The 72,089-nt window shown below is 42.0% G+C and overlaps 1 long non-coding RNA gene across 1 annotated transcript; it reads left to right on the top strand.

The window, feature by feature from the left end:
* The first annotated feature begins 35,226 nt into the window (after positions 1 to 35,226).
* On the top strand, positions 35,227 to 61,069 carry LOC138752612 (uncharacterized). The gene is made up of 3 exons (XR_011350765.1): positions 35,227 to 35,280; positions 35,447 to 35,534; positions 60,182 to 61,069. It is a non-coding gene; the product is annotated as an uncharacterized lncRNA (long non-coding RNA).
* Positions 61,070 to 72,089: the final 11,020 nt, after the last annotated feature.

The raw sequence follows: 72,089 nt of genomic DNA, 5'->3' as shown, positions 1-72,089 counted from the left end.
AGGTAATTAGTGCAGGTACTCCTATGGATGCTCCCCTCAATAATAACTATATCACTTTTGATATATGGGTGGGGGGGGAAATGGCCTACTGGGCAAAGCTGCAGTGACTAGGACTCTAGCAGACTGGCTCTGTGGCTCAGGAAGGAAGGAGGGAGAAAATGGGAGTGGTAATCATTGGTGATTCAATAGTTAGAGAAGGAAAGGAGAGAGAGATGTGGATGGTTTGTTGCCTCCAAGGTGCCAGGGACATCTCAGATCAGGTCCACTGTATCGTGAAAAGGGAAGGTGAGCAGTAAGAAGCCACAGCTGTCGGGTATCCTTTGGCATTTCCATTCTCTTCTGGAATCTTCAGTTCACCCTACAGATGACTTTTTGTAGGTTGTATTTGCTCCTTGTGTAGTGTTCTGGATGTCTGGGCTGAAATTCATGTGATCTTGCTGTCAACAGGTTCAGGATTTCATTGTTCATCCAGGGCTTCTTTTTGGGGAAAACCATGAATGATTTGATGGTGACACACTTGTCCTCAGCTGTTCTGATGAATCTATAATAGCCATGGCATAATTATTCAGAATACCTCCCAATCCACTGACTCAAGGCAGTGACTCAGCTTTAAGGAGATAATGGTGCTGACTGCTGAACTGTAAATGATAAAAAGCATCCTAATGTATGATTCTTTCCTGTCCAGGAGTTCAAAAGCTTTGTGTAGAGCCAGTGAGATGGCATCTGTAGTAGACATGTTGTGTGTTAGGCATAGTCCAACAGATCCATGTTGGTGCTCAGTCAGGAGCTTAAATGCTTCAACACCAGCCTCTCAAAATACTTCATCACTGTGAATATTGTTGTGTTCGGTTCAGACACACTCCTTATAAAAATGACCTTGAACCTGGAGTCGCGTTCATAGTTTGTTTTATTTTACCATACACTTAGTGAATATCTACATGCGCAGACTTTTCCCTGCTAGTCCTCAGCCTTTCTCTCCAAGATGCAGAAGTCCTGCTCCATGATGTCATCGGACTGCTCCATGTCCCACTAATAGTGTTACACCACATCCCCCTTACTTTGCGTTCGAAGCTCCCTTCTCTGTGGCTTCGCCAGCTACAATTTACATATTCCAATACAACCACAAATACAACATTTACAATACACAAGTCTTTCTCGACTCTGGGTGTTTTAAAGTCTCTACAGATTCAGTCACTGAGGTCTCTTTACTACTCATCCTGACCTCATTCTTATTATGCCAGGTGAACTCTCTGTTTCAGTCTGCAGAGTTTCTGGACCTGCCTTTGCAGGAGTGTCCATTTCTGGCCTGTGCTCTTGTTGCTTTTCACCTGGAGACTCTGGTATGGGAAAAAGATGTTGGCGATTCTGTCTCAGTAACTCTGTGGTCCGCTAACCATGTACGAACATGGGCTTTGAGCACAGAAGTTACTGTACTTTGCTGTCTTGCATTGGAGATCCACACCTCATCTCCTGGTGCCAGATTTTCCAGGTTGTTCGTTCTATGTCTCTCGTTATACCACTTCGCATTCTTATACCTCTTCTCCCTCTCCTCATTCTGGAGTTGGAGCAGTTCTGGGAGTTCCAGCTGCAACCTCTCTAGAAGGGTTGGTAGAGTTGTGAGAAGGCAACGTCCCATTAGCAATTGGGCTGGACTGTAGCCATTGCTCATTGGTGTTGCTCTGTACACCAATATTGCATGGTAAGGATTTTTTGCCTTCTTGAGCAGGTTCTTCACTGTTTGTACTGCTCTCTCTGCCTTGCCATTACTTTGTGGATACTTAGAGCTACAGGTCACACACTCGAACCCGATATCCGCTGTGAAGGCTTTCATGTTTTGTCCAGAGAATAGTGGGCCATTATCGCTTACTAACGTCTCTGGAATGCCATGCCATGTCAGGCTGAGTTGTGCTATTTCTAGACAAATAGTCCACCACTTATGTGTTCTCTCCAAGAGTAAATAAATCTGCGCCAAGTTTTTGCCATGGCCTGTCAGGGAATTTACTAGGCATCAGTAGTTCTCTTACATTTGTCCTTACCTGGATGCACTCTCTGCACCTCAAGACAATCTCACTTATTTGATTTCTCAGATCTGGCCACCACACCATCTGATTGGCACATTCGCAGCACTTTACAACCCCCAGGTGGCCCTCGTGTATTTTCTCAAGTACCTTGTTCCGCATGTTAGCCGGAATAACTCATCTCGTTTCATGTGGGAGTAGTCCATTGTGCACACTCTAAACGGCCCTCTCTTGCCAGTATTGTTTGACTGGTCCTTGTAACTGGTTTTTGTCTTGCCAGCCTCCAATGCAGTATTTCATGACCTGCACACACACACTGTCAGCGCATAGTTGCTCTCAGAGCTCTGTCAGGTATCTGTCGCTTGCTGGGAGGTTTTTCATCATCATCTCGATGCAAATATTGGTGTCCCCCATGAGATCTTTGTCAGCACTCATGGTTCCATCTTGTAGTGGGGAGCGAGAGAGTATAATCCGCAGTTGTGAGGTTTTTCCCAGTTATGTGTGAGATCGTGTATGAGTATCTCATCAGTCTCATTCTAAACCTCTGTATCCTTAGTGGCAGCAGGGAATCCAGAGCTTGCCCACCGAGCAGACTCACAAGTGGTTTGTGGTCCATCTCCAACTCACACTGTAGACCCAAAATAAAATGGTTGAATCTCTCGCAAGCCCAAGTCAGAGCTAATGCCTCTATTTCCAGCTGCTTGTACCGTTGCTCTGTTTCTGTTAGCGATCTGGAAACATAAGCTACTGGTGACCAATTGTCTCCATCCTTCTGTAGTAATACTGCTCCCAGTCCATATGATGAAGAGTCAGCTGATATTTTCAGTTGCCTATTTGGATCATACAACAGATGTACTGGTGTGGATGATAGCTCTCATTTGAAGTTACTGAATGTCCTCTGTTTCTCATGTGCCCAGCTCCACTGGTTTCTCTTGGACAACAGGTCTCTAAGTGGTTTGTCCTCAGCCTCACTCTCCAAGATGTGGAAGTCCCACCCCGTGACATCATCAGCCAGCTCGATGTCCCACCAATAGTGTTACCCCACAGATATGAGTGACGCTGGTCGTTAGTCATTTAGGCAGGTTATCACACTCTTTTTGGGCACTGGTATGATTGAGGCATTTTTGAAACAGGTGGCTAAAGCGCTCTGCTGAAGTGAGATGTTTAAGATATCCATGAAAATATTCACGTTGGTCAGCATAAGTTTTCAGTCCTTGGCTGGATATACCGTCCAGACTAGATGCTTTCCTTTGATTCACTCTGCTGAAGGCAGTTCACGATTCATTCTCGGATACTGACTGTTGAGGATTATCAGGAGACACTGGCTATTAGCAGGAAGCAGAGTTGGAATACAGGGATCATATTCTGGTTGGCTGCCAGTTGCTCGTGGTGTTCCATAGGGCTCAGTGCTGAGGCTGCTTCTTTTTATGTTGTATATTAATGTTTTATATTATGGAATGAATGGTGTTGTGGCCAATTTTTTCAGATGATATGAAGGTAGATGGAGGAGTAGGTAGTGTTGAGGAAACAAGGAGGCTGCAGAAGGACAGATTAAGAGAATAGGCAGAGAAGTAGCAAATACAATCTCAGAAAATATATGGTCGTGCAGTTTCGTTAAAAAAATAAACAGGCAGACTATTTTTTTCCAATGAAGAGACCATTGAAACTATCCAGATGCAAAGGGACCTGGGAATCCTCACACAGGAGAGCCTAAAGATAAACTTTCAGGTTGAGTCGGTGGAGAAGAAGCCAAATGCAACCCTGGCATTCATTTTAAGAATATAAGAGTAAGGATGTGTTGTGGAGGCTTATAAGACACTGGTGAGACCACTCTTGGGGTATTGTTAGCAGTTTGGGGTACCTCATTCAAAAAAGTCTGCACTAACATTGGAGAGGGTTCAGAGGAGGTTCACAAGGATGATTCCAAGAATGAAAGAATTATCATATGAGGAGCTTTGACAGCTCTTGGCCTGTACTTGTAGAAATTTAGGAGAATGAAGGGAGTGGTGGGGGATCTCACTGAAATATTTCAGAATCAGAATCAAAATTTACTGTCATGAACAAGTCATGAAATTCAATGTTTTTGTGACAGCGTCATAGTGTAAACACTCATATTTTAACCATCTTAAAACATTACTACAAAAAAAAATAGTGTCCGAAAAGTAAGACAGTGTCTTTAGTTCAGGTATCTGATGGCAGCAGGGAAGAAACTGTCCTTGTGCCCCTGAGTGCTCGTCTTTAGGTTCCTGTACCTTTCCCCTGAATGTAGCAGAGAGAAGAGGGCATGGCCTGAGTGGTGGGGGCTTTTGATGGTAGAGGCTGCTTTTTTTTTTAAAGATACCACCTCATGTAGATGTCCTCAATGGAGATGTTAAAAGGCATGAACAGAGTAAATATAGAAAGTTTCTTTCCCAAAGTCGAGGACAATAGGTCACAACTTCAGGATTGAAGAGCATCCACTTAGAACAGAGATGCACAGAAATTTCTTCAGCCAGAGGGTGGTTAATCTGTGGAATATATTGCCACAGACAGTTGTGGAGGGAGACCAGGTCATTGGGTGTATTTAAGAGAGATATTGATTAGCTCTTGATTAGCCAGGGTATCAAAGGTTATGGGAAAAGGCCAGGTACTAGGGTCGAGTGGGAAATTGGATCAGCTCATGATGAAGTGGTGGGGCAGACTCAATGGACTGAATAGCCCATTTGTTCTCCTATGTTGTGATGTGAAGAACAAGTTCAACAGTCTGAAAAGCAATAAGTATGGACACAAATTAATTATAACAAAAGACCTTTATTTGCCCACAAGGAAAAGTTGCCATGGGGATCTCATACACACACACATACATACACACACATGGCACGAGTTATCCATCCTCACCGGACGCAACTAAACAATTAATAGTCGCTACAACTGACAGATCGCTATCACTCACAGATGCCATAGGTAAACACATCCCAGACCCAGTACAGAAACAGCACTATGAATACATGGAAGATGAGAAATACGTTATAATAATGTATTTTTCATTGTGCACCAAAATAAGCCTCCCAACCGATTACTGGCACATGTCTTGTAATTGACTCTCCCCCATCATCTGGCTTGTAACCGGAGTTGAACTTGGGTTAATCCTCAGGGAAAAAGAGCAAGCTGCTCCACATGTTGGACTTTATACAGTAGCTTGCTGGAGGAGCCAATTCAGATATGCCCAAAATAGGGAAGGTGATAAGGGAGCCAGTGGTGTGGTGTGTGTGCATTCAAAAGATCCATTAGCAAGGTGTGAGCCTATCTCTGGGCAGGTTATCCTTGATTGTTTTGGGGAAGTGACTTTCGACCTGCCTGGTGAGGTGGCCCTCTAGGAGCAAACACATGAATTATCTTTTGTTTGGAGCAATTTCCTGTCTGACCTATTAAATAATCCTCTGGATAACATATGTCTTATTGTCTTAAATGCCTGTGATCCTGCTCTCACCAGGTTCCATATTACTTTGTTCATCCAGGGCTTATTTTTGGGGTAAACCTTGAATAACTTGTCCATAGCTGTTTTGATAAAGTCTGTAACAGCCTTCGTGTAATCATTCAGATCCTCAACTGAAATTGGAATGATTACTCTGTTGGGAGTCATCTCTCTGCCCCCACAGGAGATTGAGAAGCAGATAGGTAGCAAGATTTTGGCATCGTTTATTGTTATTGTGGACCTCAACTTCCCTACTGGCACCTTCTCACTGCAAGAAGGTAGATGGGGCAGAATTTGTCAGGTGTGAGCAAGAAGAATTCCTGACACAGCATCAAAAGGTGATGCTTTTCTGAACCACATACTGGGTAATGAACTTGATCAGGAGACAGAGCCTCTCAGAGGGAGTGCACTTTGGTAAATCAGGGATAGTCAGCATGGCTTTATGAGTGGCAAATCATGCCTCATGAGCTTAACTGAGATTTTAGAGGAAATTACATAAGAAATTGATGAAGGTAGAGTGGTAGATATGATGTTTATGGATTGTAGTCAAGCATTTGACAAGGTCCCCCATTATAAGCTAACTCAGAAAGTCATGAGACATGCTATAAGAGTAAGATTCTCATGAAGATGTCACAAAATTTGTTGTTTTAGACAGCATTACAAGTGCAAATAATGCTATAAATTGCTTTAAAAAATACATTATTTTAAAGATTAAGTGAGGTAGTGTTCGATGTTCAGAAATCTGTTTTTGTCCTTTGGGTGTTCATAGTGGTAGCAGTATGAATAGGGCTTCTTAATGCTTCATACATGGAAGCCTAGTGGTGTGTATTTAGAATTGGCTTGCCTACAGAAGCCAGAGGACAGTGGTAGATGTAATGTGCTCTGCCTGGAGATCATTGCATCATTGCATTGACTAGTGGAGATCCATTGGGATCTCATCTTGGAACCTTGCTCTTTATGATTACTTTTTTATATGTATATATAGGACTTGGCCAAGTAGTGGAAGGAATGGTCAGTAAGTTTGCAGAAGACATGAAGATTAAAGGTCTTGGGGAGTGTAGAAAGTTGTCATAGGTTACATCAGGAGAAAGTCAGTGCAGAGAAGTAGCAGATGGAGTTTGATGGGGATAATTGTGAAGAGATAAACTTTGGAAGGTTGAACCTGATTAAGGCAGGATTCTTAACAGTGCGGAAGAACAGAGGAACATTGGGGTCCAAATCAATAGATCTCTCAAAGTTGCCAGGCAAGTCAGTATGATAGCTAAGAAAGTTTATAGTATACTGGTTTTCATTTGTCAGGAGATTGAGTTCAAGAGCCATGATGTTGCAGCTCTATAAAATCTGGTTTTATCACACTTGGAATATGGTATTTGGTTCTGGTCACCTCATTACAGGAAAAATATGAAAGATTAGAAGTAGGTGCACAACTGATTTACTTGAATGTATGTAGCTTGAATTGGAGAACATGTTTTATGAGGCAAGGTTAACAGAGCTAGAGCTTTTTTCTTTGGAGTGAAGAAGGGCTATAAGATTTTGAGACACATAGGTCAGTTGAAAAGCCAACATATTTTTTTTTCTGGGGCAACAGTAGGACATCTGTTTAAAGTGAGTGGAGGAAGGTTTAAGGGAGACATCAGGAATATATACATATATATTTTTTTTTACACACAGAGAGTGGTAGGTGCCTAGCTTGGAATGCATTGCCAGGGGAGGTGGTGGAGGGTGGTACAGGGACATTTAAAAGACTCTTAGATGGCACATGGATGCAAGAAATATAGAGGGTTATGGATATGATGCAGGGAAGGCTTAAATTGTTGATTTAAAAAGTAAAAACACAATGCTGGAGAAATTCAGCAGGTCAAGCAGTGTCCTTCACATAGCAACGTTTCAGGCTTGAACCCTACATCTAGGTATGAACAAAATGTAGTCAGGCACCTGAAATTGTTGAGTAAGTTTATTGTGGGCTGAAGGGTCTGTACTGTGCTGCATTTTTCTATTTTCTATCTCCATAGCCTGATGATATTTATCACAGGCTGTTCTGGGAGACAAGGGAGGAGACTGCCAAGAGCCTGCTTCAGATATTTAACTATTCGCTGCCCACAGGTGAGATGCAGAATCTTTTTTTGAGAAAAGTAAACCAAATTATTATTAGCCAGCTGGCTCCATGTGAGTGACAGGGAACCTAGAGGAAGTTCTAAGGGATGAGCTTAATCTTCACTTGGGGATAATAATGATGAACTTATGTGGGAGATTCTATCTGATTAATTTAATTGAGACATTGATGTCGATGAGGGCAGTGCTGATGTGGTTTGTATGTTCTTCAGAAAGGCCTTTGACAACATTTCACATTAAAGATTGTTTGAAAAAGCCAATGGGATCCAAGACAAATTAGAAACCTGGATGCAAAAATGGTTTGGTGGTGGGAGACAAAGGGTTATGGAAGATTTTGATTTGTGATTGCAATGCTGGGGCCATTGCTGTTTGTTATACATATTACAAACATAGACGTGAATGCAAAAGGTATGATTAGTAAGTCTGCAGATGATACAAGACTGGTTTATTGGTTATGAAGAAGGTAGTCAGACTATGGAATTATATTGATCAACCATATCCATAATGACGACAATGCATTTATTGTCATTCACATAAGTTCAATGTACATATGCACCAAAATTCTTACTGCAGGCAAACATGTAATTTTGTAACCAAAAAAAAGTCCAAAAGTATGCATTATATTACCCAGTATGGGTAATATCAATAAATAAAAATAGATAGATAGCTGATAAAAAAAAAATCACAGTTGTAATTTGTGCAAGAACAAAAAAGTGGTGTTTCAATCATGCCAAATGGACTTTCTGTGGAGTAGGAGTTGTTTATGCTTAGGGTAGTAAGGGAAGGTTCAAAAGCCTTTAAGGCATTGGTGAAAAAAAAACCTGGAAGTTCTGGACTTCAGGTTCCAGTACCTTTTTCCTGAGGTAGCAAAAAGAAGTAGTGACCAGGGTGATGGGGGTTCTTTTTGATGTTGGCTCACATTGCCTCACATAAATGTATTCACGAGAAGGAAGGTCAGATCCCGTGAGAAACTTGGCTATATTCAAAACTTTTTGTTTTCTGCATCTCCATGGGCAATCGAATTACCAAACAAAGCCATGATGTAACCAGTCAGTATATTTCTACAGTACACCTGCAGAAATTTGATAGAGTATTTAATGACTTGCAAATCTACAAGCTCGGTACAACAATAAGAACATCTACAAATTTGTTGACATTACCACGGTAGTGGGTTGTATAAAGGAAGGGGATGAATCAGCATGCAGGATGGAGATTGAAAACTTGGCTGAATGGTGCACCAACAACAACCTTGCACTCAATGTCACCAAAACTAAGGAGCTGATTGTTGACTTCAGGAAAGGAAAGCCATATGAATACAATCCAGTGATCATTGGGGGATTAGAGATGGAGAGGGTGAGCAAATTTAAGTTCTTGGGAGTCACTATCTAGGAGTATCTTTCCCAAAACACCAATGGCATTGTGAAGAAAGCACATCAGTGCCTCTACTTCCTTAGGAGTTTGCAGAGGTTTGGTATGACACCAGAAAACCAGGAAAATTTCTCCAGAGGTGTTGTGGAAAGTGTGCTGACAAGTTGCTTCACAGTCTGGTATGGAAAACCCAATAGCCCTGAGCGTAAAGCGCTCCAAAAAGCAATGGACGCAGCATAGGACATCACAGGCAAAACCCTCCCAACGATTGAGCACACCGACAGGGAGTTCTGCCATCAGAGAGCCGCAGCAATCATCAAAGATCCTCACCACCCAGCACACACTCTGTTCTCACTGCTGTCATCAGGAAAGAGGTAATAGGTACCACAAGACTTGCATCATCAGATTCAGGAATAGCTGCTACCCCTCTACCATTAGAATCCTCAACAACAAAGTCAATCAAGGACTAATTTAAGGACACTTACTTGAGCACTTTATTGATTTTCTTTTTGTTCTTTCTGTATTGCACAGTTTATTTATAGTTCTTCATTTGTTTACATGTTTTACACTGTGTACAATTTATTTTTTACACTACCAATTAGTGGTAATTTTGCCTCAACAGCAGGAAAAAGGAATCTCATGGTTGGATGTGATGTCATATATGTGCTCTGACAATAAATCTAAATCTAAAAAATACTTTTTAAAAACCTGGTGCATTGGTGTGTTTTCTTCCCAGTTACCTCAATGTGACTGTCTCTAATCAATGTATTGGATGGTGTTCAAGAAGTCAGCTGAGGATCTGAATAATTACACCAAGGCTATTACAGAGTTATCAAAACAGCTGTGGGGAAGTGGGTCCCCACCAAATTATTCACAATTTTTTGCCATCCCAAAGCCCTGGATGAACAAAGAAATCTAGAACCTGCTGAGAACCAGATCACAGGCATTTGTCCAGAGATCCAGAACACTACACAAGGTATGAACTACGAAAAGCCTTCTCCTTGGCAAAGTGAAGATTCCAGAAGAGAATCGATACAATAAACAATATCCAACAGCTGTGGCAGGCCTAAATGAAATAACCTGCATCAAAACCAAATCCGATGGAGTAGGAGCCAGCAAAGCTTCAGGCGTAGGTGAACTCAATGCCTTCTAATTCAATTTGACTGTCAAAACAAGGAGTAACCACTCCTCACTCCCATGTCCCATGATGCTCTCTACCATAAGTATCTGGGGATGATAAGCGGGCTAACTTCAGGACAGTGAATCCAAGGAAATTATCCAGTCAGGAAGGCATACTCGACCAAGCACTTAAAACCTGTATCAACCAAATTGTCAATATATTCACAGTTATGTCCAACATCTTACTCCAACAGGGTGTAATGCCCATCTGTTTCAAACAGGCCTCAGTCATAGTGGTACCTAAGAATAGTGTGAACACCTGCTTAAATGATTACTGAGCAGTAACACTCAATGTTTGGTGACCGGTGTCATTGACCCCGCCTCTCCTGTTTGCTCCAGCATTCAATCCACACCTCCTGCCCTCAGCTTGAGGAAGGTGCCCCTCTGTTCACGTGATTAATTGTTTTCAGAGGCTGATGTTGAAAGATATCAGCTCATGTCTGAGTGGCAATGTGGATCCATTCCAATTTGCCTACCTCTAAGGCAGATGCTGTCATACTGGCTTGACATGAAGCCTTTGAACACCTGGACACCAAAGATGTACACATCAAAATGATTTTTATTGAGCACATTTTGGTATTCAACATAATTGTCCCTCAAAACTGATCAGCATATTCCAAGACCTGTGTCTTAATATTCCACTGTGTAATTGGATTCTGGATTTCCTCACCTCCAGATCACAATCAGTGAGAATTGGTAAACACATCTTCTCCACAATCTCCATCAGTATCAGAGCACCACATGGCTGTGTTCTTAGCCCCTGCTCTACTCACTTTACACCTTTGACTGTGTAGCTCGCTACAACACACCATCTACAAATTTGCTGACAATACCACAGTAGTGTGTTGTATAAAAAGAGTCGATGTGTCAGCTGCAAGGAAGGAGCTTGAAAATGTGGCTGCATGGTGTATTAACAACCTCGTACTTAATGTCACCATAACAAAGGAACTGATTTTGGACTTAAAGAAGGGACAACCAATGATGCAGTATTAATTGGAGGATCAGAAGTGGAGAGAGTGAGCAAATTTAGATTCCTGGTATTCACCACTTAGGAGAACATTTCCTGGATCCCACACATGAATGTCATCATGAAGAAAGCTTGTCATCGCCCTTAATTTTTCAGGGGTTTGCGAAAGTTTGATATGACATTGAATTCAATGCCATCTACAAGTTTGCCGATGACACCACAGTTGTTGGCAGAATCACAAATGGCAATAAGGAAGTGTACAGGAGGGAGATAGATCAGCTTGTGGAACGGTTTAATGACATCAACCTTACGCTCAACGTCAGCAAAACCAAGGAGATGATTGTGGACTTCAGGTGGGAGTCAGGAGAACATGACCCAGTCCTCATCGAGGACTCAATAGTGGAGAGGGTCAAGAACCTCAAATTTCTGGGTATCAACATCATCAAGGATCTCTCCTGGAGCCTCCATGTTGAAACAATCATGAAGAAAACTCGCCAGCAGCTATACTTTGTATGGTATCAGAGGAGATTCAACAAGTCACCAAAGACTCTCCTAAATTTCTACAGGTGGAGAGCATTCTGGCTGGTTTCATCACACAGAGGCGCCAACTCTCAGGACAAGAATAAACTGGAGAGGATTATTAACTCTGCCTGCAACATCAAGGGTACCAGACTTCACTCCATCAAGCGCATCTTTGAAAAGCAGCCTCTATCCTTATACAGTACAATTCAATTATCTCAAAGTTATCTGGCCCCGGCCCATTTCGGATGAACGGATTTTTTCGGAGAACCGGTCATTTTTTAAAAACAGCCCTTTAGCAACAGCAAATCATTTGTAACAGTGGTTCTACAACAACAAGGTAGGAGATTTAAAGCATTAAAATAAAGTTTCATTCTCACCAAAAAGATGCTGGCCACCGCCGATCACAGATACTTCACCACCGGGACCCCGCTCCTGTCCTGGAGCCCGAGGTCCGCTGCTGCCACCGCCAGGAACCCGAGGTCCGCTGCACTGCTGCCGTCGCTGCCGGGGGCCCGAGGTCTGGTCTGCTGCGCTGCTGCCGCGGCCGTCAGGAGCCCGAGGTTCTCGGTCAGTTCGGCTCCGATAAAAATTCAGATGGGTGAGGATTTCGGCGAATCTGATTCGGATAATCGGAGTTGAACTGTGTTTCTTTCTTTGTTTACATCCCTCTTTTGTATAAAGTAGCTTTTCTTGAGGACAGTTTTTTTTTACAATTAGAAATTCTGCCAGGCCCACATTAGGGTTTTCTCAGAAATGCACGGTTGGGATATCATATATGCACTCTGACCACAACTCTAAACTTGAACTTTGAATGTGCAGGCTCTAGCCCAGGTCCACTGATATGTGGGCTCCCAGCAACATAAAGGTTCTGACTCCCTCCATCTCCATCCCATCAATGCAAAGAGGTGATCTCCCCTTCCTAAAATCCACAGTAAGTTCCTTGCTCTTCTTTACATTGAGAGCCAGCTTACTGAGCCATTAAATTAGGCAGGGCAATAGCAAATGAAAATGAACTTTGATAAGTCTTGAGGGGAAATAATATGGAACTATATATGTATATCATGAATTGTCGACCCGCATGAAATATTGAGAAAAAAATATTTTGAACATTCTGCACACTACTCTTTAGGAAGGACAAAATTACATTGAAGAGAGTGCAGAGGAGACTTATCAGATTGTTGCCTGGGATGGAATATTTCAGTTTTGAGAAGAAGTTGGATTGGCTAAAGATTTTTTTTTTGGAGCAGAGAAGGCTGATGGGGAGACCTGATAGACGTATATAAAATTATGAGAGGCATTAATAGGGTGGAGATAGGAAAGTTTTTCGTACAGCAGAGGTGTCTTAAGATCAGAAAGTATAAATTTAAGGTGGTGTGTAAAAAGTTTGGAAGGGCTAAGTTAAAGAAAGTTTCCATCAAATGGGTGGTTACAATTTGCATGAGAAGATGGTGATGGCAGATAGAGTCAGAACATTTTATAAGAATCTCGATGAGCGATTGAATTGCCGAAGTATGGTGGGCAATGGACGAGGAGCTAGTAAATAGAGTTTGTATCTTCAGTTACTTCACAGACAAAAGCAAGAGGCCTTTTTCTGTGTTCATGAAAGAAAGATGTTTCAACTTCTGACTAAAACCAGTGGAGTTAAAATCATACATTCAATACTAAATCCAGTAGAGAATGCAGAAGAACTTCTTTTCCATAATGGAACTTTCTACCACCAGGACTAATTGATGTAACTAGAATAGAAGCATTTAAAGGGAATATAAGTCAATGGAAGAAAATGAAAAGGAATTGAACCAACTGCGAGTCCTTTGATGGAAATGATATGGGAACAAGCTCAACATTAAAAATCAGCAGGAACCAGCAGGGCTCAATTTTAATGGGGGGTAGATTGGATATGATTCCATCTGATTCTGCCAAAATTATAGAAAATGCACTGAAATAAATTCAGAAGTAATTTTTTTTTTTAACATCCAAAATTGGGAGGATGTTTCCCTATCAGGGAAAAATGCACAGACTGGGGTTATTTTCTCTGGGAAAAAAAAGTGAATGAGGAGGATATAAACAACCAAACACACACACACACACACACACACACACACACACACACACACACACACACACACACACACACACACACACACACACACACACACACACACACACACACACACAGAAAAATGTCTGATTGAGAACAGAACAGGTGGAGACTAGCCATCATTACATTCTGTTCCAGATGGTGTTCCAACACATCTTGTTTCCCATGGAACTGTCTCAGCTTTTCTTTTGGCTTACAGAGTAATGTTATTAGTTTGAAAACGATTTTCTTTAGAGAAAAAATTTCAGCCTTGAAAAATGCTGTTGATGCACTATTTAGGGTTCACAATGTATCGCAAGAAGCTTGAATGAGACTAAACAATCGGTTGAGAAACCCCAATAATGCTGATTTTGTGGCATGTGATGAGGAGGTTGACCAGTGAGGCAGCAGATGTTATAACAAAGCTGAACAGCTGTTAACTGCATGAGAAAAGCATTTTAAAAACTTGTGATCATTTGAAGAAGCCAGAAGACCAGAACTTTATTCTGTAATGACGTAGGCGAGGGGAGACGCAGAATTCAAAAGAGTTATTTTAATGGAAACGCACTTGAAATTTGCATCAAAGAAAGCATTCTATAGAAGTATTCTATTGAAGTATTCTATTGAAGTATTCTATTGAAGTATAGTATTCTATAGAAGTATTCTGTAGAAGTATTCTATAGAAATATTCTATAGAAGTATAGAAATTTTCTATAGAAGCAAAAGGTGCTTCTTTTTCAAATGCCTCTGGATTGTTTGAAAATTCAAGTTAAAGATCAAAGTGCTCTCCTTTACTAAAGTATGGAAAAATATCATGGCCAATGTCCTTTGCCTGTTTTCATGCCATGGAACAATTTTGTCCACCACACTTGATGAATAATGACATTTGTCTTGAGTACAGATTCGTCTGCCAATAAAACATCCTCTGTATTCAGTACTCTGTAAGGTCTCACGGGTGCCTTGCACAGCTGGATCATGAGATCCAAGCCGTTGTACTCAATATCCAAACACTTTCTTCACTACTCTGTGCACCTGAGTCACCAATCTCTAGAGATGCACTTCTCGGTCTGCCACTTCCACAACTGTCTCTTGCGCTCTACTATTTACTGCTGTCCTATCCTGGTCGACTTAACAAAGTGCAAGTCTTCACACTTGACTGAGTTAAATTTGATTTGCCACTCTGGCCCACATACCCAGTTTATCTAAATCAATTGTAAACTTTTAAATTGTAATCAGATTAGACATGTCATTGACACTCAGAGTGGAGAAAAAAAAGAAAAACAAAGATCTAAAAGAAGGCAGCCGATATTACAGATAATGATAGATGGACCCTAACAAATCAAGCTCCCTGTAGTTCTAGAATTCAATGTTGAATCCACAAGACTGCAAGGTGCCCAGATGAAAGATGAGTTGGTGTTGCTCAGGCTTGTTTAGATCTTACTATAACAGTTCAGGAGACCATGCCCTGAGAGAGCCTGTGTGAGAGTGGGAGAGTTAAAATGGCAGGCAACAGGAAGTTTAGGGTTGCCCCTGCGGACTGAATGTAGGTGCTCCGCAAAACAATATCCCAGTCTACATTTGGTTTCACCACTTTGAGGCCACTTTGTGAACACCAAAAGCATCACATTAATTTGCAAATGAATTGCTCCTTCACCTAGGAAGAATATGGATAGTGAGGAGAAAAAAAGGTGAAACAATAAGTCTGGTGCTTTTTGAGAATAACTCCACATAACTAATTATGGATAAGACCATCAGTACATCTCGAAAGTTAGAAGGAGAATGCTCTCATACACTCAAGATTAGTGTCATAAAGTTCTTGCAATATTTTACCTCTCAAAAAAGTAATCAGGAAGCCAGTGCACATAGAGTCTCAATACTCTTTCCATGTGTCACATGGTAAATGAAGAATGTTATAAACTGCTTCTTTTGGTAGAGTATATTTTTGTCCCTCAATGAGTCAAAATGTCAAACTTAGAGAATAAAGTTGTACATTTAAACCCAATTGCTGAGGCTTGAGGATACACTCGAGGGCAATGCTTTGGTGTAAAGGAAGTCAAAGGTAGAATTTCTCAGTTGAGATTTGGACTCATTCAGTAGCATTAATTCCTCAGAGTGAGGCTGTGTCTTACCCCTGCCACTCATTTCTACCACCATCCATCTTCTGCCAAAGTCCTGGCAGCCGCACAGCACTGACACCATAAAACATCCCAAGAAACTTGAGTAATGCCTCTGAATCCAACTTGATGTCACCAGATCATGATATCCAATTTCCCTGCTAGGAAGTTGGTTGTTCCAGCTAGAGAATTCAAGATAGAGGTGGATTCATCCTACAGGAGCAGGAGCATTTCATTAAGCAGTCATCATTGCTCAGGATGTACAATGACCTTAAACTCACCACTCAAATGCATGCCAACATGGATAGCATGAAGTACATATCCCAGGTGGGAATAGGACAAAACCCTCATTGGCGTAACTCTTTTCTGTTTACTTATATTTTCACTAAATTAACCAATGTTTTCATGTATCTTTGATAAGTTCACAATTGCCGTATATTTAATTTTAATTATAATAATACAGCACAGAAGAAGGTCCTTCCAGCCCAAGAAACCTCTGCTGCCCAATTGCACCCAAGTAAAAGGTTTTTCATCTATGGTTTTATTCCAGGAAGATAAGTTGATATATGACTTTTAATGAGCTGGATAATGCAGAACAAGATATCTATAAGGTATCTTGTTTCTGTTCAATTGAATGAAATCATTTTCCAACATATTTTACTTATAATAAGTTGATTGTGCAAATTATTTACATGTAAACCATATAACATATAACAATTACAGCATGGAAATAGGCCATCTCGACCCTTCTAGTCCATACTGAACCAACTACTCTCCTCTAGTCCCACCTACCTGCACCCTGCCCAAAACCCTCCATTCCCCACCCATCCATATACCTATCCAATTTTTCCGTAAATGACAAAATGGACCATTGCCACTAGTTCTTCCGGAAGCTCATTCCATACAGCCACCACTCTCTGTGAAGAAGATCCCCCCCTCATGTTACTTCTAAACATTTTCCCCTTAACTCTTAATTCATGACCTCTTGTTTCAATCTCTCCAACTATCAAGGGAAAAAGCCTATCCACAACAACTCTCTCTATCCCATTCATAATCTTAAATACCTCGATCAAATCCCCCCCCCCTCAACCTTCTACACTCCGAGAATAAAGACCTAATCTGCTCAAGGGTCAGAAAATGTAATTAGTACTTGTATTGTTGCTTGATGTATGATATAATATATTATTACACACATTCTTGGATCATTAGTGATTTTTGCACCATTGGATCTGGAAGTTGAGGATTTAACTTTATGTTTCAAGGCATAAGCATATAAATTAGATTGACATTGTGTTCTTGGCAAATATGCTGTCTTCTGAGATGTCACACACAGATCCTTATTGAACTTTCAAACAATGTTAAATGTTTAGAAACTGCCACAAATGCAGAAATATATTGCATGGAAGTTCATTGAGGTGAAAGTGAAAGGGCTCCTTACTTGACCAATGAAGGAGATAAATAAGACATCTGCTAAAAGCTCAGTCAAAGCGCAATAGTAAGGTGAAGGAGTGAAATGGTTTGGGAGAGCAGTTCAGAATGTGAATGCCAGTTGACTGAGTGGCATGCACATTAATATTCTATGATATATGGCTTATGATAGACTAGAATTAGGGAAGAATTGAAACACTGGAGGAGGTTAGGGCAAGGGGAGGTGACGCTGAAATAATAAATGCCCCAAATCTAAACATTGGTGCATTATAGTGCATGCTATTGCAGGTCACTAAGAGCAGTTTTGGAGGGCAACATTAAAATGTAGCTGGGAGTAGGAGATTAAATAGAATACACAGCTGTGAATAGTGGGATAACAGACAAAAAAGGTGAGCACATAAAGTGTTTTAGGAGCCAAGAAAAGTTTTCACAGCCTTCTTAATACTAAGCTGAAGAACATTAATATGCATACAAGACTAGAAACCAAGCGTGTATTCAGATTGCAGAGTTAATGATGTGTTTGTAGTGGAGAAGTAGAATATAATGTTACAAGCAGATGGGAAACAAATTCTGTGTCCACCAATATGTCACCAGGACCAAATTTTAGGTAAGAAAAGGACCATTTAAAGTTAACCTTGCAGAGGTAGTTAGAAAAAGAAATGAATTCTTAAGATGTTTTCAATATAAAAGTGATTACAAATAAATCCAAGGTCACCCAATGAACTGGCAAAAAATCTACACCACACAAAGAATGATCAGTCAAATTTTGTAGATTGAACCATGAGAGATGATACTCCCTTGACACAGAAACTGCAATTAAAAAAAAGTTTGGTTAACATAATGTTGTTACTGTGGGGTGGATTGAAATAGATTGGCTAGAGTCAGACAGGAAGTTGTAGCTGTATTGAGCATAATCTAGGTGGGAACCACAAATTAAAGAGGAAATGGGGTTTGATAATACAACTGGAACAAATCCATCGTGGAATGGGTGCTTGAGACATTTTGCTATATCCCATTGAATCAAAATGTTTTGGCAATCTGTGCAGTTGTTCTGTTCCTTTCTTACATACAGAAATTTAAAATATGTTTGTGCTGTGATGTCCTATATAAATAGATAAAGATATGGTAAAGACAACAGGACATCTGAGATAATGGAGAACCTGCTGTAGGCTCCCAATCCCTTGATGTTTAAACAAAGAGAGAAAATCAGAGAAATTGAAATAGGATGAAATCTTACAGTCATACACCATAGAACAGACCCTTCAGCCCAACTTGTTCATGCCAACAAGGATGGCATTCTGGGCTAATTGAATTTGCCTATATTTGGTCCTTATCCTTCTAAACTCTATCCATAACAATGAGTCTATTGTCACATATTGGATAATTTCCATATGCATCAAATTTGCTGCAGCCAAACAAGTTTGTGTAAAGAAAAATTATCTTAAATAACTACTTGAAAAAGAGGCAATAAATACATCAAATAGATCATAAATATTCTCTGTAATCCTAGTGCATAAAAAGGGAAATGATCGTGCAGGCAGTCCTTTTGTGATGTTGGAGCAGTCTATGATCAATGTACCAAGGAGAAGTCTTGAACCAAGAGTACTGGTTTCAGGCCACAGTACCTTCTGTACTTTGAGAAAAAAGGGAGATGGGGAACCTTTTTGATGTTGTTCATCCATCATTGTGTTTTTACTTCAACCATAGAATCTACAGACTTTTATGTTTTACTTTTTGATGTTGAATTGTGTTGTTACTGCTTTTGTTGTGCTTTTTCTACAGATTCCTCTGGCAGCTCATTCCAGATACAAACCACCCCTGAAGGAAGAATTTGCCTCACAGGTTTCTCTTTAATCTCTTCCTTCTCACTTTAAACTTTTGCGCTCTAGTTCTAGAATCATTGACCCTGGGAAAAAGACTGTAAGCGTTCACCTTATGACTTTGGAAACTGCCTTGCGTCCTTTGCTCTAGGTATAAAGACTTCTACTTCTAACTTAACCCTCCATTCCCAGAAGCTCTTTCATGAATCATCTCTGCATCCCTTTTGATGGCGTTCCTACAGCAAAGCAACCAGAACTGTGGGCTCAGCATGCCTTGTACAGTTGAATCATTTGTCTGTAATCAATACACCAGGGAACTATACATCTATGCCCCTAGAATTTTCTGTTCTACTGCATTCTCCATGGCCCTAATATTCATTGTGTAAGTCCTGTCCTGCTTTGACTTACCGAAGTGTAACACGTCATATTTGTCAGAATTAAATTTCATTTCCCACTCATTGCCTACCTACCCAATTGATCAAGATCCTATTATAAACTTGGATATGCTTCCTCATTGTCCATGGTACCACCAATTTTGCTATATCTTCCTCAGGGAAACACAAAAGTACAAAAGTGAGACAAAAAAAGAGTAAAAAGTAAACAATTAAGATTTTTTAAAAATGTATACAACAGTTGAATTTAAACAGGAATGAAATCAACAGTTTACATTTTTGTTTACTTTTCCTGATTTAAATTTCCTAATTTTAAGAATCACGCTGGTTCAAGCCCTGGATTTCTCCTGCAAGTTTAATAAATAATTAAGGTGCAACATCAGGATGTCCTTAGAAATAGTGGGTATGCAAATAAGGGTATCACTCTATCAGCAAATTCTGATGACTGGCAACTCATGATGTTTCACTTTATTTGACCAACCTGTATTAATAATGAGAAGCTCAATTTACATGCAGTTGTGTCTCACAAAAACATTGGCTTCATTAAAAACACTTAATAGTTCTATCCCTTTCTTTGGCTTACTTCGCGGACGAAGATTTATGGAGGGGGTAAAAAGTCTACGTCAGCTGCAGGCTCGTTTGTGGCTGACAAGTCCGAAGTGGGACAGGCAGACACGGTTGCAGCGGTTGCAGGGGAAAATTGGTTGGTTGGGGTTGGGTGTTGGGTTTTTCCTCCTTTGCCTTTTGTCAGTGAGGTGGGCTTTGCGGTCTTCTTCAAAGGAGGTTGCTGCCCGCCAAACTGTGAGGCGCCAAGATGCACGGTTTGAGGCGTTATCAGCCCACTGGCGGTGGTCAATGTGGCAGGCACCAAGAGATTTCTTTAGGCAGTCCTTGTACCTTTTCTTTGGTCCACCTCTGTCATGGTGGCCAGTGGAGAGCTCGCCATATAACACGATCTTGGGAAGGCGATGGTCCTCCATTCTGGAGACGTGACCCATCCAGCGCAGCTGGATCTTCAGCAGCGTGGACTCGATGCTGTCGACCTCTGCCATCTCGAGTACTTCGACGTTAGGGATGAAAGCGCTCCAATGGATGTTGAGGATGGAGCGGAGACAACGCTGGTGGAAGCGTTCTAGGAGCCGTAGGTGGTGCCGGTAGAGGACCCATGATTCGGAGCCGAACAGGAGTGTGGGTATGACAACGGCTCTGTATACGCTTATCTTTGTGAGGTTTTTCTATCCCACACTTGCAACAAATACCATCTAAAAAGGTTAACTTTTAATTTCAGTTTAGGATATTTCTGGGACAGAATGACAGAATCTACAGGAAGCGGTGCTTAAAGAGGGCTCAGAGGATAATTGAGGGCCTTACCATCCAGCCCACAGTATCTTTGAGACACTACCTTCAAGGAAGAGGAGCATAAAAACCAGGACTGCCAGGCTGGGGAACAGCTTCTTCCCACAGGCGATGAGACTGTTGAGCAAAACTAGATTATTTCCATAAATTATTTATATATATATTTATTCTGGATCACTATGTATACAGGTTGTTTGTGTGTAGAGTATTCTGTGTGTCTGTGTATGTGCAATATGGTCTGAAAATACACTGCTTTGTTGGGTTGTATATGTATCTGTAGAGTCACTAAGATGACAATAAACTTGAACAGATGTTTTCTTATAAAACAGCCATCAGTTTTCAGGAGAAAATTACATAAAGTGCCTTGAAATATTTTGGCATTTTAGATTAATAAATACTAATTTTTCATTTAATATCTCAGTGGATGTTTTTCCAAAATGGACTTTTATCATTGTATCATCCTGCTTAAACCCTTGCATTATTTTAATTAATGGCTCAACTCACTCTAGCTAATGAGACATCAGCTGCCATGGAAATGGGGAACCACCTTGGTACATCTTCTTGATGAATATATTTTAAATTATAATGGAATAAGTGTTTTAGAGAAAAAAAGGAGCTAAATAATCCTGGGGTTAAGATGAGTTCATAAAGCATTCAGGACTTTCTCAGATAATGCAGTATTACTTACTGAGGTTTATGTAAGATTAGAGATTTATGCTTTTTATCCTTTCCTCTGGCAACTCTTAACCAATTGAAATGAAATTATTGTTCCTGCTGTAGTATAACGCATCCAAAATATTTTTAATTTCTTAATATATCTTCATGTTAAATTTTATATATTGTGGTGAAACCACTATCGTTCATATTTGTCACATGTAAATAACATGACTTTTCCACGTGACTCCTGCCCCATCAAGGCTCTCATGCCACAAGCCTGCCCCCAGTTCGAATCTGGGTCAGTGTGAGCCAGCAACACAAGGGATGTTGTCCATCTCTTGCAAATAAGCCTTCAGTTTTGGCAACCTCAGTCGTTGTATAATTGATTACACACACACACACACACACACATATATATATTTACAATAAGCAAGATTGTACTGATGATTAGCCAATGGTTCCATTGAGAACTCCCTGCTCTCTCCTGCCTTGCTGTGTCCACAGGCAGTTGTTCATGGGATTGACTGGAGAGGAAGAATGCATTTTGTATTTGGCCTCTCTGCTTCACACTAACTTTGCTTAACACCTCTACCATGGTTTGATTGATCTGTAATTGGTTGCTGATCAAGATGCAAAAGGTAAAGTGTAGGTCCATGTGTTTATTTTTGCATTATTAGAAATTATAGTTATTGCAATTAGTTTGCTTGTTAAGTGCATGTTAGAATTAGTTAGGTTTTGTATTAATACATTTTATATAATTTATATTTTAAATATGTTCTCTATATTTTAAAAATTACGTGAGCTTCTGTGATCATAAGAGACATTCAAAAATGGTGTAAAGGCCTTTGACAGCATGAGATGCTAGAAGGGTGCGTCATGGATAAGGTTTCACATTCTGCCACATGCAGCCTAGTTGCCATTGTTCCACCCCCCCTCCCCCCTCCCCACCCTTCCATTTTACCTTTGTGATTGTCTTCTGTGACAAGGCTAGAAGTAAATTGAGAGCCTTGGAACCACCCAACATTACTGTCACTGCAGGCAAACACAAGACATAAGCAAATACAAACATAGCCCCACTCAGTATAAGTATTTAAGTACAAAAACATATAAAGTATAGCACTGACATATTTTAATGTTTTCAGAATTAGGCTTAAAATAAAAAGTCTCATTTAAGTCTCACTCTACTTTACCCCACCTTTTGGTGTGTGAAATGGTCCAGTAAGTTAATATTGTTCAGTTAAGTGATATGAAAAAACTCTTTTCTTAGAATTGGCAAATCATTGCAGTGACTAGTCCCTTTAAATCTGTCTCACACTGAGCAACAGTACAGGAAATCTTTGAGCAACATAATTTAGTGCTCCATGGGGCGTTTTTCCTTTTATTATTCCTTCCACCTATTCCTAATGTTAAGCAAGTTTCCATATGGAAATGCCATTTTGCGAGTCAAGTATAATTTTAAGACAAAAACAATCAGAGCATCCTATTGGCATGTCTATCTTAAGCCAGACGGATTTTGATTAGCTCAAATTTCGAACTAAGATCCATTTTCAGACTTCAGTGTTGACCTAATCTTCAACCATGTAAATCTAAAACAGCTAAACTATTTCTTCTCACAGTCCAGCCAAAGTTCTTTATGCCATTTTGTTACAAAATAACACAGACACCAGTCCAAACAGTAAACGACAATGCCTTGAGATTCTGGTGTGCTCTAATGGGTGTGATTGACATGCCAGCTGTTTCAGTCCTGAATATGTTGTTACAAACTTCTCAGCACTGCTGAATGGGTGATGCATTTCTTCATGAATAAAAAATGCCAATTAGCATCAAGGGGTGCATAAGACAAAGAAAGGCACAGACCTAAATGTGATACTGATTCAGGTCAATGTCAATGTCAATGTGACTTCATTGTTATACACATAAGTGCAGTGCACAGACACACCAAAAGACTTACTCATTACAGCCAAACAGTTACAAAAGGTACACTAACTTTAATAGTAAAAATTTCCCATTGGGAAAGAGATACAGGAGTATCAGAGCCAGCACCATCAGGCTAAGAAACCGCTTCTTGCCACGGACTTGTGCGAATGCCGAACGAGTAAAGGAACTGCTCACACTAACCATCCATCACTCTTAGTCAGGAAACAATATTTTTTCATTTATTTACAAATGCATGTCCTGCCTACGTTTTGCTTGCTTGTATATGCATCATGTCTGGTTGTGTGTCTGCATGTTTTGCACCAAGGACTGGGGAACGCTGTTTCATCAGGTTGTGCTTGTACAATCGGATGACGATAAACTTGACTTGACTAAATTACCATCACCTATAAAGACGGAAAAGAGATAATATACCATGCATATCAAAGGAATGACAAATAAACATTTATAGTTACAATTAGTGCAAAAAAAGTGACATTTCATTAGTGCAGACAGATCTTTTTGTGGAGAACAGATCTTTGGTTGGTCCTGGAGTAGTTTATGGTTAGGATTAGGGTAATACAGAGAAATACAAAAGCCTGATAGCTGTTGGATAAAAGCAAGAAGTGATAGGAGGTGGTGACCAGGGTACTGGGGATCATTATTTAATGTTGGTCACCTTGATGCATCACCTCACATCAATGTTTTCAATAGATGGGCCAGACCCCATGATGAACTTGGCTAGATTTGCCATTTTCTGCAGCCTTTTGCATTCCTGGACACTCAAGTTACCAAGCCAGTCAGTATACTTTCTGCAGTACCTCTGTAGAAGATCAAAACTGTATTTGACGTCATACCAACTCTCTTCAGACCTCTCAGAAAGTAAAGGTGCTTCTGTGCCTTTTTCAAGGCTGTGACAATGTACTGGCTTCAGGAGGGGGTCGTCAGATATGTGGACTCTCAGAAAACTGAAGATATTAACCTTCACCACTTCTGTCCCTTCAATGAAGACAAGTGCATGATCCCATGGCCTTCCCTTCCTAAAGTCAGCAATCAGATCACTGGCCAAAGAAGATAAAGTTCCTTGGCCAGATGGTGATGGTAAGAATTAGAGATGCCTTGGTGGGTGGATCAAATTCTGGATTGGCATACAGCATTGGTATTGTTGTTTTTCAGGATTGGTAGGAATGAACTGTCAGGTTAGAGACGAGGAAGGGAAAATTATATAAAGGTTTCAAGGGAGAGTTATTTGCAGATTACAATGTCATGGACTCAGATATCAATAAATGAGGAGACAGTTACATGGAGAGAGATCTGGGTAGGTGGGAGGTGGGGCTATTGGATGGACTTGACCAATAATATGCCTTGAACTAAGCACAACTTAAACTTAAGCACCAGCAATCGGGACCGAAGTTGAAATCCCGCGCTGTCTGTAAGGAGTTTACGTGGGTTTTTCCCGGTGGCTCCTTTCCTCCAACCATTCAAAATATACTGGGGTTGTAGGTTAATTGGATGTAAATTGGGCCACATGGACCTGTGGACTAAAATATCCTGTTACTGTGCTGAATGTCTAAATTTAAAATTTGATGAAGTCAGTAAGTGGGGGTGTTGAAACCTGACACATTCCAGAGGTAAGTGGAAAAATGATGGTTGCTGGGATATTGAAATTATGAGAAAGGGGTGGCCAAAAGGTGACAATCATAGGGCTTTCCACAGTGAGATCCTTCTCATGCACTGTGTTCTGAAGACCTTATTTTCCCACAAATACCCAATAGTGGGATGAACAATGTAGACTTGGGGCTAGCCTTTGGAAGGAGGTATGGATGAATGTTGGGCAGTCATGTGTACAATTATCCATAGCCACACATTGGCTGCTTATGCAGAGCAGATTGGCACAAATTTGAACAAATCAGAGCAGTTATTCATTTGTTATGCAAGGAGGCAATCTGAAGCGCGCTGCTTTGAACATTTCTATGCCTGTCTTCAAGGATTCACACACATTGCCCTCTAATCTGAATTCCAATGCAGCACCCTTAGGGTCCAACTTCTCACATAATAACAAAGGAAAGTCATCACTTGATGCACATCTAACTTTGAATCGAATTAGACATGTAAGCCCAGATCGAACAGAAAAGTGTCTTGTTGAAATTATTTTAAATTGGCATCATGTTCATTGCAGACATGATGTTCATTGCAGACATCATGGGCCAAAGGGCCTGTTCATGTGCTGTGCTGTTCTCTGTTTTAGGGTTTCTGGAATTATGTAAAATGACTAGGAATAGTCAATATCACCTGTCATCTCCATGGTAAATACATTTCCAGCCACGTAACATTGACAGGTCAACATTCTCTTGTATCTAGGTCCCATTCTCTTTGGAAGTATGAACTTTCCATCTACTATCACTTTAATGGCAAAATGGCAATTCTGTGTAAACTTAGATACTCACCAGTTATGGCAGAGATTGCAGGCCATTACACCCTACAAGGTGAAGCCAAACTCATAATGGCTGTGATGGTTCACTCCTCGATGAGCTGAATATCTTTCATGCTCACTTTGAAAAGGAGAATTCAATGTTACCAATAAAAATCCAGGCAGCAGCTGGCAACCCTGTGACATCTGTCTCTAAGGCCAAAGTCAGAACAATTTTCAAGAAGGTGAACCCTTTCAAGGCATCAGGCCCTGACGGTGTACCTAGCATGGTACTAAAAATTCTGCCAAACAACCACCTAAAGGGTTCATGAACATTTTCAATTTCTCATTGCTGCATTCGGAGGTTCCCACCTGCTTCAAAAGTGCATCAATTATACCAGGAAGAGCACAGTGAGCTGCCTCAATGATCATCACCCGGTAGCACTCAAACATACAGTGATGAAATACTTTGAAAATTGGTCATGGCCAAAATTAACTTGCACCTAAGAAAAGACCTGGAGCCAGTGCAATTTGCCTATCATCCCAATTGTTCACAGTAGATGCAGTTTCACTGGCTCTCCACTCAGTCTTGGATCACATGGACAACACGTACATCAGGCTGCTTTTCATTGATTATGGCTCAGCTTTCAACACAATTATCCTCTAAGTACTGGATCAGCAAGCTTCAAAATCTGGGCCTTTGCACTTCCGTCTGTAACTGAATCCTCATTGGAAGACCACAGTCAGCAAGGATCAGTAACAACATCTCTTTCTCACTGACCACACACACACGTGCAGTTCAAGAATGCATTCCTAGCCCACTGCTCTATTCTCTCTACACCCAGGACTGTAGCTAGGCATAATTCAAATGCCATCTACAAATTTGCCAAAGACACCACAGATGTCCGCAGAATAACACAACGAGGAGACATACAGGAGTGAGATAGATCAACTAGTTGAGCGGTGTAATAACAACAACCTTGCACTCAATGATATAAAAACTAAGAAATTGATTATAAACTTCAGGAAGAGGAAATCAGGAGAGCATGAACTAGTACTCATTAAGGGTCAGCAGAGGACAGGGCACAGAATTTCGAATTCCTGGCTGTCAACATCGCTAAAGATTTGTCTTGGGCCATCATATCGATGCAATCATGAAGAAGGCTCACAAGCAGCTAAATTTTGTTAGGAGTTTGAGGAGATTTGGTACGTCACCGAAGACTTGCAAATATCTATTGATGTACCATGGAGAGAATTCTGACTGTTTGATGTCGAGGTACCAATGCACAGGACAGTAAAAGAGGGTTGTGAACTCAGCCAGTGCCATCATGATCATTAGTCTTCACTACATTAAGGACATCTTTAAGAGGTGATGTCTCAAGAAAGCAGTTTCTATCATCAAGGACCCTCACCACCCAGTGGATACACTTTTCCCACTTCTACCATCAGGAAGGAGGTACAGGAGTGTAAAGACGCATACCCAACATTATATAAACAGCTTCTTCCCCTCCGCCATCTGATTTCTACTGACACTACCTCACTTTTTCTCTTTTTGCATTAATTATTTATTTTGAAATATTCTATTTACAGAACCACAATTTATTGCAATTTTGCACCCGCAATGCACAATACTACTACCACAAAACACCAAATTTTGTGATGCATGTTCATGCCAGTAAACTTGATTCTGATTCTGAAGTAGTCACAACTTTGCTAACTACTAAAATACATCTCCTGACGTTTGGGTTACTCTGTCAAAGCCACATTGTTTTGTATATTTGAGGATAACAGGACAATCATAATTTATAGAATTAGTAGAGAGATAAAAAGATGAAATTACATATGTAAAGAGGAATGAAGCTGGGGGAGGGGCCAAGAGGTGATAGAGTATAGAACAGAAAGTATGGAAGAGATAGGGGGCACAGGAAGGAAGGGCAGTGGTTGGAAACATAGGACACAATAGAATCAAATGGGATTGGGAATTGCCTAAAATTGAAAAGATCAGTTTTAATCTCTTTCATTTCAAGGCTTTCCAGGAGGAACATGATGTGTTGTTCCTCAAGTTTATATTTGGCCTAACCCTGACAATGGATGTGGCCAAGGACAAACATGTCACATGTTGTGGGATTTGAAACAGTGGCATCAGGAAGTTTGCTTTTGGACTCACAAACAGAGTGCAGATGTTTGGTGAAGTGATCACCCAATCTGCATTTGGTCTCACTAATATAGAGGAACCAACATTGAGTGCATCAAATGCCTCTATCTGGTTCCATTGTTTCTGTTTCTTCTTTACTTATTCCTGTACTTTATTTTGTCTTCTCTGAAATACTTCTTCTACACCCCCACCCCCCAACCCCCACAACACCCTAATAGTCTATCCTTGCATGTCTTTCCACCTCTCATATCTTCTGCACTCAGTTACCTCTGAGCCCCTTCCCCAGCTTCATTCCCATTTTATATTTGTAATTTTATCAATTCTATATTAGTCTCACTACAGAGTTCAGACCCGAAACCTTGACTGACCATTTCTACCCATGGTGCTCTCTAACCTGCTGATTTCCTCCAGCAAGTTTTTGTTTCCTCAAGGTTCTAGCATTTCCAGCTTTTGTGGTTCTTCAAGATCCTTTATTTCTATGTATGCAAAATACCCAGAATTATTTATTTTTGCCTTTTTAAGGCAGACTAAGAAGTGCCCTATTCCAGCACCCCTATCAAGATGGGAAAGAGAAAACAAAAGAGAGTTCCTTCAATGTTCATGGATACTGCCACCACTTTCCACGCACCCATGAACTCCGTAGCCATGCAGCCTCCTGTTCGGTGCAGTGGTGAACCAAAGCTTGAGGCATCCAAGTCACCCTCCTTGGACCCTGGTTCCAAATCCCAAATCAATCAGGGTGTTATCCATGTCTGAAGCCCTTCTGGAGTTCTGCTTGGCATTGGCATCCCCATGGATCCTGTGCCCAATAGATGGTTCCCAGAACCCAAATGACAGCAGCCCGCAGCCTGGTGCGAGTCCTTGGTCTACCATTCTTCACGTTGGTCCACAACAGTGGTCTCCGACCCTGCAGGAATCCTGTCCCAGGCTTCACGGTCCCTGCAGGGAGAGGGGCTGTTCTTTTCCTTTGGTGCCCCGCCCCTGTCCGCTGCTTCTTGGAGCCCACAATCATTGAGGTCTGAGCTGCTGGTAGTGAGCACCACTATCTTCTATCCGATGAATCTTCAATGTTAAAAAAATATTACCGCCAGCCTCATTCTACCAGCAATTTAGGCCTACTCTACTCCGCTCCTCCTGGGTCCTCACCAAGAGCAGCGCTGCCATTACTGCAGCTGCAGAAGCCACGCCATCTTGATACCTGCCCAGGGGGAAATCAAGATGAAATGCAGGAGATATATTAGCAAGGTGAAAGGGCTGTGGATAAGGGTTAGGCATACAATCACTTTCAAAGATGAGTGCCCAAAGTAACCTAATAATTGTCCCCATAGTCATGCATTCCTTTCAATGGGTGGAACTTCTCAAATTCGCATAAAACTGGAAATATGAGGCATGGTAGGTATGTTGGACAACTCCTTTCCCACCTGTCTAAGCAAATGAAACCCCTAGTATTTATAAAATATTGCACTGCTTTAAGCGAATTCATTTTTCTCTCCATGTCCTGCCAATACTAGTAGCCAGTGGTGTGGCCAGGGGCCCAAATGGCTCAGTCCCATAATGGCATAACGTCCTTCACCACACATATTATTGTACGCCCTCATAAACTGTTGAAAAATTAGGTGCTTTGGGTAATAATTCACATTGTTTCTTAATACTTTGAGTCAGTGCAAAGCCTGGACCTGTATAATTTATGGCATGTAACTATAGCAGGGAGAAAGAAACAGAACAAAAGAACAAGCTGATTTAAAATGGATGGAATTGTATTATAAGCTGTAATTAAAAATCAAAACATACCTACTGAATCTGTAGGGTACAGAGTTACATGGGGGACATCCAGATGAATCCAGAACCTTTGCTATAAATTACTATTCTTGTAGATTTTCGGGTGTCGATATTCTATAACCAACCACCCCACCAGCTTCCGCATCCAACACATTATCCTCCAGAATTCCCAGCACTTTCAACAGGCTCCCACTGCCAGACATACTGTATCTTTCCCTCTCGTCTCCTCTTTTCCCCTTCTAAGGGACTGCTCCCTCCATGACTCCCTCGTGCACTCATCCCTCCCCACACCCCCGGTACATTTCCCTGTGACCGCAGAAGGTGCCGCACTTCAACAGTCTGGAGCCCCAAGCAGGCCTTTCAAGAGAAGCAACACTTCACTTGTGTATCTGCAGGATTAATTTACTGCATCTGATGCTCCTTTTGTGGCCTTCTCTATATCGGACAGACTGGGTGCAGACTGGGAGATCGTTTCATTAAGCACCTTTGCACTGTTCGCACCAGTAACAGAGACCTTCCTGTGGCCAGCCATTTATTTTCTGTGTTACTCTTCCATTTTCATGTACTATCCCACCAAGACCGCCTGCAAATTGAAGGAATAATACCTGATATTCTGTCTGGGCATTCTCCAGCCAGATGGCATTAACATCGACTTTTCTGGTTTCTACTAACCTGCTCCCCTTTCCCCCTACTTTCCTTTCCCCCTGCCAGCTCTCCCCTTCCACCTAGCCATCCTTCCTCCCCTCGCTCACTACTGTACCCTCCCTTCTCCACCTATTACCCCCCTTGCACTTGTGACCAAGCCTCCCTCCTTACTCTTAAACTCGGATGCCTGCCGACATTTTTCCATACCTTGATGAAGGGCTCAAGCCCGAAACGTCAGTTATGTATTTTTACCTTTGCTATCTAAAGGACACTGTTTGACTTGCTGAGCTTCTCCAGCATTTTGTATTTTTACTCCTTTCTATTCTTGTTTGAATTTTTTAGCATCGTAAAATGATGAATGCTGGATCATTAAATTTCAATAATGTAAACATCAGGAAACACTGAACACATTAAAGTTTCAATGGAAGAAAACAAAAACTACAGATGTGGGAACCCAGAGGAAACAATGCTGGAGGAAAATCCCTTCCACTTTAATCTCAATAAAGGTTCAGAGGTTCATTTTATTGCCAAGTAATAACACATAAAACGGTAATATGGATGATAACCTCAACTTTTGCCTGCTGAGAGGCAAACAGTCACCATGAACATTATCCGGCACCCTTAACACTAGGAGAAATTGAAGCAGATACTAAGAATCCGTGGATTCACCTCCAGAGCTCCCACAGCCTCTGCAGCTGCAGTCTTTGCGGTAAGGTTTACTGGTGCTGCTCTGTGGTGTACTATCGAACTGAACCAAACACACAAAACATAAAGTCTGTTCTACAGTCTTTAATCGACATAACTTCCACAGAGCTGGCTGTGAGGAATGCTGTTGCAAACTCTGAGACTGCCTTCAAAGGGCCAGATCTGGCTTATATCCCGGACAGCCGACCGGATAGGGCTTGGTCCATTCAGGTCAGCTGATTGACAGCCGACCAGGTGTTGCCTTGTCCCCCCGTGCTCTTCTGCAGGTACAGAGGTCGCCCCCTGCAGTAGGCTCCATGGTGTTTAAACTAGATTTGCAGGAGGATCGGAATCAAAGTGCCAGAGTAAATAGGGGAGTGGAGGAGGGAAAAGATTATGAGAAAATTGGATGTAATGTAAACGTCAAAGGGTTGTATGTGGTTGTAGGTATGGAAATGTTCTCAGGTGCATCGATTTTTCAAGTATTTTAGGAAAGGCAAATGAGCTTAGAGCATGAAATGGGAACATGAAATTATGATATTGTGGCCATTAGTGAAACTTGGTTGCAGGAGGGGCAGGACTGGTGACTTAATGTTCTAGGCTTTCATTGTTTTGGATGGATAGAGTGGGGAGGGAATGAAAGGGGGAGGGGTGGTATTGCTCATCAGCGAAAATATCACAGCCATGCTCAGGCAGGACAGACCAAAAGGCTCGTCTTCTGAGGCTATATCAGTGGAGCTGAGGAACAGGAAAGGTATGACCACACTCATGCGGTTGCATTATAGACTACCAAATAGCCTATGAGAATTGGAAGAGCAAATATGTATAGAAATAGCAAACAGCTGCAGGAAGCATTAGGTGACTGAGATCTCTAAAGCAAGGTCTTGTCAGTTTTTAATATATTTTCTAAGAAAACATTTTGAAGTATCTGCCTGCGCCTTTTGTCACTTTTACTTCCTGGAACAAGCTTGAAAGCCAATGGAGATGGAGGAATTCTTGAACTAGACAATGATAGCCCTTGGTCAAATTCTAAACTCAATGGTAAATGAGCACCTCTTCTTTCAAAGTGGATTTTACGCTGCAAGACCTGGACTTCCCCTTTGGGCAGCACTGTGCGCTAACAACACTATTACAGCGCAAATGACCCAGGTTCGTATCCAGCGCTGTCTGTAAGGAGTTTGTATGTTCTTGTCATGTCTGTGTTGGCTTCCTCTGGGCCCTCCGGTTTCCTCCTACTCTTTAAAATGTATGGGGGTTGAACATTATTTGGGGTATTTGGGCAGCACAGATTTGTGAACTGGAAGGGCCTGTTACTGTGTTGTATGTCTAAATTAAAAAAAATAAATAAATGTAAATTTAAATTCACTTGGAGGCTACTACCACTAAGTGGTAATTCTGCCTTGCCCACAGCAAAAAAGGATCTCTTGTGATGCATGTGATGTAATGTATGTACGATACTCTGACAATAAATCAGAGGCTGAGGAGTGACCTGATAAATGTTTATAGTCACACTCAAGATGATTATAGGTGAGAGGGAACACTTTTAAGCGGGAAGTGTAGGGCAAATATTTTTCAAGGTGGTGGTAGGTGCCAAGAACAGGCTGCCAAGAATAATGGTGGAAGCAAATATAATAGTAGCATTTAAGACACATGAATATAAAGATGGTAGAGGGACATCATCAAGTGCAAGCAGCAGGGCTTTTGTTTGATTTGGCCATCGTGTTGAGCACAGACACATGGGCAGAAGTGCTGCACTGTTTTATGTTCTTTACTGTTCTATGTATCCTCTCACATGAAATCATGGTTTTCCAAAGGCGTGGTGACCAGAAATGTTCAGAATTAAATCGTCATATCCTTCAAGAAATTGTACATAGCATTTTTTTTCTTCCAGATTTAGGTTAGTGTATGAAACAAATCTCTTCTGCTTCAGAAAATGTGTTTAATATTCATGTATATTTATTATAGATTTTACCAATGTACACACTGTGTCCCTTGATTTTTGTGGGTCAGTTGGTTAATCTTCCTCTACTAGTAAAAAATTTTAAGCAATTTTTTTTTTAAATTATTTTTCACACTATAAACCATATTGATCAAGATACAAACATTTTCCTTCTTGAATATATACAGTGTCGTTTTCTCCCCCCCTTCCCTCCTTCCCTCCCTCCCTCCCTACCTCCCCTCCCATTTATTTAAAGTTCAGAAAATAAGATACATTAAACCTGTCAAACAATGTTGTCACTCAATAAAAATAAACAAGCAATTCCACTGAGTCAGTTCTTTTCATTCTCTTCTCCTTCTGTCATTTTAGGTGGTAGATGTCCCCGGTAGGTTTTCTCTATTATGTTTCATGTATGGCTCCCATATTTGTTCAAGTATTGTAATGTTATTTCTTAAATTATAGGTTATTTTTTCCAATGGAATACATTTATTCATTTCTATATACCATTGTTGTATTCTCAAGTTATCTTCTAATTTCCAGGCTGACATAATACATTTTTTTGCTACAGCTAGGGCTATCCTAACAAATCTTTTTTGTGCACCATCCAAATCAAGTCCAAATTCTTTATTTTTTATGTTACTTAGAAGGAAGATCTCTGGGTTTTTTGGTATATTGCTTTTTGTGATTTTATTTAATATCTGGTTTAGATCTTCCCAAAATTTTTTCACTTTCTCACATGTCCAAATTGCATGAATTGTTGTTCCCGTTTCCTTTTTACAGCGAAAACATCAATTTCAAAGACAAATGCAGGTAAATCCAGCAAATTCTAGTTCAGTATATGATCCTTATTTAAAGAGAGAACATTGCATTACTACAAGATAAGTTTGAGACATCTCCTCATAGTTGTCAGAGCATTCGTGCTCAGTACTTTATAGTAAAAAGGAATTTCACCTGCTGGACTAGCAATGCTTCCATAAGGAACAAAGATTTGTTGCTATTGTTTCCATAAAGGTGGTCTGCCCAGATCTTTAGTCTTCTGCATTGGTTAGTCTGAACAGCTGTTACATCGCCTCTTTCTCACACTCAAAATGCCATTGTTTAAATCTGGTAATATGACCTTAATTTTGGTAACTGATATTCTATGTGATACTCTATATTCTATTAACCACAACCTGCATCTGCTCATATTTAGTGATTATACTTCTGTCAACTTGATTGATTCTATTATTATTTATTTAAATCTTTTCAAAGCAACAGTGTTTCTATTTTTTTTAACCACATCACTAATTATTTACAGTATGGACAAACAAGTAAATTGAAATGTTTTGTTATGTCTTATTATTACTAATCAAGCAGTAATATTTTAGATGTATTTGCAAATAAAGCATTATTAAATGCAATTATTATTAAACATTTTATGGCTCCAGTTATACTTTACTCAAACATCTTTTTCTTTATGTGTTTTTACTCTACACATGATAGTAGAAAAGGTGTGTATATTCCAAAACTATTGTCATAAAAATTGCAAATGAATTAATTGGGATAAAATAATTATTTTCAGATTTTGCAAGGGTACTGCTTGTCCACAGTATACACCATGATTTTGAATTAACAATGTGCATAATTTCCTGATGATTGTTTTAAGCAGTTGGAAAAGTTTGGAGTGCACATCCAAACAGCGAGTAAGCTTCCTGACTGGCAATATCAGTCCTTTATAGAAATTAAAACGCATTTGAGGTAACCATATTCTGGACTGCATTAAATGTTTTCACCGCACGATTACTTGGAGAGAAGCATGCGACACCTCTATCATGTCATTGTAGGGGTTTTCATTGTGAATTTCTTACTCAATTAACTTTCAATCCCACTATGTGACAATCAAGAGTTCTCTGATGGATACCACAACCAACCTCTAAGCGCCAGTTGAAAACCTGAGGTAGTATCACGTCAGCCAAAAGCAGGAAAAGTTGGAGCCACTCAGCTGATCAGTCAGCAACTGTAAAAAGGTAAACAGTGTGAATAATTCAGATGAAATGTGAACTCTTCTTTTTTTCACCGATGTTACATGAGTGAGTACAGCAAATTTTGCTTTTGCCTCAAATTTCCAGAAAATCTCCATAAAGCACTGGATGTACTCAGGCTGCATCTGTGGATAGAGAAACAAAGTTAACATTTCAGGATGAAAGCATGAGCTCACAATCTGAAATATTAAGTCTGTTTCCTTTTCCATGGATGCTGCTGAACTGTTATGATGTGGGAGTCTGGTTCATTGTCTGTTCTGTACGATCGTGTGAGTATGATATTATGAGGCTGTTACTTAACAAAATCTGTGGGACAGAGCTCCCGTTTTAAACAACAGGCTGACTGGATGGGAAGATTTTGCTGAGTCTGGATCCAACGCCTTGGTGGATACCAGCTGGTCTGACCAGTTTAATTTTTATTCTGCTTTTGTGCAGTAATTGTGATTAATCTGTATCGCCTGCTGGGTCCTTTAGAAGTCAACTGCATTTCTGTGAATATGCAGCTGAGTGTTACTCAAACCAGGTAAGATTCCTCTCCATTTGTGAGAAAGTTCCAATTTATTTTAAAAAGGTAAAAATCCTGCAGTTTAATGATTATTATGATTAAGATGAATTGTGTTTTTTTGGTTTTAATTCCATTCTAAACTGAATTTAAATTCCAAGGCTGCCATGGAGGAATTTAGACTCATTTCTTAGAATTAATATTTCAAGAATCTGTCAATTAATGAGGTAAGTTAGCAACTGTGTCGCTATCATATTCTTAACACCTGCCTAACTACAGTATATCAATAAAATATTTTCTGTTCTTTAGAGAGTTGATCATTTTTTAATATTTATTTCCAGGATAAGGTTATCAATGTTGAGATGAGAATTTATTGCCCATGGGAGATACCTGGGACTTCCCAAATGCTGCACGGTGCAGCCACTTTGCACTAATGGTCCAAGAAATGAATGTTCAGGGCAATGAATAGATTTCCAATCAAGCAGCCTTCTTTGGCCTGGAGGAGCTGGGCTTCTTGAGAATTTAATGTCCTTGGAGAATGCTGTCCAATCATTTGGAGAGCATTCCAACATGTTCCTGGTTTGAGCTTTGTGAATAGTTGAAAAGTATAATGTCAAAAGAAGTGTCTGTAATAAAATCCTAGAGTCCTATAGCATGGAACAGGCCTTTCGAGACAATTGGTCTATGCTGATCCATTGTCTGAGAAGTTGATGAGGCTCAATTTAGAGTATTATGTTCAGTTTTAGTTTCCGTGCTTTTGGAAAAAATCCAAGCTGGAAAGGATGCAGAGAAGGTTTACAAGGATGTTGTCGCAACTCAGGGGTCTAAGTTATAGGGAGATGTTAAATAGGCTAGGGGCACTGAAGAATAAGAGGTGATCTAAGAGAGATGTACAAAATCATGAGATCAGGTGAAGTAAACGGTTATATGGTTATATGGAATGCACAAGTCTTTTGCACAGAGTAAGCGAATCAATAACCAGAGGATATAGGTTAACATTTTTATAACATCTTAGACATACAGCATGGTAAGAGCCTCTTTTGCCCCATAAGCCCATTCCATTTAATTACACCCAAATGATCTACAATCTCAGACACTTTCTAAGGGTGGGAGGAAACCAGAGCTTCCAGAGGAAACCCACACAGACACGGGGATAAAGTACAAACTTTTTACAGACAACGCCAGATTCGAACCCGGGTCGCTGGTGATGTAACAGTCTTGTACTAACCACTCAGTGAGATGCTGCCCTCAGTGAGATTTAACATGAACCTGGAAGGGAACTTTTTTAAGACAGAGGGTGGTGAGAGTGTGGAACTGGCTGCCAAAAGAGGTGGTTGAGGCAGGTGCTAGTTTAATGCTAAGAAAAAGCAATTGGTTGCATATCAAATCAAGTCAAGTTTATTGTCATCTGATTGTACAAGTACAAACCCACAAAACAGCGTTCTTTGGTTCTCAGTGTAAAACACATAGTGTTTGGTCATTTGACGCTTCCACCAGCGTTGTCTCCGCTCCATCCTCAACATTCATTGGAGCAACTTCATCTCCAACATCGAAGTACTCGAGATGGCAGAGGCCAACAGCATCGAATCCACGCTGCTGAAGATCTAACTGCGCTAGGTAGGTCACGTCTCCAGAATGGAGGACCATCACCTTCCCAAGATCGTGTTCTATGGCAAGCTCTCCAATAGCCACTGAGACAGAGGTGCACCAAAGAAGAGGTACAAGGACTGCCTAAAGAAATCTCTTGGTGCCTGCCACATTGACCACCGCCAGTGGGCTGATATCGCCTCAAACCATGCATCTTGGCACCTCACAGTTCAGCGGGCAGCAACCTCCATTGAAGAAGACCGCGGAGCCCACCTCATTGACAAAAGACAAAGGAGGAAAAACCCAACACCCAACCCCAACCCACCAATTTTCCCTTGCAACCGCTGCAACCGTGTCTGCCTGTCCCGCATCGGACTTGTCAGCCACAAACGAGCCTGCAGCTGACGTGGACATTACCCCTCCATAAATCTTCGTCCGCAAAGCCAAGCCAAAGAAGAAGATTCTCACTGCCTGGGGGAATAAGCTGCTTCAAAGCCTGGTGGTGCTGGCTCTAATACTCCTTTATCTTTTTAGCAATGGGAGCACTGAAAGATGCTGTGTGCTGGGTAGAAAGGGTCCTCAAAGTTAGATATGATATTGCATCATGTAACCACTGTGCATGAATCAGTAAGAGTTCATCTTTCCATTTCATTAAAACTGCTCATCTGGCTATCAACATGCTAAAAGCTAAAACTTTCTCTTGAGATGCCGACAAAAGTATATCCGGTTCGTCAGAAAAACCAAACAAGGCAATTAAAGGGCATGGGTCTATTTTAATCTTAAAAATCATTGATAAAGATTGAAAGATATTCTCCCAAAATCTTCCTAATTTGGGACATTTCCAAAACATTTGAATCAATGAGGCTTCAAAGATTTTGCAATTTTCACATAGTGGGTCAGCATCCTCATAAAATGGGATAATTTAAGTTTAGATATATGTATTATATGTATTGTGGTGGTGTGAGCAGTAAGAGAGACACAGCCACCACATTGAGGGTCATTAACGACTGTTTTATTTGAATTTGGCGTGTGCTCTTTTAAGGGCAGCATTGGCTCAGTCACCCAGTGCGTGATGATGTCACAGATGCTGCCTGGGGAGCGCGCCACATGGGAGATTCAACTGGGGTAGAAACCCCTGACGGCACCATATTCCCAGGGCTGCCCCGCCATGTGGCGTTACAAGTGGGGCCGGTTCGCCCTGAGCGAATGCACTGCCACACAACCCCACCCAGAACCGGCTATGCATCCTGCTGCTTTGGCAGGCAGCCCCACCGCCTAGGCTTGGCCGTCTGTACTGGCTGAGATAAATCCACGTGGGCATATTCAGTTCGTCCACCATATAAAGTTCCTCCCGACCCCCAATGTCTTGGGTGAAGGTTCTACTGGTCCGGTGCAAGACTCTGTATGACCCTTTGTATGGTCGCTGCAGCCAAGTCAAGTTCCTTGGGGAGGTGGAATATCCGGGTGCTGTGGTGGGGAAGCAAGGGACCCCAGTCTCCTGTGGAGGTCCGCCAGAAGATTTGCATCAGTGGCCGTGGTGTCGGGGTCTGAGCTGAAGAACTCACCCAGTAGGGAAAGCAGTGCGCCGTACACCATCTCCACTGCTGAAGCTTGTAGATCCTCCTTGGGTGCTGTCCTGATCCCGTGGAGGACCCAGGGTAGCTCATCGGCCCAATCTGGTCTGGAGAGTTAGGCCACGAGCAACGCCTTCAGGTGCCTGTAGAACCACTCCAACTGCCACAGTACCACCTTAATTTGTAATAAAAAATGCCTTGCACAAAATAAAGAATCATTGATCAAACTAAGAGTGGAATACCAATCTTCATCTGAAAATGTTATATTGAAATCACACTCCCAATCATTTTTAATCCTAGCTATTGAGCCTGATCTTAAATCCAACAAATCATTATAAATATGTGATATCAGCTTACTGTGAGCAAACTGTAAGTCAAAAAAAATATATATATATATGAATCTGCAATTTGAGGACAATCGTGTCATTTAGACTGAACAAAATACCTAACTTGTAAATATCTAAAAAAATGTCTATTAGAGAGATTAAATTGAACTGACAACTGTGAAAATTAGATACAACATTTCAGTTTGAAAATATATTGGGCCCATTCATAGAATACTATCACAATTGGCGGTTTTAGGTCATTTGGATGCTCCAGCGATGTTCCGTCTATCCTCTGAGGGTCACTACTTGATCCATTTTCATATTTATTTTGGTCCTATTAAGTAACATTGATTGGGTGGGGCTGTGGGGGGTTAGATTAGTATTAGTTTTAGGGTTTTTCTTTTTTTTCCTTTTTCTTTTTTTTAAGTTGATCATTGGCAGTTTAATTATGATTGTCCTAGATCATATCAATTACTTAGATATTATATCAAGGTATGACAAGTGTTGCTATAATGTAACTCAAGTGGTTTATATTCATTATTTTTTTTTAATGTCAAATTATCAATTTTAGATTAAATATGTTGTAAGTACTTTTATATTAATTATCTGAAATGTATATGTTATGATATTCCTTTGTTATATTAGTCGAACATGTATATAGGATTATTATGTTAAAGTCAATAAAAATAATTTTAAAAGAAAGGAAGGAGTCCTCAATGATTTTTCACACCCTCTTCAGACAATGATCCCGGTAGATCATGTCAATGGGGGGGGGAGGGAGTCTCCAGTGATCCTCTCTACCACTCTTATGGTCCTGAGCATTAACCTCTAATCAATTTATCTGCAGCAACCATACCACACTATGATGCAGCCGGCCAGTACATTCTTAATAGCGTTTCTGTAGATAGTTGACCTGATCGTTGCTGGCATACTTGCCCACTTCAGTCTTCTCAGGAGGTGCTGTCGCTGTTGCACCTTCCTGACAAGTGAGGAGATGTGTGTACATGTTAGGTCGCCAGTTCAGTGCGCTCCAAAGAACTTGGTGCTCTCCATTACAGAATTGTTGATATGGTCATTCCTAGTTCTCCAGAACTCGACGATTATCTATGTCTTGCCCATATCACAAGATTTTTCTGTATATACCATATTAATAGATTGGGTTTGGAGGAATATATGCCAAATTCCTGTGGGTGGGATTTATGCAAGTTGGACACTTTGGTGAGCATGGGCAAGTTGTGCAAAAAAACCTGCCTTGAACTGAATAAATCTATGTCTTGATTTGGTATCCTGAGCTTTTCCCACTTCCCTGCACCTGGTCCCCATATCTTTCCAAGTGTTTTTTTTTTATGTCAAAATTGCACCTGCTTCCATTACTTCCTCAGAGAGCTTGTTCCAGGTAGGGTCTCCACTGAGTGAAAAAACTAGCCCTCAAGTCTTTCTTAAAAGTCTCCCCTTTCACCTTAAACCTATGTCCTATAGTTCTAGAATCATCTACCTCAGAGAAAAGATTGTGATCACTCACTTTACCCATGATGTAAAAAAATCTCTATAACTTTACTCCTTAGTCAATCTAATTTCTCCCTATAACTCAAGCCCTCCTACCCAAGCAAGACCTTGGTGAATCTCCTTTGCACCCCTTCCAATATTCTTATCCTTTCTATCATGGGGTGACCAAAACAGTGGACAATACTCTAAGCCTTGGCCAGATATATCATGAGATCCTAGCTTTTATATTCAGTATCCCACTCAATGGGGGCAAGCATGCTAGTCTCCTTCTTCATTATTGTCTTCACTTCATTCATCACTTTCACTGAGCCATGAACCAAAGTCTCTCTATTCCTCAAAACTCTAGATCTCTGCTATTTTCTCTATAAGTCTTAATCTGGGTTGACTTTTCAAAGTGTCACATCTCACACCTGCCAGAGTCGAATTCAGTTTGCCACTCCTTGGCCCACCTACCCTACAGATTAAAATTGTCTTGTGAAAGTGGTTATCCTTCACTCTAAGAATCCTAAACTTTTCATCTTACCCCCACATTATTTAGGTTGCAATGAAGAAAAAGATCAACCATCATCATCATAACAGCAGAGAAGGGACAATGGGCCAAATGGCCGAATTCCTGCTGAAGTCTCTTACCCCAGGAATATAGAATCATGCAGTGCAGAAATTGACCCCCCCATTCACCTCATTCATCCCAACCATGATGCCTTTTTGCCCACAACAGGGCTCTATTTCTCTCTAGATCTGAGACCTTGTCCAAACACTTCTTAAATGCCATAATTTTATCTGTTGTGACAACCTCCACTGGCAGATCATTCTATATAGATTTACGTGAACAGCTTGCTCATCAAATCCCCTTTAAAATTTTCTCTTTTCTCATCTTAAATCCGATCCTCTAGTTCTAGAATACTTTGCCCCACCAAAAAATATTCCATCCTATCTCTGCTGTTCACCTATATGTTTGAATGAGAATAAAAACCATTCTTACATTCTGGGAAACATTGTCCTGTATCTTTGCACTCTGTCTATTGGTAGCAAATCCTTCCTATAGTGTGGCAATCAAACCATACACAATTCTCTAAGTGTGGTCTAATCACAGTTTAGTACAATACCAAGATTGCTTCCCAACTTATTGGATCTGAATTGATGAATGGACTGAAATTTCAATTTCTGAAGATCCCTGCATATTACATTTAGCTCTAGAATAGCAATGTTTGGTTCTTTTCATTATTCCAAAAATTATTAAGGTTACTGATGCAACTGGAAAAGTTGTACTAAGGTCGTCTCTCTTCATCCAAGTGTAAAATATGATTTTTACACAGACTTTGTGGAATTTTACCATTATGAAATGTCTCCATATAACCATATACAGCACAGAACAGGCCAGTTTGGCCCTACTAGTCCATGGCGGAACAAATCCCCACCCTCCTAGTCCCACTGACCAGCACCTGGTCCATACCCCTCTAATCCTCTCCCCTCCATGTAATTATTCAGTCTTTCCAACATCCCATCATTGGTTGATCACACAGGAACGAACAAAATTGCAAACCCCAGTTACTGCCCACAATTTTAGACAGCATACCAGCATTGCAATATGTAAAGAGGTGGGACGTGCATCGCCACTGCATCGATGTTGGCTGCGACATCTAACATACATGGGATGTACAGCGCCACTGCGTCGATGTGTAGCATGTGCGTCCATCATATCCTTCAAATCAGAGCAAAATGGCTGTAGATCCAGAGGTGCTTTTGATGCTCAACAAGCAATAATTTTTCAGGGCCAGAGAAATTCAACAGGTCAGAGACATTCAAAAGGAAGTTATCCATGGAGCAAGAAGCAGAGTCAATAATTCAGCCCAAAGACCCTTCATCAGTCTCTTGTTAAGGAATGCAGGGCATAGATATCAAACAATTTTTATTCACTGAGTGTCACTGGCACTTTGTTTTAATTTCTGAGTTCCAGCATTGCATTATTTTACTCCAATAAGCACTTAAGAATAAAGCTGCTCACTTTGTTTGCTCTTAATTAACATGTAATCCCTCTGCTATCAAGGCATTGTGATTACATTGTGCAATGCTCATCGAATGAGCTGAGCAAATCTTCCTCAAATTTGAAAATCATGCGCTACAACATAGTGTGCTTTACGCATCATCGCACATCATTGCAACATTGTATTAATTAGCCAGTTGGTCCTGGAATACCTGCGGTGCAGTTTACATTGCTGGCATTCTGGGAAAATAACAAGGGGTCTAGGAGGAAAAAAGTCTGATTGGGAATGGCACCCCCATTCTGGTTCCGACCTTTTTACATAGCTTGTATTCTGGGAAAATGGGAATAATTTCCCAGAGTGCATCAGCTGTGTAAAAAACATAAAAGATTAATGTCCAGATGTTCTAGGCTGGTTTCAGTCTATATCTGAACTGGTAATACACAGTGATTGTAAAGATGATCAGGACTTAAATTTAACAGATTACCCAAATCAGATAATTACCCTAATCAGCAAATCCATGATAACCATGGCTGCATTGCCAGTTATAGGGAAATTACGATCTTATGTTCATATTGGAAAGTATTCACCTAATCAATAAAATGCAGAACTCTTTACAAGAGTTTCAAATGCAATAATGTGAAGGTAAATTAACAATGAAGTTCATAGTGTGATATTGATTGGAGAATTAATAATGTGTGGGAAAATTATGGTTTTTGTTTTCCAACCAATATTAACTGCATGGGTCTCAGCTACACTTGTCCTTTTGTCAGCTAAATTGAACAGTCCTTATTCCAAACCTACTCCCCAACACATTCTTCATTAATGACTGCAATGACTGCATTCGTGTTGCCTATAGCACTTGTATAGAACTCATCAATTTTATAATCTCTGCAACTAACTTTCACTCCACTCTCAAATTAATTGAATTTTTTTTTTCATTTTTTTTTTCAATTCACTGGGAACATTTCTGACACTTCTCTCCCATTTTTGAATCTCTCCATCTCACAAGACAGACTTTCCACTGATATTTACTATAAACCCACAGAACAAGCTCAGCACACCTGTTCCCATCATGTCTCCTGCAAGGATGCCATCCCTTTCTCTCAATTTCTCCATATCCGTTATATCTGTTCTCTGGAGAAAAGCCTTCAGTTCCAGGACTTCTGAAATGTCCTCCTTTTTCAGGAAATGTATTGTGTATGGGAAACTGCATTTCATCCATTTCCCAGAAGTCTGCTCTCACCACCCAAAACCCCTGTGACAGATTATGTGGTGTTTGTATTGTATATTGATATGTTTTGGGGAGATAAATTGGGGCAGGCTTTTTAGTGTAGGTCACATACAAACACTTTAAAACAGATCTTATTCAAAATAATGGTGCTCTGCTCAAGCTAAACTGGCTGGCTCTGAAGGCCTTTGCAAAATCTTTGAGGAGTTCCCAAGGAACTTCACTAATGGATTATTGTTTACAAAAAGGCAACAGATGAAATAATTCATCAGAGACACATGCTGTCTAGAGTGGAATGCTATTCTAAGAAGGTCATGAGGTTTTGCAAGCAGAGAGAGTAAAATAGGCTTTCTCTCTGAGAGAGAGAGAGAGAGAGAGAAAGCAAGAGAGAGAGAGAGAGAGAGAGAGAGAGAGAGAGAGAGAGAGAGAGCAAGAGAGAGGGAATTCAGTTCTGCAGTTTTACAGTCAGCAGAAACAGCTGTGACTGGAACAGGACAAGCTGGCAAAACTTGTAGAAAACCCCATTTGGAAGACTGGTTGTGAGTGCTTAGTTCAGCCTTGTCAAAGCCCTTATGGTTCATGTAAGAGGAGAGGACTGGCTGCCTAATGTTTCACTTGAAATAAGAGAAACAAAAATGAAATCTGTGGTGACCTGAAAGAAAGAGGTTATCATCTGGAGAACCCTGAGGGGGGGAAGTTTCTTCAGCAAGACACTGAAGTGGCTGGGTACAAGGAATCAGTTGTGGATGTCCAGCAAACAATAAATCCCTCTCTGAAAACCGACAAGAACCTTCCTGAGCGGTTACCATTTACCTTTCTAGCACCAAAGCCTGGTGAACGTTATAAATGTTAAATTCTGTGCACAGTATAAAAATTGCCTGCAACCAGTGAACTTGGAGGAATGAGAAGTGAGATTGGATTGTGAACCAAATAACTTTTCTAAACTTACTCACACATTACATACATGTGCACTTAGAATTAGAAGGGGGTTAAGTTAGGTTAGTTAAGTTAATAGAAATAAATTAAAGTTTGATCCTGTTTTCATGTTTAAAGATAATTTAAAGCAACTTTTGTTTAAGTAACCATTTGTTTTGGTGAATATTTATTGCTTCTGGGTTTTGGGGTCCTCTGGGCTCATAACCCCCCCCCCCCCCACTTCCCTAAGATAGAACGAAGATGGATTTCCCTTTGTCCTGATGGTTCACCTACTGGCTCCATCATGATCTCTCCACTAGCCTCAACTTCTCCCTTTTCTGATTTCCATGTTCTCTCCATGGTTCCCTGCCCCCCCATCCACCCACCCTCATCCCTTCCTTCCTATTCCTCCCTGTTCCTGCACCTTTCCCTGCAACTGTAGGAAGTGCAATTCTTGTTTCTTGCATTACCTCCCTCACCATTATCCACAAACTTCCCACACACCCCCTCCCCCCCCACCACCCCACCACCACCACCACCACCCAATCACTCTGGCTCCATCTGCTCAATTGCTTTTCAATCATACCTCTTTCCTCCCTATCACCCACCAGGCATTGTCTCCTCTCCCACATGCTCCACCCTAACCTGACTCCATCTGCCCATCCCTCACCTCACTCACCTCCACCTATCACTTCAATAATGTTTTAAAATTCATCAGAAACATACGCACATGCGCACCCACACGCCCATACGGTCTATATTGGGCTAAATTAATACCAGCAGGTGGTTAGATTGCTGAAACACAAGGAATTAGGAGGAGAAAAGAGATCAAAGAAATAAACAGATATATGAGGCAAATAGCTTAAAGGAATTAGGTTCAAGGTTGATGCATTATGAACATTTGACAAAGAGCTGTGATCAGCAGCAAATTAGGAAATAGGTGAAAACAATCAGACTAAACATGAAAAGATAAGCCTCATATGATGCATGGTCCATAATCAGCCCATTCTTAGTCATTAGACTGGGACAGTGACTTGCACATCTCTAATATAATGTGCCTGCAAGAAACAAACATGAAAATAAAGTTTTATTAATCCAGAAAAATCATTCAGATATCTACACCTATGTAGTTCTGAAGTCGATTTTTTTTTTAAGATCAAACAGAATATTTGTGGCTAAGTTATAAATATTGTGGGAAACCAAGATTTAGTTACAGCACAGAACCGGTGTACAACATGCAATCTGTGGTTGCCGGGGCGGATATGAGGTTGAACTCATTGACATAGCAACAGAACTGAGTCAGATGTGAAAAAAAATTATAAAGCAATACTCCACAAGTTCCAGAACACCAGGCATTTTTTTCTCATGTGCTACAGTCGTTTCTGGATGCAATTATACCTGAAAAATAACAAGATTGATCTGACCACTATTTTGCAATGTTCTTAGCATTACTTGGCCCCAAGACAATAAAACATAATTTCAAACCACTGATCCCTCTTCATGTGCTGAATTTCATGTGCAGTTTGTGATACACTCATTTCCTCAAATATAAATACCTGAGAGTGTGCATTTCTCTTAAGTGGTCTGAACTTTAGAAGCCAAAACCCATTTCTTTAGGCTCCCATTTTATGATTCCAGTTAGGAGAATGGCTTCAGCATAATTTCCCAGAAGGTGAAAATATTGTAACCAGACTGCCCACTTTATGGTGCTCAGACTGAAATAGAAAAAGGTCCTTAGCCCAAATTGGTTGGAAAAGCAAAACTAACTCCTCGGTGCTCCTATTTAATTTCAGTTCACTGAAGATCATAAACTTTCAATGCTCTGATATGGATAAATTTTGCTCTTTTTACTATTTATAGCTCATTGTTATATTTTAATATTTTTCTTCATGCTGTATATTTCCAGTACAATAAAACAAAAAGTCAAGAAATGTAATAATAACATAATTTTTTATGCATATGCTGTGCTTTTTCAAGTGTGGGCTGATCACTGGCAAGTTAGCTCTAGGAACATAGAACAACTTCTTTTCATGAAGAAGATCAGTATCGATAAGTGATTCTGGGAAAGGAATCCTAAATCAACATTCCTGAGTCTACCAAGACGTCAACTGGACATTGCGATGAAGGAGGGATTCTGATCTTGTACTTGAAACAAAAAGATGAGGTGAAATAAGTTGTTACATAGTTACAGGTGCACCCCACTTTATGAAAGTAGAGTGTTCCTATGAAACCTTTCATGAGCCGAAATGGCGTAAAGCAAAAACCCATTCACTACTATTGAAGGTTATTTTCGTAAAAGAGAAAACCCGTTCAAATTTATTTTGGATAGCAAACACAGGTTTCTTCGTGAAAGCGAATTAGCGTGAAGCTAGTATTTGTAAAGTGGAGTCACCTGTAACTTGAAGGAATCCAGCATTGGCACAGTAGAATAGTTCTACAATTGCATTTACTTGCATTAAGCAAGACATTCTTGCTTTGCCTGGACTTCAAACAAATGTAGGATTAAAGGGATTGGATGTGCAGCAAATGAATATATTTAACCATTATTTTCAAGGGAAGGAAGGAAATGGTGTGAATTGAACAATAATGAAGGAACCTATTTTATTTAATTTAACTTAGAGATACAGCGCGCTAACTGGCCCTTCTGGCCCACGTACCTGTATTGCCCAAAACAACCAGGTGACCAATTAACTTTATGAGCCCGTACATCTTTGGAATGGAGCACCCAGAGGAAACCCATGTAAACATGGGGAGAACGTACAGACTCCTTACAGACAGTGGCAGGTCAAACCAAAATTGCTGGTGCTGGAATAGTGTTACACTAAGTGCTGCACTAACCATGCCCAACCCTGACTGAACACTCCTCATTGATGTGCACTAATTACTTTGCTGCTACCAATCTGAATTTTCCTCTGACTGATGGACCTCATGATGCTCTATTCCACAATGTTTTTGCAGACAATATAGGAACCCCTTCTCAGGAATTTCAATGTCCAGGTCTTATGGATGTCAATGTTAAATTGGTACAACAAGCTTTGCAATTTGGAACACATTGCTACTATCCAACGTGCATACCACTTAATATAATCTACTGTTCTTCCAAGACATCAATAATTTGTCCTGTGATCACTCCACTGGAGGATTGTGATCCATAATAGAAGCCTTAAGCTGCTGTTCTTTCAAGAATCTTGTCAGCATTTTATATGTTCTATGAGATCTCCTCTCATTCTTCTATATTCCAACCAAATAGTCCAAGAGTCTCTAAACATTCCTCATATGTTAGCCCCTGCATTCCAGGAACCATCCCGGTAAATCTCTGTACTCTCTCCAATATCATTACATTCCTTCTAAGATAAGGGGCCCAAAACTGCACACAGTACTCCAAATGAGTTTCACCAGTACCCTATAGAGCCTCATCAACACCCCTTTGCTCTTATACGCTATTCTTCTTGAAAAGAATGCCATAAACTGCTGTTCTTCCAGGAAATATTAATTCCAGGAAGAATATTTTGTAGTTTTTATTATGTGGATTTCTTTTATCTTTGTTTTAATTTAATCAAAATCGAATGAAGCATGTTTGCAAGACTTGAAAAGCAGCCAAATTGTTTCCCAAGAAAGCCATCAGAAAGCTGATTTTACTGGAAGCATGTACAATCACAAGAGAACCTAGTTCTTAAAATAAATGATTGAAAAGCAGCTCAGTACTTGCATTTTTTACAGCATGGTAGAAGGCAATTCTGGCCATTTAAGCCCATTCTACCCAATTAACCTACAACCTAGAAGCCTTGGAGGTGGGAGGAAAGTGGAACATTCGGGGAAAACCCATGCAGACGTGGAGAGAATATACAAACTCTTTACAGACAACACCAGATTTGCACAGGATCGCTGGTGCTGTAATAGCTTTGCACTAACAACTATGCTAATGGTGCTGTCTGAGTAACCTAACATTTATTTGCAATTTGGGAAAAAAAAAAAGTTGATATTAATCATGAAATAGCTTCAGAGGCATCTATAAACACAGGTGAATATGCAGTGGGTGAAGGGATATTTATTAAGCTCGAGCAACAGGTTACATTTGTGTTTACTTTGGACATCACATGAGATGCCGAAACATGGACTGAAGGGGCTGTTCCTGTGCTGCACTGTTTTATGTTAATAATTTTTGAAGTATACCAGGTAATATCAGCTAAACATAAATATTGGGAAAAGTTTATTGGCATCAAATCAAAATTGTTCACACTCATATTTTACAGACTTATCACATACAACATTTAACTCTGAGGCAGCTGTCTTAGGAGATTTTGATTCAACAGCTCAGCTAAACAAAGATAGGCCATCTGTGGCAAAGACACCACTGACCAATCTTTACAGTGCAGAGGACTGCAGGTGGCAACAAACTAATCCACAGTGTGACACATTGTGCCTATAGCTGTTTCCTGCACACTGTAGGGAACATAGAGTCTTAAGCTGTGTTTATACTAAGGACACCTCGCATCATCCCGCATCACCTCGAATCACCGCGATTTTTTGTCGCTCGCATCACCGCGCATTTTTGGACTACCTGAACTGTTTCTACCGAGTGATGAATACGCGGCGATGCGAGGTGATGCGAGGAATGCGAGGTGATGCAGGGCGATGCGAGGTGACCAGGAAGTCCGATGAGCAATTGAAAACTGCGGGTGAAAAATCGCGACTTCCGGTGAGTCACCCGCGGTGTTTCCACTGCGAGGTCATCCCTCACATCACCCCGCATCGACTACCTCAAAAGTAGGACGCCGGAGCACCTCGAATCGCCGCACATCGGCCACAACCGGATGTGTTTCCAGTGCGGCCAAATTCGAGATGTCACCTCGCATTGCCTCGCATCACCACGCTTTTCCCGGCTCACTAGAAACACCCCCCTTAGAAGTGTCAAGTGCCAAAATCAGACAAAAGAGGCTCTGGAAGAGCTGGAAATATCATGACAGAAGGGTGACACCTCTCAGGACAAGTAGAAGAGAAGCTGAAAGTACAATCAGCAGTGAAGTTAGTGGAAGGGGTGCAGAAGGAGGGCAGGATGGAGGCATGATTACTCATCCAATGATACAAGATAAACAGCTTGAGGAGGACAGTGGTGGCAGTGGTGACAGGCCCATGGAAATTCACAACAATAGAAGGAAATGGTAGATTTTGTGGGATAGCATTAAGACATGTAAAAGTACAACCTGACGAAAGAGTATTCTCCAGTCTAGAGTGCAAAAACAATGCAAACACACGTACAGACACGGTTGTGGAGATGACACAACAGCAACAACAATGAGTTGCACTGCAGAGAAGAGGTGGAAAATCTCATGATAGGGTGCAAGAATAACAATCTGAGTTTCAATGTGGACAAGACAAAAGAGATGAACATGGACATCAGGAGGACCAGGAACAACCACCCTCCGCCACACATCTATCGGTAGAGGGCAGAGAAGAGAGCACTAAGTTGTCTGGAGTCCACTTAACAAGTCACCTATCCTGGACAAACAACATCTCTTCATCTGTCAGGAAGGTGCCACAGTGACGGCACTTTCTGGAAAAAAAACTGAAATTGGCAGGCTACCCACCACCATTATGTCAACCTTCTACAGGAGCTCTATTGAGAGCATCTTGGCCAACTACATTCCAGTGTGGTATGGTTGCTGTAGAGTACTGGATCAGAGATCCATCCACAGGAACATAGAAATGGCAGAGATCACTGGAGTCTTCTTTCCCCACCCCCATTGACGTGATCTACTGAGATCATTGTCTGAAGACAACACACAAAATTATTGAAGTCCCCAACCACTGCGCGCACAGCATCTTCAACTATTACCATTTAGAAAGAGCTTCTTCCTGTGGGCAGTGAGAATGCTGAACTACCAAAGGAACTGCTCACATTAACCATCCGAGACTCTCATACAGGTAGTCCCTGACTTACAACCGTGTTCTATTCTGACCAATCGGTCATATCGCAGAATGGACATGTCGGAAGTATATTAACATGGCATGTAGCAGTCGGACATTGGTTGATTACCTTCATTACCTTCATTTTCAATTCCAAATCGAGTGTCAGCAGGGGATGGGTTTTTCTCTTGCTCCCCATCTTCTTTGCTGAGCTTACCAAATAGCAATTGAGAGACGGTCACTATCATAGGCACAAGCAGACAGTTTTGTTCAGTCGTATGTACGAATGAGCGTAAGTTGCGTAGGTCGTGTCGGGGATTACTCGTATTACTAAACAATGTATATTTATTTATTTATATGGATGTATTTTGGACCTGCATGTATTCTTTGTCTATATGTGTGTTATATCTGGTTGTATGTCTGCCTGTTTTGAACCGAGGACTGGAAAACTTTGTTTCATCAGGTTGTATTTGTACAAATGGATGATAATAAACTTGAAATTGACGTAACACATGCTGACAAATGATACATAAACACAGAAACTCTATACTCAGGATACATGTTTTGTATTATTAAGAATAAATGTTATTAATAAATAGTAGTGTCATAAGGAAGTGTTTTAGGAGTCCAGTAGTCATTCAGCAGTCTCATGGCCTATGGGAAGAAGCTGAAGCTCTGGGGTCGTATGGGACTTTACATATTTTGAGAGTTCTCTTTAAACAATGATTCCAGTGAAACAATTTGAGTGTGGTTGGGGGGGTGGGGGGGGAGAGAAATGAGGGGAGGATAATGAGGGGGGGAAGAAGACCTAAGTGATCCTCTCTGCTACTTTTATGGTCAGGTGAATTGACCGCCGATCTAATGCTCTACAGCAACTGTACCTCACTGTGATGCAGCCTGCTAGAACACCCTTGATAGAGCTCTTGTAGAAAGTTGACAGAATGTTGGTGGGTAGCCTTGCCCGCCTCAAGAAGTGTAGTTGCTGTTGGACCTTTCTGACAAGTGAGGAGATATTATGAGTCCAAGATAAGTCACTTGTCAAGTGGATTCTGATGAACTTGTTGCTCTCTTCTCTCTGGGTGGTAGTCACTGAGGCCTGTTACTGTCGATCTCTTTGGTACTACATGATGGTTGCTGCCATAAGAGCCTGAGAGAATGATGGATTGCTGCATTGACATGTTGAAGATTTCCATAAGGGCCTCCATCACTTTCTTCAGTATCCGACCGGGTATGTGTGGTGATACACCACCAGCCTACTGCAGGGGGAAACCTCTGTACCTGCAGGAGTGTAAAGGGGCAGGACAACACCTAGCCAGCTGCCAATTAGTTGGCCTGAATGGATCAAGCCCCACCCGGTCGGGTGTCACTCACCCTCCGGGATATAAGCCTGTGCCGGCCTCCAGAGGCCTCACACTGAGTTGCTGCAGCCACAGCCAGCCTGTCTCTGTGGAGGATTTTGTGGATTAAAGCCTGTTGTTCAGTCTTTACCTTGTGTGTGTCTGATTCTGTCTAACAGCGCACCACAATTTAATCCACAAAATTTTCCCATGGCTGCCATGGAAAAACTCCTGTGTGCAGGGAGCCTTGAGGTTGACCCACGCCACCCGGAAGCCCAGACATGCTTCGAGATCTGGCAGCACGCGGTCGAGGCAATCATTGAGGCACACGAGGGTGACATTCTGGACTCCGATCAGAGGAGGTTGGTCCTACTCCGGTCAAAGTTGGGTCCCCGATCCTTCCAGGTAACCAAAGGCTGCACCACATACAAAAGCGCAATGGAAACTCTTGAGAACTTATACAACCCCCTCATGAATGTGGTCTGTGCAATGTACCTCCTCAACATCCGAGCCCAGAAACCCGGGAAGACGGCTGAGTCTTACCTGGGACACTTGCAAGAGTTGGCCCGACCGTGTCTGGCTGAACCCGGGGTAGGTGTAGAGGAAGTCGAGAGGCTGATCCGGGACACCTTCGTCTGAGGTCTATGCTTGAGAGCCATCCAGCAGAATCTGCTGGAGGACAACATCTATGCCCTAACCAGACTGTGGAAGTGGTCTAAACCCTGGAAGCACGTCGAAGCCTTAAATTACGGTTTTCCCCATGTTCCCTCATGGCCCTCTCACACTGCAGCTGCAGCTCCAGGCCGAGCTGGAGAGGAGAAGATCGCTGCGGAAGGCGCCCGGCGCCCCTGTAAGTACTATGGGTCCTGGTGGGGGTCAGATCGACGATCACGCCAGAAATGCCCAGTTAGGAACTTGTATTGTTCCTGATGTGGCAAGAAAGATCATTTTGCAAAAGTGTTCCTCTCTAAACCTGCCGGCAGTTCAGTGGCCCTCTATGACCTCCCTACCTCCCTGTGGACCCCCCCACATGCACGTGCTGGACGGTGCTATTGTCTCTGCGAAGACTTCCGTCTTCGCTGACTTCAAATGCATAACATCCTGCCCCTCCAGCAACCATCGCAGTGTGTGACCTGAACATTTGCACCAGCCCTTGCCCTCGCCGCTCACTGAGAACTACCGTGATGTCACTTTCGGCTCACGGCGTGACGTCACTTCTGGCTGATGTAATGACGTCACTGCTGCCAGCTGTGATGATGTCACTTCCCCAGGGAAGGAGGCCAGCCACACAGCGACTCTCCACATGCCGCCGCCATCTTGGACCAGGCATCGCCTGACACGGAGGGCCCCCGACGATGTTGAGAATTACGTAGTCAACACAGATGATGACCAGGCTGCCCTACCAACACTCCCCATGCCTCCGGGTCCCATCAGCTGCCGCACGTCGCACCCAGTGACTGATGGCAAAGTGGTCAACATGGGCAATGACCAGGCCGCCCTACCGACGCTCCCCACGCCTCCAGAGGCCATCAGCTACCGCGTGCTGCACCTCACGTCCGATGTCAACGTGGTCAACACAGACGATGACCAGGCCACCCTATCGAAGCTCCTCATCCCTCCAGATAGCAATGACTCCAACTCTGAGATGGTCCTGGCCACCACCATGCTAACCAATGACATCTCCCACAATCTCAAGCACTCGATGATGGACGTGCGAGTCAACGGGCAGGTAACAAAGTGCTTGTTGGACAGTGGCAGCACCAAGAGCTTCATTCACCCAAGTGTGCCCCACTCCCTAAGGTTAAAGGTCTTCCCCACCACCTGCTCGATTGCCCTCGCCACCAAGGATAAGACTGTTGGTACCCTTGGGCACTGCTCAGTCTATATAACGGTGGGAGGGGAGACTTACACAGGTTTCAGGCTCCTGGTCATGCCCAAACTCTGCACACCACTCCTCCTGGGCCTGGATTCCCAATGCCACCTGCAGAGTCTCACCCTTGCCTTCGGGGGGGCCCCAACCTCCACTCACATTGCACAGCACACCAACCTACCAGCCCCAGCCAACCTGTGGCCTCTCCACACTGCGCATCACCCCACTGGCGCTCTTCCCACATCTTGTACTAGGCTGCAAGCTGATCGCCACCAGAAGTAGGTGTTATTGTGTTGCAGACAGGGAGTTCATCAAGGCAGAGGTGCAGCGACTCCTGGTGGAAGGCATTATAGAGCCCAGTAACAGCCCTTGGAGAGCCCAAGTCCTGGTGGTCAAAGAAGGAAGTAAGCCGAGGATGGTCGTGGATTACAGCCAAACCATTAATTGGTACACCCAGCTGGATGCCTATCCCCTGCCGAGGATTGCCGACATGGTCAATGAAATTGCACGCTACTGGGTTTTCTCCATGATTGACCTGAAGTCGGTGTATAACCAAATCCCTATCCACCTGAAGGACAAGCCCTACACTGCCTTTGAGGTGGACGGGTGCCAGTTCCGCCAGGTTCCTTTTTGGGTCACCAATGGGGTCTCCGTCTTCCAGCGGGAGATGGATCGCATGGTAGACTGGCATAAGCTAAAGGCAAAATTCCCATATCTGGATAATGTCACTATCTGCGGCCGTGACCAGCAGGACCATGATGCTAACCTGGAAAAATTCCTCCAGACAGCCGTGGAGCTGAACCTCACTTACAACAAGGAGAAGTGTGTGTTCAGCACCACCTGCCTCACCATCCTGGGGTACATCGTGGCCCATGGAGTCATCGGCCCAGATCCGGAAGGGATGCACGCATTAATGGAGTTACCTCTCCCCCCAACACTAAAGGCCCTCTGCAGGTGCCTGGGCCTGTTCTCTTATTACTCGCAGTGGGTCCCTCACTTCTCAGACAAGGTCCGTCCACTGGCCCAAGCTACAACTTTTCCCCTCCCACCTGAGGTGCAGGCATCCTTCACCCGCATCAGGCAAGACATCACGGATGTCACGATGCAGACTGTGGATAAAGACTTCCCCTTCCAGGTGGAGACCAATGCCATCGAGGTGGCCCTTGCTGCTACCCTCAATTAAGGGGAGGAGGGTGCCCTGTCACCTTCTTTTCCAGGACCCTCCAAGGCTCCGAGCTAGGGCACTCCGCCATTGAAAAGGAGGCCCAGGCGATTGTGGAAGTGGTCAGGCACTGGCGCCCCTACCTGGCCGGCAGGTGATTCACACTCCTCACGGACCAGCAGGCCGTGGCGTTCATGTTTAACATTCCCCACAAGAGCAAGATAAAGAATGACAAGATCCTTCACTGGAGAGTCGAGCTGGCAACCTACAGCTACGACATCCAGTACCGCCCCTGAAAGTTTAACGACTCCCCCGATGCCCTCTCTCGCACCTGTGCATCTATGCATGATGACAGGTTGCAGACATTGCATGTCCTTCTGCCATCCGGGCATCACCCGGTTGTACCATTTCATTAAGTCCCGAAATCTGCCGTACACCATCAGGGACGTCAGGGACATGACCGAGGCCTGTCGGGTCTATGCAGAGTGTAAACCCTGTTTCTTCCCCACCCACCCCCCCAGGCCCACGTTGTAAAGGCTACTTGGCCTTTCGAGCATCTCGACATGGACTTCAAAGGACCCCTGCCTTCAACGAACCGAAATGTCTACTTCCTTACGGTAGTGAACGAGTACTCACGCTTCCCTTTTGCCATCCCTTGTCCAGACACCTCCACGGCCACTGTCATAGGGCCCTGGGGCAGATCTTCACCATGTTTGGCTACCCCACCTTCATCCACAGCGACCGGGGTCTAGTTTCATGAGCGACGGGTTGCGCCAGTACCTGATGGCGAGGGGTATCGCGACCAGTCGCACGACAAGCTATAACCCAAGAGGCAACAGGCAAATGGAATGCGAGAATGGAGTGGTCTGGAAGGCAGTCCTCCTGGCTCTCAGGTCAAAAGTGTGGCAGGACGCCCTGCCATTCGGTCACTGCTGTGCACAGCTACCAGCGAGACCCCTCATGAATGTCTGCTCTCATTCCCCAGGAGGCCAGTGACTGGAATGTCATTCCCAGCACGGCTCACGTCTCCAGGACCGGTGCTTCTGCATAAGCATGTAAAGACCCACAAGGGCAAAGCCCTGGTGGAGCAGGTTTTCCTCCTTCCTGCAAACCATAACTACACTTACATTAGGTTCGGCAGTGGCAGGGTGGACACCGTCTCAACCAAGGACTTGGCACTAGCAGGAGCACCCACCACACCACATCACCCTCCAATCCAGGACAACACTGACCGGGACATACACCCCCATCCCCATGCAGCTATGGGGCATGCAGGGCCTCCTTGACCACCCTGCACCCATCCAATATGACCCACATACATCAACCCTGGCCCCCCTGGCCACCCCTCTGCATGACACCACACCAGCTACACACACCCCTGCCGCCATCTCCCCCACTTCCCCTCTGACCAGTAACCAGGAGGCAGTCGTACGACGTTCACAGAGACCCAGGCGGCCGCTGAATCGTCTCAACCTGCAAAATATTGTGTGTACATAATTAGTGTGATTCCTTGTTACTGCCCCACCCCCCCGGGACAATTTTAAAGGAGTGGGTGAATGTGGTGGTACACCACCAGCCTACTGCAGGGGGAAACCTCTGTACCTGCAGGAGTGTAAGGAGGCAGGACAACACCTGGCCAGCTGCCAATCAGTTGGCCTGAATGGATCAAGCCCCACCCGGTCTGGGATATAAGCCTGTGCCGGCATCCCGAGGCCTCACACTGAGTTGCTGCAGTGGAGGTTTTTGTGGATTAAAGCCTGTTGTTCAGTCTTTACCTTGTGTGTGTCTGATTCTGTCTAACAGCGCACCACAGTATTTTGTCTATTTATGTAATGCATCCAGATGATTGCAGTCCTCACCTGCTTTTCTCTCATATTTCCCAACGCCCACCCCCATTCCCTTCCCAGATTCTTTCTGGCCTCTCTTTAAAATCTCTGCCATTGTACGAAGAAGTTGATTTTATTTCCCTCAGATCTGCTCACCAATAAAGGGACAGATTCCCACAACCAAAGTCTTGCATTAACATGGTTCTTAAGTGTGGAAGAATTGTTATTCATTTCTCAAATGTTTTGACAATATTTTTAGTTTAATAAAACACCAATGTGCTCCTTGTGCAATTGTTTCACGATATAAAGTTTGACATTTCATTATGGTATAATAGCCTCAACCTCTTACCACCAATTAGTTGGCTCTGCTCAAATTCAGTTAGTTTTATTGTAGAATGTTAACTATTTATTTAGCAAAAAAAATATTTTGCATTATTAGTTTGGCAATGTTGCAGGACATTATTTCATAATAACATCAGTAACTAAGCAGCTGCTTCTATCATGCAAAGGAAAGAGAAACGATTTTTTTTTCCTCACAAATTAAATTGATTATGCTGGGAATGAGTGGGGTGAATGTTATTTGCACAATTTTTGTTACATGTTCCATGATTAGAACTTTGTTAAGACTGAGGACGCAGCCCAATGATGGCTGACATACATTTAGATATTTTTGTTTGTTACAAAATTATACTTCTGCCAGTTTTTTTTTAATATTAGAGGAATAGCTTAAAGTTAAGCTTACAGATATTTATTATTTTGATAATTTTAGCGACAGCTGTTTCATGATGCAAATCATTTTCATGAGCATTTGCAAATGTCCACCATCAGCATTTAGCTGAGCTATTTCAGCAGAGAATATATTTTCAGTGATATTTTAAAGACATATATAATTTTAAAATAAACTTGCACTTCCATGATATTTCAACATATTTCATCTGGAAAGCCATCTCATGGTTTCTTGACTAAAAGAAAATTAAACACTTCAGTGTAAATCATTTAAAAACAAAGAACTAATGAGTTCCTGCCTGTTACTCCATTCAGTGTTTGCAGTTGTGCATAATTATAAGAAATTTAAACACTGATTGCACTAGATTTTTCAGGGGAAAATTTTGCATCGTGGTAAGGGAATAGTTTGCTTTGAAGCAAATACAGGTAGTCCTCAATTTATGACCGTAATTGGGACCGAAGTGTTGGTCATAACTCGGGTTGGTTGTAAGTCGGATTCACCTGTTTTAATGAGGTATTAAAGCAATATTTTCAAAAAAATTTCAACAAGTTAACCTTTAATGAAGAATTTCAGCATATATACAGTTTTTTTTTAATTTGGTTGTATATGCGGGTGGACGCAACTCTCATAAGTCGTAAGTTGAGGACTGGCTACCTGTATGTCCCTATGTTATTAACATGATTTTGCATAGTCTCTTTTTTGGCAAGAATCAAGATGAGTATGAAATATATAAATTTAAACACTCCCTTACTTGCAGCATAATTTCCGCATGAATACTCGCACATAGAGTGTATCCTTAAGGATAGAATCCAATTCTCTATGTAGCATCATCTGTGATCCTGACAGCCATGTTGATGTATTCGTTTCTCATCTTCACTCTTCCCAACTGGTCTGGGGTTGGAATAGACTGGCTTTAAAAATCAATTGCATGGTATACTCAGTTATATTGGTTAGTTTTCTTTGAAAATACCATTTAATTTTTACAACAGTTTTGTTTTAATATAAATTAAAATTATAGTATATCTTTGAAGTGACAATATCAAAAATATTATTCCAATCTAGAATGAGTTGTTTAAATCATTCCTTTCCTTGTTACTGTTGGCCTGTTTTCATAGTACTGAAATGATTAGTAGCTGTGCTTTCCATCTGCACCAAACAAACTGGGAACAAACTCAACGTGTCAAGCAGCATCTGTAGAGGAAAGGCATGGTTGATGTTTTGGGTCAAGGCCCTGCGGCAGAACTTGTGTCTCCAGTGCTTACTGTCTGTTGTGTTTGTTCCAATGTCTGTAAACAATCACCAGAAAAGTTTTTCATATTGACATTGCTTACTGAATGTGCTGGAGTAGATGTCTTGATTTTTCAACAGTCTGCTGTGGTAACAACGCACTGGTTGTTAAAGAATGTGTATTTGAAAATCTATTTGCTCCCATTCTGCTTGTGGCACAAACACCACTATCAACTCTGCCCTCACCTGCATAATCCTCAATTACCCGCATGCGCAATCTGCCCTGCACCCCCCCCCCCCCAACGCCCCCACACACATCAAGGACAGGATTCCTCTTGTCTTCACCTAACACCCTATCAGCTTCCGCATCTAACATATCCTCCTCCACTATTTCCACCACCTACTGCATGATCCCACCATTAGACACATAATTCACTCTCCTCTGGTCTCTGTCTTCTCTGGGCAACACTCCCTCTGTGATTCCTTTCTACACTCCTCCCTCCCCATTAATCATCCCTCGGGATCTACACCTGTGACCACAGGAGATGCACCACTTTTGCCCACACCTCCTCCCTCACCATCATTCAAGACCACAAACAGTCCTTCTAAATGAAGCCGCATTTCACTTGTGAATCTACAGGGCTCATCTATTGTATCCAGTCCTCCCGCTGTGGTCTCCTCTACATCGGAGAGACTGGATGCAGTCAGGGAGATTGCTTTGTTGAGCACTTTTGCTCTGTCCATCACAATAGTGTGGATCTCCCGGTAACCACCCATTTCAATTCCCCATCCCATTCCACTGCTGAGATGTCTGTCAATAGTCTCATGTACTGCCAGTTTAAGACCTCCCATAAATTGGAGGAATAACACCTCATCTTCCTACTGGACATCCTCCAACTGGGTGGCATTAATATCGACTTCTCTGGCTTTCATTAACCACCCCCTGCCCTCACTTCTTCCCCTGTTACCTTCCTCCAGCTCTCTCTATCTTTCTCTCTCTCTCTTTTCCCTGTCTCTTTTCATGCAGACTTAATCAATTCTCACCTCTCCCCTTATTATGTCCAATTAACAGTTTTTGTTGGTCTAGACTCATCCCCCAACCAGCATTGTCTGTATTTTAAGATTTCCTGCTTTTTTTTGCTCATTCTACTTATTCCTTGAAGAAGGGCTCAGGGCTGAAATGTTGGCAATATATCTTTGTCTCCTATGGATGCTGAAAGACCGGCTGAGTTCCTCCAGCATTTCAATGTGTTTTCATTACCATATGATTTCACCCTCTTTGTCTGAATGAATTTACAACCTTAGAGTTCTTTGTTCAGTATATTGTTTTTAAATGCACTGTGATTGTTTTTTAGTTGTCATATATTTGAGATTGAGGTTTTTGAAAATGTTTTAAATTTTAGCGCAGTAACAGGCCATTTTGGCCCATGAGTCCATGCCGCCCAAATTACACCCTATTAACCTACACTCCTGGTACTTTTTTTTGAACAGGAAAAATGGAGCCCCTGGAGAAAACCAACACAGACACAGGGAAAACATACAAACTCCTTACGGTCATGAAATTCAAACCCATCTGGTCCCGATCACTTGCACTGTAGTTTTGTTACGCTAACTGCTACACCAACCGTGCTGCCCCTTTCATTTGGCAACTGAAACACTGACTGTTTTAGACTTACAAACCTTAAGTCCTGACAGTAACTGACTGAACTGGTCTCCCCTATGCATTTTAGATTTAATTTCATAGCCTTGGACTTAAGAGACTCACAGACTGTGGATTATCCTGTGGTGAAAAAAATCTCTCAAATTCTTGGATGTTGTTTCCATCAATGTTGTTTTCATGCAAGTTTCAACTTTGTGCATGGTTTATCGCTTTAATTAATTTTAAAGTTCCACCAGTTTACATGCAGGCCTTCTGAAAGGTTGCAAAATTGCAATTCAATGATAATTTCTTGAAGGAAGTTGTTTTAAATGACTGGGCATGCCAATTGGCTGACTTTACCTGTGGCTCCTCCTGAATAAAGATGACTGTCCAACAGCCCCCTCCTCAGTTCAGGACAGTTGACCAACATTGACATGACTATTGTAAGGTAAAAACATCATGAGATGGGACCGGAGAAGGAGTCACCCAGTACTAAGGAGTAACAGAATGCAGATGTGACCTTGTACACTCAAGATAAGCTTTGCACTAACAAGAATGATGTGCAGCAGACTAACAGAGAAGGATAGCAACAGTTTATTCATTGGACAATGTAATGGTATGATAATTTACTAAGTACTTATCCTGAGGTATAAAAAAAACACCACTTGCTGATAATGGCAGAATGCGCCTTCTCCAACTAACACTGTTAGTTGCAAGTGTTACAATCCGGCAATAAAGAACAAAGAACCTTGATTTCGACTCAGTCTGGTGTTTGACTCACTCATTCATGAACAAAGCAGACCTAACACTATTCTATTGTGAATAAAACCCTATCAGTTTTACGTAACTTCCAGTCCTTTTGGAGTTTTTTTTATTGTGCATCAGAACTAATTTTATCACATTTACTTGTCTTTAATGTATTGTGATCATCACCTTGCCCCAGTTTTTGCAAAGTAAACGAAGGTCTCTTGCACAGTGAAACTCCACATGTTAAATGCTTCTGGCCTGATTTGCCTCAGAAATATTGTTTTCCTATGCACATATGTCACATAGCTTTGAGCTTTTACAATATTGTCTTCTCCTTTAACCTCTAGAATATGTCCACTTTGGAAATATATTCAGTAAAGGAGCTGAACTGTTCATGAAATCGGTTACTTATTGTACATGCTCTGACTTTGGTCATATGGAACAATCATTCTTTCCCACTTCCATTCAATAACATCACAGCAAAACTGAGAGTTGTCAAAATTCGATGATACATCAATGCTGCTATTGCATGCCACTGCTGTCAGAAAACATGGAAGACTTCCAGATCAAGATCCCATGTGAGTGGTTGCAGAAATTATCTGTTTTGTTGCAATAAGGTTCAGCTGAAACTGCCAGTTAAAGTCATTAGTGTCCTTCAATATAAGGAAGAAAAGTCATCATCCATGTTATTAATTTGGAAAGGCATTAAGATTTCTCCAAGGTTCTAGTGGTTTATTTGTAACACAGTTCACTTAAACTGTTTTCAAGTTTTTACTTTAAGGCAGACAATGTCTATGGCACTGGCACATTTTTGAGAAGCAAGCACATCTTTTCATTCTCCTTTCCAGATAGGATCACCATATGAACACACACATCAGCTCAAAGAAAGCACAAAGTGCTTGCTTAAATTTAAAGCACAAGATACACAATATTAGACAAATGCACTAAATGAAAAAAACATGGCAAATAAACCTCAGTCAAAGATGCCAAGGTATGATCAAAGCAATATTTTGGAAGTAATTGCCTTTATCTTCAGCCAGCAAATCTTAAACAAAATGATTTACACACTGGTGAACAAGAGATATTAAGATGAAATATTACCCATTAAGTGATGGTGGGCTAAATTTGTGCTTTGGAAATTCTCCACAATACAATTGATAGAAAAGATATGTCAAAACCCTGTCCTGAATCATATGCATTTTTTTAAAAAATGTAACTTCCTTGCAACAATCCTTTAAACTGTATTTTTGTTGTAGCTACTGCATTAGAATGGCCTGTGAGGTGGCAAGTAGAATCTGAACTTTCTGTCACAAAAAGCTCCCGTTGAAATAGTAACAATGAATTTTTATGAGTATTTTTGACTGCAGCCTTAAATATAATGGAACTGAATTTATTAAATTAATAATGGCTAATATTGTTTTATTTCATATCCATATTATCAGTAAATTTCACATATGACAATTATTTTATTTAACTGAACTTAATTGCGGAAAGAACAGTCCATCTGAGAACAATACTGATTCACGTGAAAGATAACCAACAAGATAAGCAAAGGAATATCTGCCGGAGTCGACTTTCCAAAGTTCCCACTCTGCAGAAGGATTTGATAGGCTGAGAAAGAAATAAGAAGAACAGAAAGGAAGATTTAGTTATTAGCTCTAAAATGTGCAGAAAACAATGCAGTGATTGAGACCATGCACATGGTAAGCTAGGGAATATCAGTTGTGTTGCAGCATTAATATTTCTGTTATGGATTTAGGCTTGGAAATACACACACAATTGATTGGACTCCAGGCGAAAGACCTATCCAACACAATGGTAAAGATATGAATGCTGAAGAAAATTAGATTGGATGTTCAGTCCTTCTGAAGTTTTAAAAAAATCCTAAACATTTATATCTTACTATTTTCATTTTACACTAAAAACTGATATTTCAACTGTGATCAAAATAGAGAAGCAGCTTGCAATATTTTGCTGAATGTATTATGAAATTACATTGAAAACTACTTTTACAGCAAACACCAAAATATATAAATGGATTTAAACCAGTAAAAATTCTGGAGATGTTTCCAATGAATTAATTTTAGAAATGAATGTATGAGATAAAAACAGAGCTCCAAAGCATAGGATAGGAAGGGCTTTGACGGATATGACCAAATGGAGGCAAGTGGGATTAGCCCAGAATACCACCTTGCTCAGAATGAAAGGCTTATTCAATGCTATATGACTCTACATCTCTAATCTACATCCCTCTGCACTGATGAGTCCCACTGTCAAAATAAGGAATGCTGGAGAAATCAATTCCAGTGCCATGAACTGCATTGACTGGATACCCAACACCAAATAATATGGACTGAACCTGAATGCAGATCAGCTTCATGGCAACATAGAGTTGACAATTTTGATTCCATTCATTACCGTTTAATCTCAGTCATGAACCAAATAGCAACTATATCAGAAATACATAGTGATTGTTAATAAATTCAGTCAATTTGTGAAAATTGGATTTTAAAAATGAACTGAAAAGATATTCTGTCCAATAATATTCATGAATTGCATAACATTCAGGTTTTTTTTGTTTGTTCCACTAATGTCCATCCAATTTTTGTCTCTTATTTCCCAAATTGCTGGTGAAACATTCCTATTTCTGGTCCTAGGTGGAATGGACAGAGAAAATCTACAATAAATCAGCCAAAACTTTATCACTCAATTACAACTTAGATTTTTAAAATTTATTGGCACAGATCAATATTCAAAATTCCAATTTAAATCATTTTATTATTAAGCATTTTTATTAGCAATGAGTTCATATATTCATTAAAATATTCATTTTTTTCCCATAACATTTCATAGAATTCATCATAAATGATAATGCAAATAAATGTGTGGACTTTGGCTTGAGACAATTTCCTCCCTGAAACATTATCCATAATTTTTGTTTCAACATCTATCACAATAGGACGAGCTTCTTCAGTGACAATATGTCATTTCTACCATTCATAAACTCCAGGTCATGTCCAACTTCATGACAAGAACATATTACACAGACTAAGCTCCACTGGCTTTCCATGTCATAGAGAATAAATAGAACAGAACTGTACAAATGGCAAATCAAAGAATAGTACTTGCTTTGCAGCATTAATCTTTTTTTAAATTTAGGGACACTGTACAGTACAGAAACAGGCCCTCTGACCCATGGGCCATACCACCCAAGTACATCCATGTGGCCAATTAACCAACTATTCTTACATTTTTGGTATGTAGGAGAAAGCGGAGCACCCAAAGGAAACCCACACGTTCATGGGGACAGCATAGAAACTCTGTACATGCTTCAGCGGATTTGAATGTGGGTCACAGATCTGTTAATATAATTTCTGTTACTGATAAGGCTTGGAAATTTAAACAGAATTGATTTTTGTCTCAAAATGAAAGAGTTACCAAAGGATACAGTCTGAGGGAAATGAGGCAATTTATCTCACTGGTTATTTCCACCGAGAATTTTATTTTTGCTTCCATCAACAGATTAACTCTAGCTTCTTACTCTTTGCATTTCACTTTTTCCCATCATTTGCCTTGCATTCACTCTCCAGAATTGCCTTCAACTTCCAAGTTTTCAAAAGAATATCTTATCCCACATCTTCCATTTTTTTTATCACCAATCTAAGAAATAAAAGGTGTCTTAAATGGGTCAATGCATGCCACTGGATACTTACAATAATATGGCGGGACATTATACGTACTTTTATGTAAACTTGGAGAAGCTGTGAAAATCCCAAAGTTATTTTCAATGGATTCTGAATCTGCCCAAGCAATAGGACCTTGAATTTGAATACTGCTGTACTGAGTCAGTTTTCCCATTTGAACCAAATTTGTAAATTATTTTGCTAAATTTACAAGCGGGTTTCTGGTGTCATGGTTACATGGCAGTGAGGTCAGGTGGGTGCTGTCCTTTATTTAATTTTATTTTGTATTATATCATCAATCTAATTTATTTGGCAGCCAGTGGACCATTCAACATCTTTGGCAGTCTGATATATTTGACCTGTGCAAGCTCCTCATGAGTCTGATGGGAGCAATACATTTGTTTTCCCTGGCAATTCAGTGGCTGCAGACTTTGTCTAACAGTCAAGTAGGCCGAGTGTGTCTGTATTCCCTGGCAGACTGGTGAGTCAGATACATTTTTGATTTCCCTAGTTTGTCTGGCTGGGTCAGGTGCATATTATTTCCCTGGTGGCAGAATGGTTTGAACTATCCAAGTTATGCCACTCAACAATGAGCTGTGCTTAAAAAATAACAGAATGTCGACTGAGATTTGGTTTAGTGGATTGGAGACAGAATCTAAATACTGAATGCTTTCAAATATCTGTCCTTATTTACACCAAGGATATTAAGGTCTAGAATTTGGTTGGCGCCTCTAATTGTAGGTTGTCAGTGGATTCACAGTCAGAGACTCATCATTGTCTGAGGGCATCCCCACCACCACATTCAAGTAATCTTCTTTGGATTGATATGTCAATACAGAGGGCATACACAAGATCAGCTGAGTCAGGGGCCAGGCCAAGTGGTTTTGCAGGGAAAGAAGAGAAACTGAGAAAGTGTAAGGTAGTAGCTGATGCCAGTCATTAGAGAGATTAGACAGACATTCAGGGAGTTTGAATTCGTAGTTAATGTTAGACTAGGTAGTCAGGAATGTTGGGTTTAATTGTAATGAGAGGCTCTTGTTAGGTAGTTGGATGATAGAGCGATAGCATTTGAAGTAAGGAGATTGAAAGGTGTGACCAATGTGCAGAAGTATTGTCAACACCAGTGAGTTTGGTGGTAATAAGACAGTCTCATTAGTTAAGAGGTCAGATAGGCAGATGAATCAGGTAAAAAAGGTGAAAAACTATTGTAGAGAAAACCAATAGACTTTTATTCACTTAAGAACACAAGCACAGACAGACCTTGGGGTTCAAATCCATACATCCTATAAGGTCGCCACACCGGTTGATAGGATAATTAAGAAGGCCTATATGATGCTAGACTTCATTAATAGGGGGATTGAATTGACAAGTAGAGAGTCATGTTACAACTCTACAAATCTCTGGTAAGACCACTCTTAGAGTACCGTGTTCAGTTCTGGTCAGCTCATTACAGGAAGGATGTGGAAGCAATGGAGATGGTGCAGAAAAGATTTACCATGATGTTGCCTGGATTGGAAAACAATTCTTATGAGCAAAGGTTAGCAGAGCTGGGACCTTTCACTTAGGAGCGTAGAAGAATGAGAGAAGACGATGGATGTCAGCAAAGTTATGAGAGGCATAGATAGGGTGGTCAGCTAGCCCTTGCTTCCCAGGCCAGGAATTGCAAAGACCAGAGGATGTGTACAAAGTTAAGGGAGAGAAGTTTAGGAGAGACATCAGGGGTAGGTTTTTCACACAGAGAGTTGTGGGTATCTGGAATACCTTGTCAGGGATGGTAGTGGAAATATTGAGGGGCATTTAAGAGACTTTTAGACAGACACATGGATGAAAGAACAATAGAGGGTTATGGGGTAGGGAGGGTTCTGTACTTTTCTTTCTACATTTTAAGAAAGGAATATATCGGTTGGTACAACATCGAGGACCGAAGGGCTTGTACTGTGTTGCAGTGTTCTATGTGGTACGTGGGTGATACAGACACATCCTGCACAGCTGAAAATTAAGGAAATGGCATCAATGTAAATGTTGCACCCTGCTGAGTGGGATTGTGTAAATTCAAGGCCATCTTCGAAAAGGACCCAGAATAATAAGCACAGATCTTCTGCAATCTGCGATTCTTCGTTTTAGAGAGGTTTTATTTTTCAGATTGTGCAGCTCACAAAAACATTGAGCTGTGCAGCCCAATTCCCTTCCAAAGGCATGTTAGATTCACATTAAGTTCTTAAGCATAAGTAGATCATAGTGATTTTAAGAAAAAAGACTTCCAACATTCCTTATGTTAAGGATCAACATTTCTGGTATGGGTGGATTTCTGGAAATATCATCACATGACCCCACCTATCCCACCTTCTTACCACTCCAAACACCAACATCTACACAATGTGAATTGATGGAACATCCAGACTCAATTCCTCCTGTGATTGAATTAATCTTGAGATAAAAGATGCTGCATATGCTGGAAACTTGAGCAAATAAATCAGAGTATGGAGAGATTCCATATACCCATATACAGCACAGAACAGGCCAGTTTGGCCCTACTAGTCCATGCTGGAACAAATCCCCACCCTCCTAGTCCTACTGACCAGCACCTGGTCCATAGCCCTCCAGTCCTCTCCTCTCCATGTAACTATCCAGTCTTTCCTTAAATATAAATAACTTTCCTGCTTCAACCACCTCCGCCGGAAGCTTATTCCACATCCCAACCACCCTTTGCGTGAAGAAATTTCCCCTCATGTTCCCCTTATAATTTTCCCCCTTCAATCTCAAACCATGGCCTCTGGTTTGAATATCCCCCACTCTTAATTGAAAAACCCTATCCACGATGACTCTCTCTGTCTCTTTTAAAATCTTGAAAACCTCCATCAAATCCCCCCTCAATCTTCTACGCTCCAGAGAAAAAAGCCCCAGGCTGCTCAACCTTTCTCTGTAACTCAAACCCTGACATCCTGTCAGCATTCTCGTGAACCTTCTCTGCACTCTCTCTATTTTGTTTATATCCTTGCTATAATTTGGTGACCAAAACGGCACACAGTATTCCAAACTTGGCCTCACCAATGCTTTGTACAATTTTGTCATAACATCCCAACTCTTGAATTCAATACTCCAGTTTATGAAGGCCAACATTCCAAATGGCTTCTTCACCACTCTATCTACCTGAGTATCAACTTTGAGGGTACTATTTACCATAACTCCTAAATCCCTTTGTTGCTCTGCACTCCTCAATTGTCTACCATTCAATGTATATGACCTAGTTAGATTTGTCTTTCTAAAATGCAGTTTCAGCAGTTCAAACTGCATCCCTGGAAAGAAGTTGACAGTCCATGTTTCAGGTTGGGACTGCTATTCAAGGCTAAGATGATAAGGAGAGATAGCAAGTGCAAAAAAAGAAGGGTAAGGTAGGGAAGGCACAGGATGTAACGTGACACTGCATGGATGAAGGAGTGAGATGCTGAGAGGGGCAGAGATCAGAGGGTGGGGAGGAGTCATGAATGAAAAGTAACAACTGGAATGAGTTTTATGAATGGGAACAGTATTAATCTTGATTAATGTTGGTTACCCTTTACTTCCTGTGGATTCTGGGTGACCTGCTGACCTTCTCCAGCACATGTGTTTATTGCACTTCTCCAAAGGAAATTCGATATGCCATTCCTTGGCCCACTTTCCCAGATGATCTAGATCCTGTTGTAAACTTAGATAATCTTCATTGACCACTATAACACCAATTTTGGTGTCATCCACTGTGATAGTACAGATCTATCACCAATGTACATAGTGTATATAGTTACTGTATCTAGTCTGTGCTTACAGCGATTGGCTGAGAGCTAAGCCACGCCTATTGTCTGGGCCTTAAAGGGTTGTGTCCCTAGCCAGGTCGGATCATTCCGGACTGGTCGGCCACCTGTGAAGAGCTCCGGTCTTTTGCTAATAAAAGCCTTGGTTTGGATCAACAAGTCTTTGATTCTTTCAACGAGCTCTACAATTTTATTAGCAAAAAGAATTTTTTTTGAAAGGGATGGAGCATTTAACACGGCCAGAAAAACTTGATATCGACCCACAGTCAGCGACAGCCTTCAAAGCCTTTAATTTCTGGCTGTTGAACTTCCTGAGATTCATTGAGGTGGAGGAGGATAACCAGCGTCTAACAGCATTACTGTCTATGGTGTCCTTGAGAGTCTACGAGAACATCCAGGATGAGACCACGGTCTGCCATAAAGGTACTGAAAGAACTGTCTGATCAACCGGTGAACAGAGTTCATGCCTGGCTCGTGCTTGCGTCGAGGAAGCAACAGCCTGGCGAGTCCAGCAGGGCATATTTACAAGTATTAAAGGCGTTGGGCAAGGACTGTAACTGTGTGGACAAAACTGCTGCCGAGATCACAAACGATCTCGTCCTTGATGCCTATGTGGCCGGGCTCCGATCGAACGAAGTGAGGCTGCGCTTGCTCGAGCAAGGGGTAGAAAAACTAGAGGACGTGGCCCGGATTGCAATCACAATGGAGGATGCAGCAGTAAAGTCCACCGAGTTCTCTAGGGACTGGACCCCTCGTTCTGATGTGAGTAGAGTGCCCTTCTACCCTACCACCCCCCAATATACTGACGGCCTGTCGGCTACTCTGCCCCCTGTGAACCCAAGATGTTATTTCTGCGGGAGGGACAAGCACAGCAGGTCCCAGTGCCCAGCAAGAAAAGCCAGGTGCCAGAAGTGCCTTAAAAAGGGCCACTTTGCTGCATGCTGTAGGTCTAAAATGGCCGCCGGCAAATACAGTGCCTCGTATGAAGCCCAACCGCCACTATCCCATTCAAACTCTTCTTCCCCAGAGCTCTCGTCCAATGAGAGCGAGGGCTCCCCTGCACGGCAACGCCTGACATCACGGAGATGCCGAACCCGGAAGGGGCAGCCCAACCTCGCAACCATGGTGTTGGACTGCCTCTCGCCCCCGTGCGGAACACTCGACCCGGCCTCGGTCACGACTGTGGCAACCGCTGCTGCTGCCGCTGCCACAGCCACCCCCGCGGCCGACCAGGTACTCACCCTAGCGTCCATCGCTGATGACCGCCATGGCCCAACCGCCATGACCGACAACCTACCCACCGCCAACCGCGAGCAACAACAAACCCCACTACTTACCTTTCATCCACCGACGCCGCCACAACAGCACTTCCGGGACTTCCTCCAACCTACTCCTCCAGCGTTGACTACGTCTATTACATCGTCCCGTTGCGTGACGTCATCCCGTGTGTGATGTCATCCCACTGCACGAAATCATCATGCAAAACTCCCCTGTCAACTGCTTTAATAACACTAAACCAGCAATGCTCTCACCCCCTCACCAGAGCAATGGAACTGATTAAAGTGCATGGGTACTACACCAATTGCTTATTTGACTCTGGGTCAACTGACAGTTTTATCCAGCCAGATCTGGCCCTCCGTTGGGGACTTGACATTAACCCCACTACCCAGAGGATCTCATTAGCGACGAGGTCGCACTCGATTGGGATAAAGGGGTATTGCATCGCTGGAAGTAGAGGGCGTAACGGTCACCCACTTCAAATTATTCATCCTTCCCAAATTGTGCGCCCCAGTGTTGCTGGGATTAGACTTCCAATGTCAGTTCCGAACGGTGTCCCTACACTTTAGGGGACCCCACGCCCCCTCTCGGTCTGCCATCGCCGCACCCCCGAAGCACCCGAACAACCCGTCCCCGTGCCCCAGGGCCAATCCTGCGGCCTTTCCACACTCCGGATTGCCCCGCCAGCACTCTTCGCAAACCTCACCCCTGGCTGGAAGCCTGTGGCCACCAAAAGTCAGCAATATAGTTATGAAAACAGGCAATTCATTAGGAGTGAGGTGCGTAGATTGCTGGATGAGGGCATCATCGAACCCAGTTCAAGCCCCTGGAGAGCCCAGGTGGTGGTTGTCAAGAACGGGGAAAAACTACGGATGGTGGTCGACTATAGCCAGACCATTAACCGCTTCATGCTCCTGGATGCGTACCCCCTGCCACGCATCACGGATGTGGTGAACCAGATTGCCCAATACCGCATATTCTCCACCATTGACCTATGTTCGGCCCACCATCAGCTCCCGATCCGCTGCGAGGACTGACTATTCACGGCCTTTGAAGCGAATTGGCGGCTATATCAATTTCTCAGGGTACCATTCGGGGTCACGAATGGTGTCGCGGTCTTCCAGCGGGAAATGGACCGGAGAGTGGACCAGAACGGGCTAACCGCTACCTTCCCATATCTGGACAATATCACCATCTTCGGCCACGACATGCAGGACCACGACGCCAACCTAGACAAATTTCTTCAAATTGCCTCTCGGCTGAACCTGACTTACAATTTGGACAAGTGTGTCTTCCGGACCACACGACTCGCTATTCTAGGTTGCGTGGTGGAGAACGGGATAGTCATGCCAGATCCTGACCGTATGCATCCCCTAATGGACTTCCCCCCCCACCTCCCCCACATACCCAGAAAGTGCTCAAACGCTGCCTGGGCCTTTTCTCGTATTACGCCCAATGGGTTCCACACTACGCTGACAAGGTGCGTCCTCTTATCAAGACCACCTCCTTTCCCCTCTCTACCGAAGCCAGAGCGGCTTTCGATCGAATCAAATCCGACATCGCCGCTGCGGTGCTGCACGCGATCGATGAGTCTGTCCCGTTTCAAGTCGAGAGCGATGCATCCGACTTCACCCTGGCAGCCACCTTGAACCAGGCCGGTCAGCCTGTAGCCTTCTTCTCCAGAACCCTCCAGGATCCAGAGAGTAGACACTCCTCGATAGAGAAGGAGGCCCAGGCCATAATTGAAGTGGTGCGTCGTTGGAGACATTACCTCGCTGGGAGGCACTTTACACTGTTGACTGATCAACGCGCGGTCTCCTTCATGTTCAGCAACACCCAGCGTGGTAAGATAAAAAACGACAAAATCGCCAGATAGAGGATCAAACTCTCCACCTTTAACTCTGACATCCTGGTAAGCTCAATGACCCGCCTGATGCGCTCTCCAGGGGGACGTGCACCAGCATACAGATGGACAGACTACAGAAACTCCATGAGGCGCTCTGTCATCCAGGGGTCACTAGGTTTGCCCACTTTGTGAAGGCGCGCAACCTACCCTACAGAGTCAAGGAGGTCCGCTCCATGACCCGAGCCTGTTCGGTGTGCGCTGAATGCAAGCCCCACTTCTTCCGTCCGGATATTCCCACGTTATCAAAGCCACCTGCCCCTTCGAGCGTCTTAGCGTAGACTTTAAGGGGCCCCTACCGTCGACCAACCGTAATACCTACATCCTTACGGCCATCGACGAGTACTCCCGCTTCCCGTTC

Source organism: Narcine bancroftii, chromosome 1 (genome assembly GCF_036971445.1).
Source record: "Narcine bancroftii isolate sNarBan1 chromosome 1, sNarBan1.hap1, whole genome shotgun sequence".
NCBI classification, from domain to species: Eukaryota; Metazoa; Chordata; class Chondrichthyes; order Torpediniformes; family Narcinidae; genus Narcine; species Narcine bancroftii.
The sequence above is the reverse complement of the archived record's forward strand: the minus strand, read 5'-3'. Positions and strand labels throughout refer to the sequence as shown.